The 72,089-nt window shown below is 38.7% G+C and overlaps 2 protein-coding genes and 1 long non-coding RNA gene across 4 annotated transcripts; all 3 read left to right on the top strand.

Moving 5' to 3' along the window:
- The first annotated feature begins 12,600 nt into the window (after positions 1–12,600).
- LOC126617036 (uncharacterized) lies at positions 12,601–13,005 on the top strand. Its single transcript, XM_050285113.1, has one exon. The coding sequence runs from the start codon at positions 12,601–12,603 to the stop codon at positions 13,003–13,005; it is 405 nt and encodes a 134-aa protein (XP_050141070.1).
- Positions 13,006–24,206: 11,201 nt separating this feature from the next.
- LOC126614731 (uncharacterized) lies at positions 24,207–25,560 on the top strand. Its single transcript, XR_007620506.1, has 4 exons — positions 24,207–24,456; positions 24,541–24,638; positions 24,814–25,372; positions 25,457–25,560. It is a non-coding gene; the product is annotated as an uncharacterized LOC126614731 (long non-coding RNA).
- Positions 25,561–35,778: 10,218 nt separating this feature from the next.
- On the top strand, positions 35,779–47,648 carry LOC126615646 (ribosome biogenesis protein bms1-like). 2 transcript variants are annotated; one of them, XM_050283506.1, is made up of 17 exons: positions 35,779–36,242; positions 36,355–36,445; positions 36,551–36,669; positions 37,037–37,227; positions 37,336–37,546; positions 38,905–39,142; positions 39,400–39,824; positions 40,734–40,869; positions 41,178–41,365; positions 41,530–41,857; positions 42,068–42,168; positions 42,241–42,459; positions 43,278–43,517; positions 45,568–45,777; positions 46,004–46,273; positions 46,423–46,626; positions 47,049–47,648. In XM_050283506.1, the coding sequence occupies exons 1-17, from the start codon at positions 35,970–35,972 to the stop codon at positions 47,211–47,213; spliced, it is 3,609 nt and encodes a 1,202-aa protein (XP_050139463.1). In that variant the 5' UTR covers positions 35,779–35,969; the 3' UTR covers positions 47,214–47,648. The 2 variants fall into 2 exon arrangements, with proteins under 2 accessions (XP_050139463.1, XP_050139462.1); XM_050283505.1 differs by having other exon boundaries at positions 35,780–36,242; positions 41,530–41,861; positions 42,072–42,168.
- Positions 47,649–72,089: the final 24,441 nt, after the last annotated feature.

The raw sequence follows: 72,089 nt of genomic DNA on the forward strand, positions 1-72,089 counted from the left end.
TCGACAAGTCATTCTTGTGGTCACATCCACCGACAAACATTAGAATTAAGGCATGAGTTAATTCCCGCTATAGAAGCAATTGAGTATCAAAAAAGTTATGAAGACCTAGTAGCACATGGCGTATTGAAAGCAAGTAATGTGATACGTTTTGAGGACGTATACCTTTGGCGTTAATCCTCAAACTTTACCTAAGATATCATCAAGTGGAGAAGTGAAGTACACTATTGATCCACTTTCTCGTACTACATTAGTTTCCTTGCATCTTTTTGAAGGATGATTTTGTGAAAACATGTTCATTTGAGCAACATCATATAGCATGCAATTAACAATTAAAGGCGGAATCATCCTTGCATGCACTCAAAAACAAAACATTACCCATGAAATTCAAAGCCTAGTAGATTGGTGAACCAAGACTCAACTCAAAACAAAGTCAGTTGAGAAATTATACCTTTGTAGATACCTCTTTGCATAAGCAAAGGCTAATCACCCAAAGAGAGGGCCTTCATTCCTTGCACCTTAGATCTATGGATTTGGATGGATGAAATGGTTCTCCAAGTTCCCAAAATTGAGAATCTCTAAGTCTCCACACCAAGGTAAGATTGATGAAGAAATGAGTGACCTTGGAGGAGAAAGATTACTAGCTAATCCCCTCCAAGGGGGCCGGCCTCTTTAGAGATAAAGGAGAGCTTTGTGTTCTCTCCAATTTCTTAAAAAGAAAACCCTTAATGAATTTTGGCTATAAAGTCATATTTATACCTTAATTCATTGGAGTGGCAAACTTGTAAATAAATCCAAAACCCACTCCTTTAACTAAATGGTCAGCCATAGGGTTTCATTGGGCTTTTAAGGCCTTTGTGAATTATTTGTCATTAAGTTGTCATACAACTTAAGTCAATGGGCTTGACGTTCAAAGCCCATTGGGCCTTGAGGCCCAAAACTAACCTGTGGTCTTTTAACGAACTTATTCGTTTGATTAATTAACATATTAATTAATCCTTGCCATAAATAATTAAACCATTTAATTATTCTTACTCATCTCCGTTGTTTCTTCAATCTCTACCTTACACGGTGTGCGATCCATTAGGTTCCTTTTAGCGAGGCAGTGGGCGATTAAAACCATTTCAAATCGATTGTGAATTGAAACTTACTTTCAATTCTCCCTTTAGTGATTATACACGTTTAGGGCTTCCACAAACCATGAGTGACACCTAGCAGCATATCATGGTTACCCAAACTAATCAGAAGAGGTGGAGAACCTATTCAGTTTAAGATTACAAATGCAATACGGTCTTTCTCTAATACAATACTCTTGACCACATTGTTTGGTTTGATAGTTTATTCATGTCTACTATCCAATGTGATTCGTGTGCTTATATGATTACCTTGAATGTGATTTGGAACGACTTCCTAAATCTCATTCATACTCTGGCCAGAGATTCTTAATCATATCATAGAGTATTCTCCCTCAAACAGTTTGAAGGTTAGAGATCCCTTGTTGCGCATTCACTTGCCTCCATGGCTAAGTGGCTTAACCCCAACTATGCCGTGGACACCCTCATTTTGGAGTGACTTTTGACATAATCAAAGATCAAAGACTTAACCACAAGACAACTATGATGCCTCAGGTCAAAGGAATACTTTGCATTATCCCAACCATGAGTTCTCATGTGACATGAATATGAGAACTCTTCGTTGATCGTGTTCAGTGAACTCATTCTCTATTGAGCACCTACGTACTTGTCTTGATGTCACACACACCAATGACTCGAGACTAGTCACTCTCCCTGAGAGAAGACACATCAATGACTCGAGACTAGTCACTCTCCCTGAGAGAAGACACAGCACGTACTGATCTTAACGGACTGTCAATGCCCAATTGGCAATCCTATGATCAGGAACGTTTAGGATATGTATACGAAAGAATGGTCTCATGAATCTAACTTCTTTAGATTGCATTCTCCCAATCACATATTCTTTGGACATATCGTTTAAGCATATAACATTTATATGAGACGGCTTAAAACAATAATATTTGCCCTTTATATTTAAACTACATTAGTTTAACTTGTGAAATGTCCGTAAAGTATCATCATATGATTGGTTTTAGGGCACATTTCCAACACTTTTCAAGCAACTCCTACACCATTGGAAGAATTTAGCTACTAAAGCTTACCGATTAGGGAATTACCTAGCCAAACATTTTATCTAAAGAACCTCAAACCTATCTATGAAGGCGAAAGATTGGGCCTTAGGATCGTACCTCGATTTTAGCAACTCAGCTGGGTGACGAATAAAAATCGCTAACCCTTGTTTCAATTTGATGGCCACTCTGACAAACTTTTGGAACTTAGAGTTTTCTCCCGAAGCTTGTTAAATTCATAGTAGTCTTACCGATGACTTTCTCATCCATTTCGGTAATGAGACTAAATTTCTCAAACGTTGGTTTTGTTTAGATTGATACTTTTCTCTGGAGACATGATCTCCGCAGACGATATTCTTTTCTTTTTCCAAAAAGGCTTAATGGAAGAAGGTTGAAATTCTCACAAAGTATTGTGAGATACGAGATATCCTTAGTCTCGTTGAGTTTATCGACAAATGGGCTAGCGATTTTTCGACTATAGTATTTTTCCTCACTTATCGGCTGAGGAAAGTTAGTTAGGTTGGGGTGTTGAATATGAATAAAGTTTCTGACAACCGAACTGTTGTCTTATCACACCTTTGTTTTACACCTTTCGATGACGTTGATCATTTTGGAAATCCACGATGACATGTTCTTTGGATGTTCCGACCGCGTAGAGGTAGCATGACGGAGTATCGCATATATTTTCTAATGGTTAGAACCGTTCGAAATGAGTCATCATATACATGACCTAGAGTCAATAGTTATCCTCTTCGTTCGAGAACCGGATGACACTTCTCTGTGGAGAAATGTATCCAAAATCTTCACCAACCTCACAAACTTCTCAACTACACTTTCTCTTGGAAAGAGATAAATTTCTGACAACAACGATGGAGGAACTAAACCAAATCGTGTATCACCTCGGTTATGCAAAAAGACGTATCTACCCTTGAACGTCTTCAGCCTTTCCTATCCTATCCCAGTTGGAGTTCACGAGCATAGATTCGACGTTATTTCTTAATCATCAAGAAATCGTTCGAGTGATCATAATCACTTCCTGTATCCAAATGCAGATGGAGGAAATATCACCATAAGCTCCAAGTACGAGGTACCTCATGTATGTGGAGATTATGATGATGTTTTGGTGATTATAGATTGACTTGACAAGTCAACCCACTTTCCATTGGTCCAGAAGGACTACATTGTCGATCACTTGAGAGAATTTCTCATTCTTGAATCTACCGAATTTTATGATGTCTCGATCAACATCTATATTGGTCGCGATGCCATAGCCACCTCTGTGTGCTGGAAAACATTCTAGTTAACTTTGGGTACGTGGCTATTCTACTGTAGTTCATGTTATTTCGGAGGCAATTAGACTATTCAGAAGAATTGCACAGGCATTGAAGTTTAGAGGTGATTGTTAACTCTTCAATCACCCAACAAGTAACTTGGTGAGCGAACCATTACCGTTGGTGAATGAATATTCCGAAAACTACCGTTGTAGTGAGATGTCATGCATTAATTCCAGATGCCGTGTATTCTAGATTTGATGGACTTGTTTGACCCTCAAATTCTTGGGTGTTCTTTTAGCCTTCTTGACGTAACTTTTCGCTAAATTCGAGAGAAATTCAATGTGAATCTATTCACTATGGCGTTGTGGACTACATGGTTCTGCTATATGAGGTGCAGGTCACTACTGTACCTCAGAATGTCACGTGTTTCATTTTCAGGTTTAGGGAAGTCTTCTTGAAGGCCGTGCATACTAAGTTTTTGGTATAATACCATGTTTCATCCTCAAATTAATGGCCAGTCGGAATGAATTATCTCTACCTTGGTGGACATGTTGTGTTTATTCGTGCTACAGTTTTAGTATGATTATGACTAACACCTATCCCTACTAGAGTTATGTGTAACTACAGTTACAATTTTCGATTTTGGGTACAGCACTGTTTGAAACACTGCATGGAGACTTTATACATAGTATATGATTGACAGAGGAGTATTACTAAAAGGTATTTGTATGATTGAGATCGCGATGTAGCAAAGTTGCGCACTATTGACGATATCACCCGAGAGTGTAGTTCGTGAGCGCAGTCGAGGCACTAATTAGACGATTTATGTGTATCTCCCAATGGAGGGCATGATGGTAATATTACACCCTTGGGAATTTGTTACTTACTTATCGGGACAACAGTAAGTTGTTGGTATTGCAGGCTGCAGACCGTAATATTAAGAATTTAATTGTTAAACTCGTTAAGCAAGTGGACATCTAGGTCCGTCTACGTTTAGTTGTTTACTAGATATTTATGCCCGATATTGTCCGCTTTGGTCCTGACCACGGCCTCACGGTTTTGTTTCTGAAAACTCACATGAGAACTTCCCAGTGGGTCACCCATCATGGGATTCCTCTCACGAACTCACTTAACTTTGGAGTTCCAATGAAACCTGAAGCCAGTGGGCTCTCAAAATGTCTTGTGCTAGGTAGAGATGAGAATATATATATATAAGACTTACATGATCCACACCACTGGGCAATGTGGGATGTTACTTTTGTTCTTCTTAACAACTTGTTAGTTGTAAATTCGAAGATGAACATAGCATAGTAAGATTGTTAATTCATAACACGAACCAAATGGTGTTACTGGTACAAAATATAATCACCTAAACCTAATCATCTTATGCTAAGAAGACAACATTCAATAAGAATGGATGTCTTGCACTGCCAATTGAGCAGAGCTTTTCATTTGTCAATTTCTCAAGCGACAATGCAACCTGCATTGCTGAATCAAAAATAGGACTTAGAAGACATCAAATCTGATATAGAGAGCAGATAAAATTGAACCCAAAAGGCAAAAACTTTTTCTAACAAATAGATAAATATTAATAGTTGTTTGGGATATAGATATGGGTGTACCTGGAAAGATCAAAAAATGATTTCTGAGTTCCCAAGCAGGAGCCTTCAAACCTTTTCAATTCAACAAATATTACAGTAAAACAAAAAAAGCTCTATAAGACAATTAACAACTAAAACATGGACAAAAAATATTAATAAAATCATCAAATCCAATTTTCAATCACTTAAAATTAGATCGAGAAAGAGAGAGAGTACTGTCGAGATAAAAAATAAACAATTATTTTTTTCTTTCAAAGCAATCAAGAAGAGACTACAATCAGCAAGAGCCCTAATTTAATAAAACCCCAAACAAACACAAAAAATGAGAGAGAAAACCCCAAAAAAGGAAATTCAAGGAATTCAAGATATCGTAATCAAGGAATTCAAACTAAAAAAATAGGAAATTCAAGGAATCAAAATTCAAAAGCCTAGATTATGAATCCAAACCAAACTAAATCATTCATTTATATTATATCATCCAATGAAATAAACAGGAACTACCTCAAAAGCAAACAAATCAACGTTCAAGCACCTAAAAACCACAACCCACAAACAATTACAGCAGAAAAAATGTGAAGATCAAAACTTTGAGAGCAAAACCTGAGTTTAAAAAGATCTTTCAAAGTTGTTGTTTTTATATGCTTTATAAGTATGGCAACTATAATTCGGTTCAGCGGATAAATTAACAAAGAAACGAACCAATCAAATAATAGTAATTAACATTTCACAGCAGCAAAAAACAGTGAAATTAAAAACCAAATTGAATCAAATGAAGAATTTTCTAGAGTGCAAAAAGTTAGTGTTATCAGCAAGAAGAAGCTTTACACCTTAAAATACAATAGTATGTGCCCAAAATGCAATCCCACAAAACATGTAACATCAACCATCAGAGAACTGAAAATTTATTAATAAAATGAATCAAAGACCAATCTGAATAATCAATGATGACGTTTTCACATTTGCAGAGAGTATGTTTCTGTATGTGAGAGAGAGAGAGATGGAAATAGAGTTAGAGTCGATCTCTAACTTTGATATGTTGATCCTACCATTACCCTGCATGCTTGATCTCTTTTAAGCCCACCTACTGGGAAAAAAAATAAACACAAAACTTGTAACACTATTTAAACAAAAAGAGATTTCTCAATCAGATAACGCTTCAATTTCATGTAATTTACTTTGTTAACAATGCAATATTGGAACTTGCATTTGGTTCAAAGAAATAAGGTAAATTGATAAAACAAAAGGACACTAAAAACAGAATCTATACCAATTTGATCATCCGTTTAGGTTCAAAAAGAAAAAAACAAAGAACATTTTTGAGCATCCAAACAGCCATTAAACAAACAATAGACAATCTCACATTTAAAAGAAAGTAATAAGGAAAAAAATTAGTGGTTTAGCCTATACTCGATGTGAGGAAAAAAACAAGTGCTCAAATTCAAGTTCAAGGGATCATATGTGCAACCAAAAACAATAACAGAGTAACCCAATAAGTAATAAAGCCAATCCTAAGTAGTCGAAATTATGTAACAGTGTTTACCTTGCACTTCAGAAAATACAGAACTATTAAATTTTATTAATTACCAACTAAAATATGCAATTTTTTACTGGTTTATAAGAACCTATTTTGAAAACTCACTAAAAAAAGGATTAAATTCATAAAAGAAAAAATAGAAAATGTCAGTTGTGACACTGCCACCACCCAATTCAAAACCAACCTAGAATGTTAATCCCATCAAATTAAAATCCCTTGAATTTCAAATTTAAGAATCCCAATTAAACAAAAACGGTCTAACTTGACAATAGCAATCATCACTGAACAATCTTTCACAAAGAAAAAACAAAAAAAGCAATACTTTTGAAGATGCATTTCCCAAAAAATTTGTTGCCAATCCAGCGGTTCAATCCCAATGTCAAGCTTTGGCCACCACAACTTCAACAAATTCATCCACGCATCATTGAAATTCCAACTCCTGCAACAAAATGTAAGCACTTTCATCATTCTTCCAATTCCTTTCTACATTCACCCAAACAAAACAAAAAAACTCAATTCTTGCACACCTTCAACGCTTTCTAGCATTCCAGAGCCCTTCATCCGCAAACTCACGTCATCCGGTCATCATAAGCCTTGTTCGAACACAAAACCGGATAAAAATTAAAACATAATCAGAATTTTGAATACCAAATCATCAAAAAAATTCAAAGTTTCTAAAACCTTTCAATCAGTTTTCGACTTACATTGCAATATGTAGCTTTTCCAACCCTAGCGGAGGCAACCGGGAAGAGAGAAGATAGAGCATGTCCCATGAAACCTCCTTGACAATCGATAAAAGGTCATCGCCTACAAAACTTAAAAGAGAACAATTTGAACTCAAATATAAGAGAACGGACATAACATTGTGTTATTAGCTTAAACTATAAATTGAGTTTCCTTTCCCGGCCAAATTGGACTTGGCCACAGACGAAACACATCGCAAGGACTCTCGATACCACGAGGTAGGATCCACTCGACGACATAACACGTACTGATCTTAACGGATTGTCAATGCCCAATTGGCAATCCTATGTCAGGACCTTTAGGATATGTATACGAAAGAGAATGGTCTCATGAATCTAACTTCTTTAGATCACATTCTCCCAATTACATATTCCTTGGACTTATCGTTTAAGCATATAACATTTATATGAGACGGTTTCAAACAATAATCTTTGCCCTTTATATTAAACTAGATTAGTTTAACATGTGAAATGTCCGTAAAGTATCATCATATGATTTGTTTTAGGGCACATTTCCAACACCACCACCATGAATCAACTCAAAGACCTCTCATCTTCATTTCTCCATCAAACCCAAGTTAATTTGGCCAAGAAATTAGGAAGAACACACATTGTGGCGCCAAGGGTCTCATGGCGGCGATCTGCCATTCCTGAAGCAAACTCCGTCGATCACCACCATGGGTCGACTCCTCTTGAACCCAAGAACAAGTCTCAAGCCTTGGTTGGAGCGGCGGAGCACTGGAGAAGTCGAATCAAAGGCCACCCAACTTAAGGTTTCCGGCGGGTTCAACACGAGTTTGAGCCTTTCCCGGCCAAATTGGACTTGAACAGGTATGGTATGATTATTGATGTCATAATTATGTTTACGGCTATGAATGATAGTATGTTGATTAGAACTATCGAATCACTATGGCATGACTATATTTGTGTTTTATGCTCATCGTTTGCTGCACCCGATGTTACTGCTCACCCAGGGTCAGAGCCAATCTTTCACGTGTATGTTCACATCCACACCGCACGCTCACCTTGGATCAATGTAGTTGTTAGTCCTGTCATACAAGTTGCAATAGGCAACTCTGACTCGTATGTGATCGTAAATAGCGCTAGTCTTAACGTGATTGTAGCAATAGAGCGTATATTATAATTACACCCAATCATGTTCATGCCAGAATATCTCTACATGAACTGGTGTGTCGGCAAGTGTCGATGAGCACTCGTTATGATATGTTTGCCTTTGCGAGATTATATGATTACGAACATAATATGTTTATGTATGGGATACTATGCTATATTGATATTTTGATATATTGCAGGCTACGGTAGGTATTTTCATACTATACATAGTATGTATATTTTGGAAACTATACTTTTTACGGGGAGGGGTCGATTATAACATTTTCAAAAGGTTTTTATTAAAGCTTTATTTTCGGGCCCACTCACCCTTGTTTTTCGCCCTTCCAAGTTTTAGCAACTGAACTATTGTATCGACAAGGATTCTTGGCAAATCTTAGTATAGGGGGCTACCTTTGATGGTATAACTCTTACTTTACCTTACTGTACTTTACATATGCTCTGTCATCACGTGTGAAATGGGTTCATTCCCGCTCACAATTGTACTCTTGTATTTAGGCACTTTAGGTTTAAATTTATACACATTTTCCATGACACTACACTTTATGGCTTTGTCACCTTCCATGTGTTAGCCAACACATCTCGATTCAGGGTCTTAGTGGACATTTCAGGTCGGGGTGTGTCAAGATTTGTATTGGAAGATTTTGGTGAATTTTGAACTGAAGCAACTCCATTGCATTGTGATATGCAATTTCAATCACCAAGAATCTCATATTCCACCAGAAGACCACGCATATAAATAGAAGGTATCAGTTTATTAAAAAAGCTTCGCAGTAAGGGATAATTGATTTGAAGTATTGTTGAACCAAGGAGCAATTGGCAGACATCTTCACAAAAGCACTTGTAAAGGATCAATTCTTCAAACTTAGAGAGATACTTGGAGTGAAATCAATTCATCATTTAAAGGGGATTGTTGAAGTATAAACGGTAAATGTGATTTTTATTTTGAATTACCTTAGCTTAGAAATCTAGGATTTACTTCTGTAAAATTTCTTATACTCTAAGGGTGCGTTTGTTGCACCGGACTATCTTGGACTGGACTAACTTCAGGGACTAAACTGGACTGACTTTAACTTAGTGAAGCGTTTGGTGCAGTGTCAGACTAAGAAGTAGGATAAGAAAATTTTCAACACGCAATTCACAAATCTGACACCAAATTAGCACAAATGACTCAAATTGGGTCCAAACAGGGACTCTTTCTTCTTCTTTTTCGCTGGAAATTACAAGCAGGGACTCTTTCTTCTTCTTCTTTGTTGGAAATTACAAGCAGCAACAGCCAATTGCAATTTTCTTCCCACAATCTCAAACAATCCCAAACATCTGCTTCTTCAATTGTGAGAAAATCGCAATTTTCTCCCTAATCTAATCCCCAAATTCGAGTTAACTCTTAATGCTTGACCAGAAAATTCTAAAACTTGACAAGAAATGCAGATCCTAATTTTCTATTTTCTTAATGAAAATTTGGGATAAATTGTGAATTAGATTTAAGAAATTGAAAATTGGAGACAGAGATGGATGAACCCAGCCGTCGAAAATCAAGGTCGACGTCGATGCCATCAAAAATTGGAGAAAGAGATGGATGAACCCAGCCGTCAAAAATCGAGGTCGAGGTTGATGCTGTCGAAAATTGGAGACAGAGATGGATGAACCTAACCATCGAAAAAAATTTCTATCATCCAAGTTCCAGCTTTCATTGAAGCCCATGCCGTCGAAAATCGAGGTCAATGAACCTAGGGTAGCGAAGCAGACGAAGGTGATAAAGGATGCAGCGAGAATGGACGAAGGCAAGAGAGGACGATGGAAGGTCTTAGCTAGTCCAGTGGGTTTCGGGGTCTCTCGCTAAGACCGGCTAGTGAAGCCTTTTGTGAAAGTGAGTCCCACCTAGTGCCATTAATGTTCATCTCACAAGCCACCAAACACAAGACTACATTAATACTTAATCCAATCCAATAAAGTGAAGGCTAAGAAGGGTAAACAAACGCCCCCTAACAGACTATCATTTTCTATGCACAAGCAAGCGTCTGGTTCATCATGGCTCAAAGAAACCGGTTTGTTGAATTGCTTGGATGTTAATGAGAGGTTGATAGTAGATGCGAATCTCAGAGTCAAAGGTCGAAAGAACACCTTTGCAGTTGGAGACATTACTAATATTACGGTAAGTGCTAGCTACAATCTTGTTATATGAACTTTTTTTTATTAACTAGGATAGTTTGTGTAGAATTTTCATAGAGACACTGTCCCCAATTTCGTAATTACCACCAGCTCAAATCGTCATATGTGAGATTTTATCACAAAAAGCTTCAGTGTTAGTTGAAGTGGAGTAATTATATTTAAACTCTTCTTCCTTTCTTTCTTTCCCTCATATACCTAACAGTTTGATTCTATATATCATGTATAAAAGAACTTAATCAGTTTTCGGTGAAGTCAGGCTTTCACTTTTGAAAAACCTAGTGTATTACTTCAATGAATCACTATCTAATTCTGACCGGAATTTAGGCTCGAGATATTTTTTGATGAAACGATGACAACTTACCTTTTCTTTAATTATAAGTAATTTACTTATCGACTGAGTTACATTTAATTTAATCGAGTCCAGAAATTAAGAAAGTGTTAGGACTTGACTTTTTTAATTACAATATATAATTAATTAATTCTTGTTGACATGAGTTCCAAAACGTGTTTTCCATCTCATGTTGTTCTACTGGATTTAGGCGAGATTTTACTATAAACTGTTAGAATGAGTATGAGATAGAGAAGTTCTAGGGACTAGCTATGGGTATTTAGTTTGGTAGAAAAGTCTTGTTGATGAGAGGAATGCTGATCCTTGGTCTAAAAGGATTTTGTATAGCATTCGGATCTTTTGGAACAAGGAAACAAGTATATGTTTCCTATGAGGATTTTAATAGGGAATCCTATCTAATTATGGAAAGGACTATATGTATATATATAGTGGCCTCTCTTCTCACAGAAATATGCTCATATTCAGGACTGAAACCTATTTGTAAGTCGAGCTTGGATCATCTGCGAGAGAAGAGAAGGTTCACTGGAAAGCTTGCTGTCATGGCCTCTAGTTCTGGAGTCGCTGCAGATATGCCTTTCTTCTTGCTCCTCATTTGATTTATGCTTAAGTCTTGTATGTCAATTCACTGCCAACATGTGGTATCAGAGCCAAAAGACACACAAAGCATGAGTTCAATATGAAAAGATCAAATGTTTGTGTTTTCATTCTATTAAAAAAAAAAAAAGGGTGATCTCATGGAGAATCGAAGTCGGATTCTGGAGGTTGTAAAAGATGTGATGGTAGAAAAAGCAAAATAACTCTATGAGATTAAAATTAAAAAAAAAAAATTGACAATTGGAAAACCCAAACCATTGCTGAATGAGGGTTTTTCCCAGATTAGAGTCAATTTTTTACTCCATTCTTGAATTACGATCTGGGTTTTTCCTTTAAGCATTAAGACCTTGTATTTTCAAATCCTAAATCGCTTCCGCTATTCCTTTTGTGAATTTGAAATCAATGATTAAAAGGTATGTTGTTAATTGCTTTTGATTCCCTCGAATGTCCGTGTATGTTTCATTGCATATGACTGTGTTTTGTCGCTGCAGTTTGATTGCTGCAGAAAATTGTTGCAGTGAGAAACATATTTGAGATATAAGTTTTAAATACAAATTTTGGTTCTTGATTCAATCTTGATAACTTTGAAACTGTTTTATCACATGTATGAGACACCATTAATACATTCGGTGTCTAAGGATGTATGATTGCTGCAGAATATTGGCTAAGTTATTGTTATATCACTGACTCTGTGTATGCTTATCAACAAACCGTTGTTAAGTCTATATGTATGGGTCTGTGATTATAGTCATGACGTGCAAAAGGATGTTGAGATGAAATCTGGAACTAATAAGTTCATGTTTGTGATTTCATGGTCGCTGCAGCATCTGCAATATCATTAAGGACTATGAACTTGGCAAATATTCTCATTCTCACTGGAGGGGGCAACTACAAGAAGTGGAGACGAGAGATTGGACTCTTGTTGACACTTAATGAATTCGACATAGCCCTTGACACTCCCAAGCCGGTTTTGACTAATCAAAGTACTCGAGCTGAGAAAGCTGATGCGGAGAGATATGGACAAGAGCTAATAAAGTGGCACTTTCTATACTTGAAAGTGCCATGACTGACACTGTTCGAGGCGGGATCAAGAAGCATGAATTAGCTATTGACTATTTACAAGCAATTGAGAAGAAGTTCAAAGAGTCTCAAAAGGCAAAAATTAGTCGATATATGGCAATGCTTACCACTTACAAGATTAAGGGCACATGTTCAATTAGAGACCACATCATGACAATGACTAATGCAGCTGAGAAATTGAATTCTCTAGATGTCAACATTGGTGAGAAACAACTGGTGTTCATGCTCCTTCAAGCTCTTCCAAGCAAATATAGCCAGTTGAAGGTGTCTTATAATACTCAAGACAAAAACTGGGATGTCAATGAGCTAATAGCACAATGTGTTCAAGAAAAGACTAGACAAGAGCAAGAAAGAGGAAAAGATGCTGAGATAGTGAACTTTGTTTAACCAGACAAGGCGAAAAGGTCAATCAATTCATTCTCTGGAAACTTTGGTAAGAATTCTAATACCAAGATAACCTTTTTTAAGTCTAATGCATATGCTAAAGTAAATGACTCTATTAAAGGATCTAGCAATCTTAAGGTCAAAACCAAAAATATTTCTAAGCTTAGATGTTTTTTTTTGCAAAACTAAGGGACACTTAAGGAAAGACTGTCAAGTTTTCAAGGACTATCTTAAAAGTAAGGGTGTTGAACAAGTTAATGTTTGTATCAAGTCCAATTTAATTGAAATACTTGTGAATTCATGATGGCTTGATACTGGCTGCTCAGTCCACATTACTAATTCTTTGGAGGGTTTCATGATATCAAAACAAATTGGTTTTAAGAACTATAATGTCTTTATGGGTGAAGGAAAACTAAGGTTGCAGTAGAAGTTATTGGAATTGTTCATTTAAGATTGTCATCTGGGTATATACAAAAACTAAGTGATGTGCTGTATGTGCCAAAGATGAGGAGAAATTTGATCTTTGCTTCAAAAATTGTAAAAAATGGTTTTGCTTTTCTAGGAGATGATGAATGTTTAAAGGACCATCTAGATAGTGTTTTGGGAACCGCATACTTGAGTGACAACTTATGGTGTTTAAATTGTACTGTGGAGTTTATTAATCAACATGTTTTAAACACAAGCACTAAGAGGATGCATGCAGTGATGATTCATTCATTCTTTGGCACAAAAGGTTAGGACACATATCCAAAGAAAGAGTTTTAAAGCTGTCAAAAACTAACTTGATCCCTGAATTGAATTTTGCTACTGCAACTGAGTGTTTGATTGTGTCAAGGGCAAAATGACTAATTTTAGGAAATTAGATGCTATGAGGAGTCATGATTTGCTAGAAATTATACACACTAATATTTGTGGTCCTTTTCCAACTAAAACCATTTGTGGTAACTCTTATTTTGTCAACTTCATTGATGACTTCTCAAGGTTTAGTTATACTTATTTAATTAGTGAGAAGTCATATGTCCTTGATTGTTTCAAAGTTTATAAAACTGAGGTAGAAAAACAATTGGGAAAGACCATTAAGATTGTTAGATCGGATAGAGGAGGAGAGTACTTTGGCAGGTACACTGAGGCTAGACAACACAAGGGTCTGTTTGCTCTCTATCTTGAACAACAAGGAATTGTGGCTTAATACACCACACCTGGAATGCCACAACAAAATGGAGTTTCATAGAGAAGGAATAGAACTTTGTTTGGAATGGTAAGGAGTATGATGACAAGATCAAAGTTACCAGGATTTCTATGGGAATAAGCATTGAAGACAACAACTTATATATTGAATAGAGTCCCAAGCAAAGTAGTTTCATCTACACCTTTCGAAATTTGGAATGGTAGGAAGCCTAGTTTTGATCACTTCCATGTTTAGGGATGTAAAGCTGAGGCTCGAATTTACAATCCAAATGAGAAGAAACTAGACTCAAGGACTGAATCATGCTACTTCATTGGCTACTTAGAGAAATCTAAAGGCTTCAAGTTTTATTGTCCTCAAGCTCACACTAGGATTCAAGAAACTCACAATGCCACATTCTTTGAAGATCAAGATGTTGCAGAATTGTCACAAGCAAATTCCTTTTTGAAGAACCTCATCAAATTGAGAATCCTTCTTGGAATGATACTTATAAGAAGATTTTGATAACTCCTTCTTCTATAGTTGAGTAGGAGGGAGATCAAATGGAAATTTATCCTAATGTAGATAGAATGGAAGTTGATTTTGGGTCTCAATTACAGCCACAAGGGGATCAAACTTCAAATTCTGAAGTACAATTGAATCCGAGTATTGAAGTTCTTAATGAACCAGCAGTTACATTGAGACAGTCAATGAGAATCAGGAAGACCACCATGTCAAATGACTATGTGTATTTGCAAGAAAGTGAATTTGATTTCAGTGATATAGATGACCCTCTCACTTATTTTCAGGCCATGAACAGTCCCCAACAAGCTTTATGGAACACTGCAATGAAGGAGGAATTAGAATCAATGTCACAGAACAATGTATGGACATTAATGGCTTCTAATCCTCAAACCAAGGCTATAGGATGCAAATGGGTATATAAGACCAAGAGGGATGCTTAGGGAAAAATTGAAGGTTACAAGGCCAGATTGGTTGCTAAAGGTTTCACTCAAAGAGAATGAGTTAACTACAATGACACGTTTTCACTTGTCTCTTCCAAGGATTCTATAAGAGTTATAATGGCACTTATTGTGCATTTTGATTTAGAACTACATCAAATGGATGTGAAGACTGCTTTTCTCAATGGTGAATTGCAGGAAACCATTTACATGAAGCAACCTCCTAGATTTGTTGAAAGGGGGAAAGAGGACATGGTCTGCAAACTCAACAATTCTATTTATGGATTGAAGCAAGCATCAAGACAGTGGTTTTTGAAATTTGATCAAGCTGTTACAAGACATGGCTTCGTGGAAAACAAGTTAGATTATTGCATTTATATTAAGTGGTCAGGTTCAAGCTTTATAACTTTAGTATTATATGTTGATGACATTCTACTTGCGAGCTCTAACTTGAATCTCCTTAAGGACACCAAGCACATACTCAACAAGAACTTTAAGATGAAAGACCTTGGAGAGGCACACTTTGTACTTGGCATTGAGATTGTCCGTGATAGGTCCAAAAAGCTTCTTGGATTATCACAGAAGGGATATATTGAGAGAGTTTTTTTAAGGTTTAACATGGAAAACTGTAACAATGGTGAAGTACCTGTGAATAAGGGAGACAAATTTTCTAAGGCTCGGTGTCCTAAAACGAAATTGGTGTTGGAAATGTGCCCTAAAACCAATCATATGATGATACTTTACGGACATTTCACATGTTAAACTAATCTAGTTTAATATCAAGGGCAAAGATTATTGTTTTAAGCCGTCTCATATAAATGTTATATGCTTAAACGATAAGTCCAAGGAATATGTAATTAGGAGAATGTAATTTAAACAAGTTAGATTCATGAGACCATTCTTTTTCGTATACATATCCTAAACGTTCGTGATCATAGGATTGCCAATTGGGCATTGACAGTCCGTTAAGATCAGTACGTGATGTGTCTTCTTTCAGGGAGAGCGACTGGACTCGAGTCATTGGTGTGATTGATACCAAGACAAGCATGTAGGTGCTCAATAGCGAATGAGTCCACTGAACACGATTAACGAGGAGTTCTCATACTCATGTCACATGAGAACTCATGGTTTGGATAATGCAAAGTAGTCCTTTGACCTGAGGCATCATAGTTGTCTTGTGGTTAGGTCCTTGATCTTTGACTATGTCAAAGTCACTCCGTCAGAGGGTGTCCATGGCATAGTTGGGGTTAAGCCACTTAGCCATAGAGGCAAGTGAATGCGCAACAAGGGATCTCTAACCTTCAAACTGTTTGAGGGAGAATACTCTATGATATGATTAAGAATCTCTGGCCAGAGTATGAATAAGATTTAGGAAGTCGTTCTAAATCACATTCAAGGTAATCATATAAGTAAGATAATCACATTGGATAGTAGACATGAATAAACTATTAAACTAAACAATGTGGTCAAGAGTATTGCATTAGAGAAAGACCGTATTGCATTGTAATCCTAAACTGAATAGGTTCTCCACCTCTTCTGATTAGCTTAGGTAACCATGAAATGCTGCTAGGTGTCACTCATGGTTTGTGGAGCCCTAAACGTGTATAATCACTAAAGGGAGAATTGAAAGTAAGTTTCAATTCACAATCGATTTGAAAGAGTTCTAATCGTCCACTGCCTCGCTAAAAGGAACCTAATGGATTGTACACCGTGTAAGGTAGAGATTGAAGAAACAAAGGAGATGAGTAAGGACAATTAAATGGTTTAATTGTTTATGGCAAGAATTAATTAATATGTTAATTAATCAAACGAATAAGTTCATTTTAAACCTTGAGTTAGTTTTGGGCCTTAAAGCCCAAATTGGGCTTCGAATCGTCAAGCCCATTAGCTTAAGTTGTATGACAACTTAACAAACAAAATTCAAGAAGCCCAAAACAGCCCAAAGGCTTGGGAAAACCGGCCATATAGAAAGGGATAGTGAACTTGGCTTAATTGCAAGTTTGCCACTCCATTGTGAGGTGGTATAAAGGCAACTTTATAGCCATTTCATCCTTAGGGTTTCTTTTAGAGAAAAAATGAGAACACAAGCTCCATTTTTGTCTCTAAGAGGTCGGCCACCCTAGAGGATTTTAGCTAGCAATCTTACTTCCTCTAGGTCACTCATCTCTTCTTCAAGTCCTACCTTGGTGTGGAGACTTAGCGGTTCTCAACTTTGGGAACTTGGAGAATCCTTTCAACCATCCTCATCCAAGAAATTCTGGAGCTAAGAAGCAAGAATGAAGGCCCTCTCCTTGGGTGATTAGCCTTTGCTTATGCAAAGAAGAATCAACAAAGGTATAATGTTTCTCAACTCACTTTGTTTTGAGTTGAGTCTTGGTTCACCCTTCTACTAGGCTTTGAATTTCATGGGTAATGTTTTATTTTTGAGTGCATACAAGCATGATTCCGCCTTTAATTGTTAATTGCATGTCATAGATGTTGCTCAAATGAACATGTTTTTCACCAATTTTCCTTCAATTGGAGCTGGATAAAATGCAAAACAAGCCTTATGCTTCATTGGTTGGGAGTATGATGTATACAACTATTTGCACTAGACCTGACATTGATTTCATAGTAGGAATGTTGGGTAGGTTTCAAGCAAATCCGGGAGAGTCTCATTGGGTTGTTGCGAAGAAAGTTTTAAGGTACTTGCAAAGAACCAAGAATTACATGTTGGTTTATGGCAAAGAGGAACTTTTGGAGCTAGTTGGCTACACAGATTCTGATTTGGCCGGGGATGTGGATGACAAAAAATCCACTGGAAGTTATATTTTTATGCTTGGTGATGGTGCAGTCTCTTAGAAAAGTGCGAAGCAGACTATCATAGCAACATCTACAATGGAGGCAGAATTTGTAGCCTGTTTTAAAGGAATGAAACAATCTGTATGGTTAAAGAATTTTGTGACAGATCTGAAGGTTGTCAATTCTGTGCAAAGGCCTATTAAAAAGTACTGTGACAACAATTCTGCAGTATTCTTTGCCAAGAACAATAGGAGAACTTCAGCTTCAAGATTGATGGATGTAAAGTTTCTTAAGGTCCAAGAAAAAGTGAGAGAAGAAGCAATTTAGGTGGAGCACTTGAGACTAATGCAATGATTGCAGATCCTTTGACCAAGGCATTGCCAATTGGAGTGTTTAAAGCTCATGTCTCTCGGATGGGAATACTTGAATCATTTGATCAGTGGGAGTGATCCGTTACAAAGTGACTATTAGATTGCTGCTGTGCAGTTCAGAGAGCTGGTGCATCAATATAGATAGGTTTTATGTTTAAATTTTAAAGATTATGGCTGAATAAAGATAGTATTAGGTTAGCTAGTCTTGTTTTTAGTTTATTTTATTTTTCAAATTGAGATCAGTTATTTTGGTCTATTGTTTTGAGAAATAAAGTTTGAAATAATTCATTTGATGCTTTAATAATGGTTAGTCTGTTTAAAGCACTTGTTGAATTATTGATTCATACGTTGTTTTGGAGCAATGGTTTGTCTTAAAATCTTGTTGTCAATGGTATGAAATAGTGGGAGCAAATTATTACATGTTTGCTTATAAAGATCAGGTTCACAATGATAAGAATACAGATTGAATATATGTAATTTTGGAAAACTGTTTTGCATTATGGTTGCAATTTGAGTTACAAAGTTCTATATTTTGAAATGTATGTAAGTGGTTTGTGATTGAATACTCTTGATATAAGACTTGGTGATCACTTTTATCTGAGAATTGAATAAGTCAGGTACTTGAAACTGTTCTCATACTCAAGTGGGAGAACGTTAGAATGAGTATGAGATAGAGAAGTTTTAGGGACTGGCTATGGGTATTTAGTTTGGTAAAAAAGTCTTGTTGATAAGAGGAATGCTGATCCTTGGTTTAAAAGGATTTTGTATAGCATTCGGATCTTTTGGAACAAGGAAACAAGTATCTGTTTCCTATCAGGATTTTAATAGGGAATCCTATCTAATTATGGAAATGACTACATGTATATATATAGTGGCATCTCTTCTCACAGAAATATGTTCATATTCGGGACTGAAACCTATTTGTAAGTCGAGCTTGGATCACCTGCGAGAGAAGAGAAGGTTCACTGGAAAGCTTGCTGTCATGACCTCTAGTTCTGGAGTCGCTGCAGGTATGCCTTTCTTCTTGCTCCTCTTGTACATGAATTTTGGTTAGGTCTTTTAGGTTGTGATTTATGCTTAAGTCTTGTATGTCAATTCACTGCCAACATAAACATCATATAGTTCTGGTTCCTTTCGAGCAGTCTATTTTACCATTTTCAATCTGCCTAACTTTTAGAGTAAAGAATATTTCGATAATATTGTCCAATCTCGATTTTGGATCTGCTTAACGATGCCTTATGCATATAGTTAGATATTTTGTATACGAATGTATCTCTTGCACTAAAACAAAATGGTAGAAAAAGAAATGAGGCCATGTGCAACAGCCCTTCAAATTTGAGGTCCTGTGCGACTGCATCTTTCACTCCACCCCCAACGCCCCTTCCTGTGTTAAAATGCACATGACAGGAAATCAAGCAAGGGTATTTGGCAGGCACAAAAACAGGCATTAGTGACCGCAAAGACATAAATCTATTGCTAGCAGGCGGAAGAGAGAGAGTAAAATGGAAGCTTACGAACCTCATTCGATAATGGCAATTGTTACACTTGGGAGGAAGTATGGGGGTTGCACAGTTCCCATTCACAACGATTAGCGGACGCATTGCGGGACTGATCAAATCTAAATATCTTTTTCTGGGGAAGACGAGGAGGCAGCTGGGCCCAGAACCTTACATTGTGGATGATTAATGTGGTTTGGTGTGTGGGTGTATGTGTGTATATCATATGTGTATGCAGGTAGGCGTTTTAATTACGTGCATGATTGGAATGCAACCTCCGTATGCTTTCATGGCTGGTCAGCTTTTTTTTCTTCCTTTTCATAAAAGCATATGGAAAGGGGTGTTGCCTTGCACCACAGTATGGATTCAAATCCCGACCCCTTCCTAATCTAATAAATCGATTGTGTTGATGCACAAAATCAGCAAAGACTTTGGTACAACAGAAAGTGTCAGGTCTTGTGACCTTCGCTTGGTTGCTTCGGTCACTAGTGAGGATAAGTACGTAAATGAATAGAGACAGAGAAGCAAACACAGGATGTACGTGGTTCACCCAGATTGGCTACGTCCACGGAGTAGAGGAGTTCTTATTAGTAGTGAAGGGCTTACACAAGTACAAAGGATCAAGCTCTCAATTTAGTGAGTTCTTGTGAATGATTTAACACAAATGGCATTAGGCCATATTATGGGGGAATGACCCCTATTTATAGAAAAACTTGTAGCTTTGTCACATTGACATGTGTCATATTATGATTGGTTCTTGATGTCGACACGTGCTGCGCTCTGATTGGCTTCTAATCTTGACACGTGTCGAGTAGTGATTGGCCTCCTGGTCGGAGGGGAACTCTTCTGGGTCCTTGACAGTATAGCGTTGGCCGGTGCTCGGTAGTTTCGGGATTGGTCAAGTATGGTACAAACAGTGCTCCCCTAAGTTCCCGAGTGAGGGAAACTCCTCGGTTGGGGACTTGCAAGATCCAATCCCTTGAGTAATCACGAAACTTCTAAGTACCGAAGTGTGGTCTGATCTTCATCTGCCCTTCTCTGGAAGTACCTTTCCTCCATCCGGGAATGGTGTATTTAGCTGATGTTGACGCACAAGGTAATGTATCAATTTCACTTGAAGCTTAGTTGTAGTTTCGGGCTTAGTCAAGTGTGATACAAACCCTATAGTAGGAGTCCCCCAAGTCGCCGAGCTAAGAGATCTGCCGAAAGAGGTGACAGACAAGGTAAGCAGTCAAACTTCCAAGTAAGCAACCCAGGATCAGAGGTTTGACTTCGACTTCCGGTTGATTGTTCTTCTTCTCCTTGTCTCTCATTCAACTGTCAGGATAAGGAGAAGCAAATGGAATAAGAGATGATATGAGATACTTTTGCTTTTGAAGAAGTAACTTTCCACAGGCTTATTCTTGAACTGTGCTGGAGGGTTTTATGGTGCCCTTCAGAGTATAAGGCCAACTCAAAAATTTGAGGGTCAAAACAAGTCCATCAAATCTAGAGTACGTTCGACCTTGATGATATGGGATACTTTTGCTGTTGACGGAATAATGAATGTGGTATGGAAAGGTGTCGTGCTATAGTGATCTGTTTCAGCCCACCGTTGAACCTTCTGCTTCAATCTTTTGCATGGCAGAAGTGGTGTGCAACCTTTGCATTTAAATGGTCCTTCAGAACATTCCTTCATAGTGACTCATCCCCGCTTGGCAGCTTCAGTGTAAAGAGCCAATATCTGATCAACTGTCATGAGGTATTTACCGGTGGAATTCGTGACCTTGACAGCAGTTGAGGATGAGTACTCGAGAGCAATGCTAAGTAAGCAACCAGGCAAAGGCTCCAGGCAGTCAGTTCCAAATTGGAGGTTTGATTTCAGGTTCCGACTGACTGCTCTCTTTCTCCTTGTCCTGCAGGTGTGGACAAGGACAAAGACAAAGACAGGGAGAAAGCATGATATGGGATACTCTTGCTTTCGACCCTGATGATATGAGATACTCTTGTTCTTGGTGTGGCTTATTTGCTGAGGTATTATCGGGGGGAAATAAAGCTGAGTATTTCGAGAGGTTATGTTGAGGGTGCCTTTTCGAATGCGAGAAAGGGTTGAGCATTTTTGCAGGTTTGCCTGTCCGTTGAGGAGGGAGGTCAATGTATATAGGGATTTCCCAATAACAAGTAGTAATGCTATTCCTTTACCCTTCTTGGTCACAGCAATGTAGTGGGAGCTGCCAGCTTCACGTGTTTTAATTTTGTCAGAGCACTTTGAAAAAGTGGTATGTGGTATCTGGAAAGCTGATATTACGTGTGAAGATTACAGATAAGCTTTATCTAAGGAAATCTGGCTCTCGAAGTTCTGAGAGTTGTGCCTCTTCGGTTTTCGAACAAGCAATCCCGTCGAGGATCTGACTCTCGAGATTCGGAAAGCGGTGCTACTCCGGTTTTTGAGAAAGTAATTATGTTGGGAGTCTTTTCTCGAATGTGAGTAAAGGTTGGACGTTCTTGCCAACCTGTCTTGCCGCAAAACACGGAGGTCGACACACATAGGGACTTTCCAGTTGTCAAGCAGTGGTGCTGTTCCTTTACCCTTATGGGTAATAGTAGGGTAGCTGGAACTTCGAAATTCTCGTGCCTAAACTTTGTCAGAGATCTTTGACAAAGTTATATGTGGTACCCGAGGAGTTGATGGTGCATATGGAGAGCGGTGATTGAACAGTAAGATTCACGTGCTTTCTACTTCACCAGAAATCTTCGACAGATTGCCCGTAATTTCCGCAAAGCTGATTGTGCATGTGACAGGTGCTGACGAGGCTGAAAAAGCAGGTGCTTTTTCGATTTCTGAGATCGGCCCTCGTGGTCTCTGAGCAGCCCAGCTTTTGAGAAAGCAAACGCCTCTTCGATTTCTGAAGCTCCGTCGAGTGCAGATTTTTATAGAGGCTGGCATTAAGTTCCACAGCACACTTGAATCTCTACCAGTAGAAGCTCATTTCTTGCACTTCTAAGATCTTGATTTGTCTGACCTCTTCCCTCTTCAACACATTTGAAAATGTCTGGACCCTCCGACCGTCGTTTTGACTTGAACCTTGGAGAAGAGACAGCCACGCCTTCTCCAGACAACATATGGCGCCCATCCTTCATATCCCCTACTGGTCCTCTTATCGTTGGGGATTCTGTGATGAAGAATGATATGACCGCTGCAGTGGTGGCCAGGAACCTTCTCACTCCCAAAGATAACAGACTACTTTCCAAACGGTCTGATGAGTTGGCTGTTAAGGACTCTCTGGCTCTTAGTGTTCAGTGTGCAGGTTCTGTGTCTAATATGGCCCAACGCCTATTTGCTAGAACCCGCCAAGTTGAATCATTGGCTGCTGAAGTGATGAGTCTCAAACAGGAGATTAGAGGGCTCAAGCATGAGAATAAGCAGTTGCACCGGCTCGCCCATGACTATGCTACAAACATGAAGAGGAAGCTTGACCAGATGAAGGAATCTGATGGTAAGGTTTTACTTGATCATCAGCGGTTTGTGGGTTTGTTCCAAAGGCATTTATTGCCTTCGTCCTCTGGGGCTGTACCTGGTAATGAAGCTTCAAATGATGAACCTCCAATGCCTCCTCCTTCTGGGGTTTTGTCAAGTACTGAGGCTCCGGATAACCACCCTCCGGTGCTTTCTCTTTCTGGGGCTCTACCGACTGCTGAGACTTCCCCTAAGCAACCTTTGTGAAGGCTCCCTTTTGTTTGTTTATTTTGACTCATGTATATGTACATATTTGTGGCTTATCGAAAATATTAATAAATAAGCTTTGCTTCATTTCAACATATTGTGTTAAATACACCAAAGCCTTCTTCATAAAGTTCTTTGAATTTTTGCTTTTGTTGAAACCTGTATTGTTGAAGCTTTGTGAGTGAAGCATGTAGTTTGAGGTAGTGTTCCCTTAATTTCCCGAGTGAGGAAAACTTCTCGGTTGGAGACTTGAAAAATCCAAGTCACTGAGTGGTTGTGAGACTGCCGAGTATCAAGGTGCAGTAGCATATGGTGGGAGTCCCCCAAGTCTTCAGGCGAAGAGAGTTGCCGAATGAGGTGTCTAGCTAGTAGTCAATGTCATGAGTAGGAAAACTTCACTTGTTTCTTTTCGAAGTGGTAACCCAGGGCTCTTTCTTCATATATTGTTTTTTTGTTATGAAGATGTGTTAGGCCCAAAGAAGTGGAGGCCTAGGCCCTTTTTTTTTTTTTTTTTTTTTTTTTTTTTTTGTCGACTGAGTGGGATGTTTTCAGCTGAATCCAAATAGGGGGATGTTTTCAGCCGAATCCAAGGAGGGGGGAAAGCATGACTCATCATCATTTGTCATGATGTTGTTCCCACACTTCATCATCATTTACTACTTTTCCTTTTCTTCTTTCATAATATGCCATCAATGTGTTTAATTTTCTTTTGCTTTGCCTTTCCTTTTTGGCTGGAAAGATTGCCATCTTTCCTCACAATCTGATTTGCTGCAGTCTTGTTGAAGGAAATGTGGGTGTTGGAGCTAGGTAAACCAAGGAGGGTGTCTACGTAGAGGGAGTGGTAGCTCTTCAATATAACACCATTTTCTGTGGCTCAAATCGCAAAACCATCTTCATGAAAGTTGTTCCTTAGCTCGTGAACTACAACATATCCGAATTGGAGATCCATCGGAGCAGTACAACTCCAGAAATTCAGGTATGATGAGTGATTGTTCGTCATTTGTATATCAACGCATCAGACTTGTTGTGAGCTTCAAAAACTCCATTTTCTTTTGCTCAGATCAACATACTTTCTTCATCGAAGTTGTTCCTTAACTTGTGAACTACAACATATCCAAAATTGAGATCCCTCGGAGCTGTATAACTCAAGAAATTCAGGTATGATGAATGACTGGTTATTATTTTTCTGTCAACCCGTCAGATTTGTTGTGAGCTTCGAAACTCCATTTTCTATTGTTCAGATCAGCATGCTTTCTTCATTGAAGTTGTTCCTCATCGTCTCTTTCATAACATATCAAAAATTCAGAATGAACTAATGGTTAAATATTTCCAGATCTTCGAAACATCACAGCAGCTTCGAAATCTGCAAGAATCCGACTGTCATGCTTGGAGCTTCAACACTTTAATTTCCGTCGCTCAAACAGAAATGGTTCCTTCTTGAAAGTTGTTCATATGCTCAAAAACTATAGGGTGTCCAAAATTCAGCTCCATTGGAGAAGAGCAGAGGTTGCAGAAATTTGATAGATGAAAGGAGGCGGAAGAGGGAGAGAGAGAAAAAGTCTCTTGGGTTGGATTTCTATTTTGGGGCAGATTCCAATTTTTGTAGCACCTTCATTATTGATGAATTGCTTGTACTTTTGTCCATTAAGAAACCTGGGACTTTGGCTTGTTGTTGGATCTATTATAATATGTTTGGGAACATATATAAGTGAATAAATAAGAAGGAAGATTTTGGGCCCTTGTGGGTGTAAAACAAAAAATGTTTATGTTTACCCAAGTGTTTTTGTACAAGTTCAAGGGCATCTTGGGTTTTGTGAACAAAATTTGTTTATTTGGAGCAAGGTTTTGTGTTGAAGCTTTGTAGGTGAAGCTTTGGTGTTGAAGCTTTGTAGGTGAAGCTTTGTAGATGAAGCTTTCTAGGTGAAGCTTTGATGGTGAAGCTTTGTAGATGAAGCTTTGTAGATGAGGCTTTCTAGGTGAAGCTTTGATGGTGAAGCTTTGTAGATGAAGCTTTGTAGATGAAGCTTTCGAGGTGAAGCTTTGATGGTGAAGCTTTGTAGATGAAGCTTTCTGGGTGAAGCTTTGATGGTGAAGCTTTGTAGATGAAGCTTTCTGGGTGAAGCTTTGATGGTGAAGCTTTGTGGGTGAAGCTACGTAGGTGAAGCTTTGTAGATGAAACTTTCTGGGTGAAACTTTTTGGATGAAGCTTTTTTTTTTTGGGTGAAGCTGTTTTAAGTGAAGTTTTTTGGCTGTGTATGAATAGATCTATTGTTTGGATATAAGCCATTGTTTGGTTGTTCCTTTCTTTGTATAGTCTTATCGACACATACTTAGATTTTGTTTCGTGTTGGATATATCTGCTTTGAGGTTTCAACACTTGAGTGTTCCATAGCTAGGAATGTAAAAGAGTAAGGGCCAAGTTGGCTAAATTACCTCTTTAGTGAATTCATTGCCAAATGGCCTTTATTACATAGGATGCCGAACGGCTATAGCTCAACACTTGTACATCGTGAGTCTATTTGTAGTAGTACTTCAAGTGATCAGCGTTCCATGGATGGCCAAGGGTCTTGCCATCGGAGCTTCTAAGTGTGTAAGAGCCAGGGCGACTGATGCCAATGACTTCATACGGTCCATCCCAGTTTGGACTAAGTGTGCCTTCACTCGGGACTCTGTCGCAGAGTAATCTTTTCTTTAAGACCCAGTCTCCTATTTTGAAAGAGCGAGGCTTGACCCTAGAGTCATAATAGTTGGAGATGCGCTGCTTGTAGGCGACATTCCTCAAGTGAGCTTGGTTTCTGTGTTCCTCGACTAAATCCAAGTTGAGGGTGAGTTGTTTGTCATTTTCACTTTGAATGTAGTTCTGGACTCGGAATGTTGCTTGCTCGAGCTCAACAGGGACAACCGCCTCTGTGCCAAAGGCAAGTGAGAATGGAGTTTCTCCTGTTGAAGTCCGATATGAAGTGCGATATGACCAAAGAACTTGGGGTACAAATTCTGGCCAACAGCCTTTAGCTTTGTCCAAGCTGGTTTTCAAAGTGCGCTTGATTATTTTGTTGATGGCCTCAACTTGTCCATTAGACTGGGGATGAGCTGGAGAGGCAAAGCATAAGTTGATGTTGAACTTAGAGCAGAACAACCTGAACTTCTTGTTGTCGAACTGTCGCCCATTGTCAGTGACTATCGCATTGGGAATGCCGAATCTACAAAGGATGTTCTTCCACACGAAGTCTTCTATCTTTGCCTCAGTAATGGTTGCCAAGGGTTCTACTTCGGCCCACTTTGTGAAGTAGTCCACTGCAACGACTGCGTAACAGACTTTGCCTTTCCCTGCCGGCATTGGGCCGATCAAATCAAGTCCCCACTGGGCGAAGGGCCAAGGGCTGATCATAGGAGTAAGAGGCTCTGGAGGGGAATGAGGAATAGCCGCATATCGTTGACATTTGTCACATGAGCGGGATACTTTGATGGCATCCTGGTGGAGTGTTGGCCAGTAATATCCTTGGCGAAAAGTCTTGTGTGCTAGGGACCGAGATCCAGCATGATCTCCACAGACTCCCTCATGTATTTCCCGAATGACGATTTCCGCCTCGGCAGGCGTAAGACACCTTAAGTATGGCAGGCTAAAACATCGCTTATAGAGTTGATCATTGATGATCAAGTAGCGGGTAGACTTGTATCGAATTTGCTTAGCCTGGACTTTATCATTTGGGAGGGTGCCATGAGCAAGGAAATTATAGATCGGGGTGATCCAACTATCCCCCTGTTGTAAGTTGCATACTTCTGCGGCCATGGTGCTTGGTGTTGCCAACAGTTCGACATGAATTTTTCTTCCAATCTTGTCTTCCACAGCCGAGGCGAGGCGAGCCAGGGCGTCTGCATGACTGTTTGCCGCTCGAGGAACTTGGGTGATCTGGTAGTGGAAGTGCTTGAGCAAAAGTTGTGTTTGCGCAAGATATGCTGCCATGGAGCTGTCCTTAGCATCAAAGTTGTTGGTAACCTGGTTGACCACCAATTGGGAGTCACTGAAAATATCAATTCGTTTAACCCCGAGGTGTTTGGCCAAACGTAATCCTGCTAGAAGGGCTTCATACTCGGCCTCATTGTTTGATGCCTTGAATTTGAAACGAAGAGCATACTCCATTGCTACTTTGTCGGGCGTAGTCAAGACTAGTCCCGCTCCACAGCCCTGTTGGTTGGATGAACCATCAACATACAGACTCCATGCTGGGGTTGTTGGTTCTATCTTCTGAGCTTCCGGGGGTAATGAAGCCACTGCTTCAGGTGTAGAAGCAATGTCAACCGGGTATGTGAAGTCGGCAATGAAGTCTGCCACTGCTTGGCCCTTCTCAGCTGGCTTTGGTTGGTAGGAGATGTCAAACTCACCCAACGTTATTGCCCATTTGATCATTCGCCCTGAAGTGTCAGGACTTTGGAGTATCTGTCGAAGAGGATAATTGGTAAGCACGATGATGGAGTGCGCTTGGAAGTAAGGGCGGAGTTTTCGAGCAGACATGACCAATGCTAGAGCTAATTTCTCAATGTTGGAGTATCGTGTCTCCGTATCTTGTAGGGCCTTGCTAGCGTAGTAGACGGGCCGTTCGACACCACTGTCCATTCGAATAAGAACAGAACTGACTGCAAACCGATAGATAGATGATGAGAGTGTCACCAACTTCTGGTTTAGAGAGCAGAGGGGCTTTACTCATGTACTCTTTGAGGTTCCTGAATGCCTTGGCACATTCCTCCGTCCATGTAATGTACTTCTTATTTCCCTTGAGTGCTTTGAAGAAAGGAGCACATCTGTCTGTGGCCTTAGAGATGAATCTGGTTAAGGCTGCCACCTTGCCAGTAAGGCTTTGGATGTCTTTTGAAGTTATTGGCTCTTTCATGTCGAGGATTGCTTTGATCTTTTCAGGGTTAGCTTCAATGCCTCGTTGGCTAATCATAAAGCCTAAGAATTTGCCAGAGCCCACGCCGAAGGCACATTTGTTGGGGTTCAACCTCATTCGATACCTCTTTAGAATGGTGAAAGTTTCAGATAGGTTGGTGATGTGTTGGTCAGCATGTTTGCTTTTGACTAGCATATCATCAACGTAAACTTCCATGTTCTTCCCAATTTGTTCGGCGAACATTGAATTGACCAGTCTCTGATAAGTTGCTCCTGCATTCTTTAGGCCGAAAGGCATGACTTTATAGCAATATAGTCCCCTGTCAGTAGTGAAGGCCGTGTGTTCTTGGTCTGAGGGGTTCATGAGGATTTGGTTGTATCCTGAATAAGCGTCCATAAAGCTCAAGATCTCACACCCTGCCGTAGAGTCTATAAGCCTGTCAATAAGAGGAAGAGGGAAACTATCTTTCGGACACCCTTTGTTTAGGTCGGTGTAGTCAACACACATCCTCCACAAGACCTTTTGAAGCAAAAGACTTTCTTTGGTCGGATTTTTCCTAACAAGGACCACATTTGCTACCCATGTCGGGTAATTGACTTCGCGGACAAAGCCTATGCCTTTGAGTTTTTCTACTTCTGCTTTCATTGCCTCGTATCGTTCAGCGTCATAAGATCTTCGCTTCTGTCTCACCGGCTTGATCTTGGGGTCAATACTCAAACGATGACAGATGACATCGGGAGAGATGTCTGGCATGTCCTCGTATGACCAGGCGAAGACTTCAGTGTTCTCTTTCAAAAAAGATATCAATGCTAACCGAAGGGGTGGTGACAATGTGGTGCCAATATTCACCATGCGGTCTGGATGATCTCTTGAGATAGGTACCTTCTCCAACTCTTCAGCAGGTTGGGCTTGCTGGGTGAAAGAGTCATCTCGAAGATCATCGGGTTGATTGTTGCTATCAGGAAGATCCAAGTTCGCTTCATCTAGGCTGGTCTTTGTGACTTGGTCATGTACAGACAGGGTTTCCTTGGGTCCGGGCAAGTGTTGTTGCTTAACTGAAGTGTTGTAACATGATCGTGCACTAAGCTGATCTCCTCTGATGTAGCCGTTGCCATGGGGGGTTGGAAATTTCATCAACAGCATATGCGTGGATACCATAGCCTTGAGATCATTGATGCATGTGCGCCCAAAGATGACATTGTATGCCGTTGGGCAGTCAACCACTAGGAAGTTAGTGGTAATGGTAGCCATGTAAGGGCCTGTACCAATAGTAAAGGGTAAATGTATGCTCCCTAAGGGTTGCACGATATCACCGGAGAAGCTTATCAGAGGAGAAATCGAGCGATCGAGCAAGTGTTCAGCTACATTGAGTGCCCTGAAAGCTTCGGCAAACATGATATTGACCGAAGCCCCTGTGTCTACGAGGATTCGTCGAACATCAAAGTTGGCTATGTGAGCCTCCACGATCAATGGGTCGTTATGAGGGTAGATGATGCCTCTTTCTTCCTCAGGGTAGAAACATATCGGATCCCAGTTAGGCTTTTGATACTTCCCTCCCCTGATGTCTTCCACGTGAAACACTTGGTGAACAGGCCTCAGAATTCGTTCACTGTTTTTCATGGCCCTATTGGAAGATTCAGATATGGGTGTGCCGCCGCTTATGGAATATATGACATTCACCTGGCGTTGGTTACGGTTATCCCTTTGAGGGTGAAGAAGGAATTGATCAATTTTTCCTTCTCGTGCCAAAGCTTCAATACGATCACGGAGGATGATACATTTCTCGCTATCATGGTCGTTATGCTCATGGTAGCAACAAAACATGCCCGCGTTATTCGGGGGCGTGTAATCTGGGTGCCTCGGCTTTGGCTTTGGTATCAGGTGAGCTATGCTGGGGTAAATGGCCGCGCATGTGGCATTCAAGGGCGTGTATGTCTCATACCTTGGGGTAGGGGGTATCTTGACGCGGGTTTGACCCACTGCATTGACTGCCTAGGGGCGAGCGTTATTGTGGCGATACCCTTGGTTATCGGGATAGTGTCCCTTACTCTTTTTACTGAAAGGAGAGTGGTGAGGATGGAAATCCTTCCTCTTGCCTTGAAATTGATATGTCTGTTGATTCGGTGAAGCATTATGCAAGGCATGGGGAGGTGCCACTGCTGTTTGGAAAGTCGAGGTCTTCTCATTTAGGTGAGTCTGGCTTCCACCTCCCACTTGTTGATAAAGGATGGTTGTAGGGGGTTTCTCCTGATATGTCTTTGCCTCGGCGGAGGCATGGTTATAAGCCTGCGCCATCACCTCAGAGTAAGTCTTCCAAGTATTGGCATTGATCATGTATTTAAAGAAACAATCACGTAGGCCTGCCGTGAAGGCTTTGAGGGCAGTCTTGTCGTCTGCCTCGGCACACCGGGAGTATTCATGGCTGAAGCGGCCAGCATACATACGTAATGACTCGTCTGGCTTCTGGCGGATAGTGTACAAGTCATCTGCAGAGTGCAAGCGATCGGTTTGGAAAATGTGTTGGGAAACAAATAGTTTCCTCAATTCCTCAAATGAGTCTACCGTCTCAGGTGTAAGACGACAATACCAATTTAGAGCTCCACCAGAGAGGGTGGAGGGGAAGAGAAGACATCGCTCTTCGTCGGTGTGCATCCGGTATGCCATGGTGGACTCAAAGAGGTTAAGGTGCTCAATCGGGTCCTCTTTTCCAGTATAAAGTTGCAAGCCAAGCTTTTGCTTTGTCTTTGCTTGAAGGGGGGTGTTGAGGATCCTCCTTGTAAGAGGGCCAGGCCTGGGTTGGTTCCAGTCAGGTATTTCAGCCTGACGTTCAGCCTTCAACTTGTTTACTTCCTCAAGAAGTTGTAGGACAAGGGGGTCCTGAGCGGAGTTATGTGCCACTGGAGCTTTCTTTCGTAAATCTCCATCTCCTCTTGGAATTAGGAAGGTTTGATCAAGGGCATGTGATTTTTCCCTGGACTCGCTGTACTGGCTTCCAGGGTATGTCTGTCGGAACACCTCTGAGTCCCCTGTACCCTCATGTCTCTCTAGGACTTGTTGCCCCTTCCCCAAATTGGTGGCCGGCTCGGGCCGTGGCAGGGGACCGAGTATCTCAGAAATCCTTGGGTCATTGATCTTTGAGCTTATATGGATGGAATTCTCTCGACGTTGCTTCAGGAAATCCCGACAATCGCGAAAGACGGCTTTCGATCCTTCTGCCCCTTCAGCAAAGAGGTGTCTCCATCCACTTCTCATGGTTCGGGTCGAAGCAACTGGGTTAAGAGAAGCCTCATGTTGATTATCAAATCGAGGGGTAATTTGTTCCCTATCAGGGATATCTATGTCGAATGCATGTGACCCTCCATGTTGGAGGGCACCCAGTTGATGGTTGACTTCCACGGGGGCAACAAGCTCGCGTGTCTGAGCTTGCCTAGCTTCGTGAAGTGTCTCGAAGAGCTTCTCATATTGCTCCTGGAGGACCTCATTCCTCATTGCTATCTTGTTGTTCTGAGCTTCCAACTCATCGACTTTAGCTTGAAGAAGAACTCGTTTTCCTTCCTTCTTTCGTTGCTTCGCACTATGTGCAAGGGGGGTGTCATTCTGTGTGCTGTGGCTTCCTTCGCTTCCCATGTTGGAGAGGGATGCCTGGTCAAAAGAAAGTGTACGAATGATAGAAACCAGCTTGACACAGCTGAAGAGAGTAGGAATAAGTGTCGTTTCCCACAGACGGCGCCAAATGTTGATGCACAAAATCAGCAAAGACTTTGGTACAACAGAAAGTGTCAGGTCTTGTGACCTTCGCTTGGTTGCTTCGGTCACTAGTGAGGATAAGTACGTAAATGAATAGAGACAGAGAAGCAAACACAGGATGTACGTGGTTCACCCAGATTGGCTACGTCCACGGAGTAGAGGAGTTCTTATTAGTAGTGAAGAGCTTACACAAGTACAAAGGATCAAGCTCTCAATTTAGTGAGTTCTTGTGAATGATTTAACACAAATGGCATTAGGCCATATTATGGGGGAATGACCCCTATTTATAGAAAAACTTGTAGCTTTGTCACATTGACATGTGTCATGTTATGATTGGTTCTTGATGTCGACACGTGCTGCGCTCTGATTGGCTTCTAATCTTGACACGTGTCGAGTAGTGATTGGCCTCCTGGTCGGAGGGGAACTCTTCTGGGTCCTTGACAGTATAGCGTTGGCCGGTGCTCGGTAGTTTCGGGATTGGTCAAGTATGGTACAAACAGATTGTTTGACAAAAAAAAAAAAAAAAAAGAGTCTAAAACTATGAAGATGTCGTGTAACATTTTATAATTTCATGATCCGACCAAATCATTTTTAGAATTTTCATTTTAGTTTTGTAAGAATTACCTTGTTTTCTATTCATTTGATAACATTTAGATGCCTACTGCATTTCAGATACGAAAGATTTTTCTGAATAATCTTTTATGGTTGTTCTAAATAATAGATGGTGGTTTGGAATATGAGACTACAGTATGGGTTGAGTCTAAGAGTCAGTTTGAGATTGTGGTGCTTTTAGAAAAAATAGCTTATTAAAAAATTTGGGACATTAAGGGCTAGTTTGGTATTGCTGTGTTTCTAAAAAAAATGGTTTCTGTTTTGCGGTGAGAATAAATAGTTGTAAAATAAAGTTGTTAAGTGTTTGGTAAACTTTTTTTGTTAAAGTGCTTTTAACAAAAAAAAAAAAGCAATGTCTAAGTGTTTAATAAACTTTTATATAAATTGTTGTGACATGTTATATGACTAAAAATGATATGGTATTTAATGTGATATAATAATTGTCAAAGACAATAATTTAGGAGCAAAAATTGTAAATTTGTAAAATACGTGAGGGCTTGTCATTTGAAAAGTTTATTAAATGAGCACTTATTTCTATGCTTTGAAAAAAAACAAAAACACTTTCTTTAGAAGCATGTTAGGCACTGCTTCTGCTTTTCTATGCTTTTTTTATTGTCATTGACAACAATTTTTTTAAAAAACACTTTTTTTATGTTTTACCAAGCACATTTAATATCATAGATTTTTTTAATAGGTTGATTTTTTTAAAAGCACCACAATCCCAAACTGGCCTTAAATGTGTTTGGTAACACATAAAAGAAAAGTGTTTTGTTTTTTTTTTAAATATTGATGTCAATGACAGTAGAAAAGTATAGAAAAGTAGAAGCAGGGTTTACCATGCTTCTAAAAAAATGTTTTTTTTAAAAGCATAGTAATAGTGCTCATTTAATAAACTTTTCAGATGACAAGTATACTCCCACATATTTTACAAGTTTACAATCTTTGCCCCTACATTATTGTCTTTGACAATTATCATATCACATGAAATACCATATCATGTTTAGTTATTTAACATGTTCACAACAATTTATATAAAAATTTATATAAAAGCACTTTTACAAAAAAAAAAAAAAAAAAAAAAGATTTACCAAACACTCAGTAACTTTATTTTACAGTTGTTTATTCTTACAACACAATTAAAATTGTTTTTTTTTTTTAAAGCACAGCAATACCAAACTAACCCTAAATGACTTGCTGTATTAAGTTATACCCAAAGAGTTAGTTCAGTGGAAACTAAGGAAAGATTTGAAAAACTAACTTAAGTTTGAACTCTCACGGATGCATTCGTTGCACTTATTGGCTATACTATGATATACTATTTGACCCGGAGATCAAAAGTAGGATGTCGCCTCAGTGGCACTTGGACCGCATAATGAGGAAGATTAGTTTGTTATTAAAATACATACTATTATAGAACATTTTATATATGTATCTCAAAATTTATAGATGATATAGCACAATACAAATCAAACGCAAACTATGTACAACAAACTAACTAGACCTGTAAACGGATCGGGTTCAATCCGACCCATTAAGTTAAGGGGTCACCCGAACTCGACCCGTTAAGCAAATGGGTCACCCGTACCCGACCCATTAAGTTAACGAGTCACCCGAACTCGACCCGTTAAGCTAATGGGTCACCCGTTAACAATTATTATTATTATTTTTCTACATAGATTTTATTTTTTGTTGTTAAGACTTTACTGAAATTAATAAAACATCCTCAACTAACGGGTGCTAACGGGTTGACCCAAAGTGACCCGTTATTTAACGGGTTGTTAACGGGTTCACCCGTTAGCGACTCAACATGTTAAGCATCCATCCAAATACTAATATTAACCGGTCGAGTCGAATCGGGTCAGGTTACCGAGTTGGGTCCAAAATGCCAGGTCTAAAACTAACTGCTTGTGTAGTGATACTCTTTCTCCATTGCAAGAAGTCTCAAGTTCAAATAAACAACTCATCAACAAATTAACCTAACTCAAGTTCGCTCAGGTTAGTTAACATTTTGGAAAATAGTTTTCCGTTTGCAAATACAAAAATAGATGGAAAATTCGTTTGACAAATTGTTTGTAAAAACAAACTAAGAAAATGAAAAATGAATAAACAACATTTTGAACATCAAATTGATGTTTCCTTCGTTTCAAGAACATTTTTTAAAATAATAAAAAATAAAAGACACATTATAAAACAATGTTAGAGTTTTATAAAAGTAAAATAAAATTGTGTATGCTATCACCACCGTCTCAATCATGATCACGATCACAACCACCACCACCAACATTCTACACTACCATCACCGACACCACTATGGCCACCATTACCTCTCCACAGTCTCATCGTCTCACCACCATTGTCGCTATCACTAGCGCCATCATGGCCACTACCACCTTACCATCTCACTGTCGCCACTGCAGCTGCTATCGTCCTCGTCTCACCATGAACACCACCACTTGCACTTCCCTTACCACCACCACAACATTCTTTACCGCCATTACCCCCACCCCCACAACCTTCTCCACCACAATCACCCACACCTCCATGGCAACAACCACCTCCACCATCTCACCACCGCCACCACCACTATCTTTGACACCACTACCTCCCACCACCATTGACGTCACTAACACCACCTTTGCTATTACCACCACTGTCTCAGCAAACACCACCATCTTCATATCTATTTCCATCACCACTAGCAGCAAATTATCCATCTCCATCACCCCCACCACAAAGGCGGCCACCACCACCACCATCTTAGTTACACTACAAAAACATTAATACCAAGCACGAATTTATTATTATTTTATAGACATTTTAGATATTAATACCAGACAGTTTTGCTTTTTTCATTTAAAAAAAAATTATTCTCGGATTAAACTACTAAACATACAAAATCCTATTTCTCGTAATCTCTTGGAAACATTTTGCAAAACATTATTAAATGGACCTTAATTTGCCTTTAATCGGGTCATGGGTTTATTTCTCGCATTCGGGTTTTAAAACCCCAGTTAAATCTCAGAAACCCATCCAATCCTATGGCTCATATCACTTTCCCAAAACCCCGTACTCTTTCGCAAGAGAGAGAAGGTTTAAATAAGGCCGGTGCACAGCACCACAAAACCGAGAGCAACAAAAGCTACCAGCCGCCACACCACTGCGGAAGCCATTGCCGCAGCTCGAAGCACACAACCACTGTACATCTGTTCCGTGACCTCTAGGGTTTCTCAATCAGGTCGCCATGGCGATAGACAGCGGAACCAAGGAGCAGCCGCACAAGGAGCACAGGTCCCGGCAGTCGGGCGCCAAGGCCGACAAGAAGAAGAAGCCGGACGCCTCCCAAAACGGCAAGAAGCCAAACCCAAAGGCTTTCGCTTGCCAATCAGCCGGGAAAGCCAAGCGTCTTCAGTCTCGCACCGTCGAGAAGCAGCAGCGCAGCCTTCACGTCCCCACCATCGACCGTTCGTACGGCGAGCCGGCTCCGTATGTCGTTCTAGTTCATGGACCCCCGAAGGTATATATAATCACTGCAATAGATTTTCTGCATTGAGTAATTCTCGTTCGAACTGCAGTTAATTTGTTCGAATTGATAATTTTTTATTGAATTTCTTATTGTTTATTTGTAGGTTGGGAAGTCTTTGTTGATTAAGTCGCTTGTGAAGCATTATACTAAGCATAATTTACCGGATGTTCGAGGCCCGATTACCATTGTTTCAGGTGCCAAGTTTCAACCTTTACTTCTGATATTGCATTGTTTTTTTATATAATTTGATGTTGGATTGAGGACTGTTGGTTAAACGCTTGATTAATTGATTGTGTTAGGGAAGCAAAGGCGGGTACAGTTCGTGGAGTGCCCTAATGATATCAATGGTATGATTGATGCCGCAAAGTTTGCTGATTTGGCACTACTACTTATAGACGGAAGCTACGGTTTTGAAATGGTGAGACTCGAGACAATTAATCTTCTTATGTTTTCTTATCGCCTCCACTTGGATGCTTTAAATTCAATGGAAATCCCAACACCGATGGAAATATATAACTTTTTTTATTAGAATATTTATGAGTTTAACTCGTTTTTTGCTATTGAACAAGCGCACATGTGTGCGGGTGCACACACACACACTCATAGATGTCATTAATATGTATACGGACATGGCTCTGCTTCAATGTTGATTCAGTGGATGTTCTTGGTTTTGTGATACCTCTCATTTGTTACTCAGGGATTCATTTAGCTGATCGTTTTATCCATCAATATACTGTGAAGATATTTATATTATAATATTGTATTGCCTTCACTTATTTTTGCAGGAAACATTTGAATTCCTGAATATATTACAAGTTCATGGTTTCCCAAAGGTTATGGGAGTTCTTACACACCTCGACAAGTTTAAAGATGTAAAGAAATTAAGGAAAACAAAGCAGCACCTCAAACATCGTTTCTGGACTGAAATATATGATGGAGCTAAATTGTTTTATTTATCTGGTCTCATTCATGGAAAGTAAGTAGTAACTCTCTGCTCCCGAGGATCCAGTCAATATGTGAAAGTTGACAACTATTATGAATTCAATTCATATTTCATAATTATCTTCCCCCTGCTTTAAAATAGGTATGTCAAGCGTGAAGTTCACAACCTGGCGCGTTTCATATCCGTTATGAAGTTTCATCCTTTATCTTGGAGAACTGCTCATCCTTATGTTTTGGTAGATCGTTTTGAAGATGTCACTCCACCTGAAAAAGTGCGTTTGAATAATAAATGCGATAGAAATGTCACATTGTATGGGTATTTGCGGGGATGTAACATGAGAAAAGGAACAAAGGTACATGCTTGACTTATAGAGCTCATCTTATTACCTTTACAAATTTATGTAAATTAATTTAGAGTTTTACTGGGAATAAAAGGAGCCTATAACTAGGTCAAGAGAGGTTCTTTAATGCTATACTTGAATTCCAAATGAAGGGATGGAGCCAGGAAGTCATTTTCGTTGTGACAACTTTTAAATGAAAAGCTCCTTTGTTTTGTTCAAACTTAGCAGTCTAGATTATTGCCCCCCAGCACACATTTTTGGGTTGGTTACTTGGTGCTCCTGTAACAGGCCCGTCTCAGCCAAAAAAGATAACAGAGAATACATTGGGTTATATGAGTATTTGGATAACTTAGGATTGATTGCTGGAATGCCACTGAATAAGCACCCATTTGGGTTAAGTTATAGGCTTATAGAATTATAAACAAACTCAAACAACAGTAGGGCTCACTTGATTGAATCAGGTCAGATCAGCTGGGGCAAGCATTAAGTGGATAATGTTACCCATTAAAAATGCATCTTAGGGGTCCGCTTTTTGGGATGTGTTAGGATCCTAGTTATCGGGCTTCAATGGGCGTCTACTCTCCTTGTCTAATGCCAGCCCAATTAATGTTGTCTAAAGCCCGTAATACTTTTCTAATGAAAATGATACCCATCAAAAAGGCATCGTAGGGGTTCAGCTTTTTGGGATGTGTTAGGATATTGGGCTTCGACGGGCTTCTACTCTCCTTGTCTAATGCCGACCCAATTAATGTTGTCAAATATAAAAGTACTACGGGGCTTTAGACAACATTAATTAGGCTGGCATTAGACAAGGAGAGTACGTTGAAGCCCAATAACTAGGATCCTAACAGGATGATATACAAAATCAGTAGCGCACACTAGTAACTACAGTGTTTTGAGGCTTTTTAAGCGGTTCTATTTTTCTACTTGAAAATATCTTTTAAGAGTGCATTTGAAAATTAATGGTTGTGTAATCTGATGCTTGGGAAAGTTAATTGTTTCAACTAAATACTGATGCATATGATTGTGTAACTTGATACCTTCTTTTTTCTTGTTGGATTTTTAAGGTTTCCTTTTCTCCTAGTGAGAATCCCAAAAATCACAAGAATATTTTTTATACTCACTGTAATATCTAGTATAACATTTTCTTTTTATACTAAGAAGCTCCGGATATAAGTAAATATGATTGTGCATTGTTTATATGTGTTTCAAAATTCTAGGAACTTTGCAAATTTTTTTTTGGCATTTTTGCTTAAGAATTAATTGAAATTGGAGTCAGTCTCACAGGAAAGACAACACTCTGAAAATATAATTCATACGCTTTTTGTTTTTTATCGATATATAGTTGTCTGATGTACATTGTGTATCAGATTCATATTGCAGGTGTTGGGGATCACAGTTTAGCTGGCATGACAGTATTAGCTGATCCTTGTCCTTTACCCTCAGCTGCCAAAAAGAAGGGACTGCGTGATAAGGAAAAACTGTTTTATGCACCTATGTCTGGACTTGGGGATCTCCTGTATGATAAAGATGCTGTCTATATAAACATAAATGACCACTTTGTCCAGTTTTCAAACCTTGATGAAAAAGGCGAAGCAACAAAACAAGGTTTTTATATGTTTTGTTATTATTTTCGTATGCATGTTAGTGCATGTGGTTGAGCGTTTCAAAGATACATTTATTTAGTTTGATTCCATTCTATATATATGTCTGTCACAATCTCTTCCTAGTTCATTTTTGAAGAAGAGAATCTCTTTCTTACAATGACACCTTTGATTTTTATTTTTGAAGGAAAAGTCATGTTTCTTTTTCTCCTTTTGCTTCAATCAATTTCCTCCCTTGACGCTCGTGTTCTCTTGTAACAGGAAACCCCCAAGATGTGGGTGTGGCTTTGGTAAAATCTCTTCAGAACACAAAATATTCGGTTGATGAAAAGTTAGAGGAGAGCTTCATTAATCTATTTAGCCGGAAGCCCAATTTATTATTGAGTGCTCATAGTGATGGAATAGATATTGATGAATCACGAGAACAGAATCATATGATAGAGCCTGTAGAGGAATATCAGTCTGGGGAAGCTGTCAAAGGTGATGGTTCTGCTGAAGAAAGCGATGCGGAGGATTCTGATGGTTCAGAATCAGAATCTTTATATAAGAATGAAGCAGCTCCTAAAGATGCATCAGATCAAGATGCTACTCTTAAAGATCACTTGAAGGAACATGTTGAGATTCATGATGGAAGGTCAAGGCGAAAAGTTATCTTTAGAAATGACCTTGATCATTACAATATGGAGGTGAACGGAGTTAAACTTATCATGCCTGCTGAATAGAAATCAATGTTTTAAGCAACTAGTTTTAAGATTCGCCAAGGTGGTTTTTAGGGCGTGGCTATGAAGAAAACACCTATGCCAAGTGGGAGTGGGCCTAGGCTATTGCCTAGACGTGATTTGGGCAGGGTTTTTTATAAATTCATGCTAATTTTATGTTTCTAACTTAGTTTCTATTAGTTTATTATGACTTTATGACGTGAATTAGAGAAATGATAATAATAGTCAAATATTTGATTGCTTGACATGCTTGCTTGATTGTTTACAAAGTATTATAATAATTTTATGTACCATGAGGCTATCGCTTCATGCCTCGAGGCAATCACCTAGATGAGGCTATCCATGAAACGCCTTGGCCTCACCTTCGCCTTTTAAAACATTGGAATTCACCATTTGAGAAGAAAATATGATGTTTTGTGTGTGTGTGTGTGTGTGTGTGTGTGTGTGTGTGTGTGTGTGTGTGTGTTTGTCCACAGGCAAAAACTTGAAGTTCACTTCTGGAGGTCCTACACATCAAAAAGCTTTTATTTGTATTTACCACTTTGGTGTTTGCATGGTTATGTTATTGCTCAATTGGCCTTTCAGTTTGTTAGATAACTTCCATTATTATTGAATATAAACAATCTAATATTTTTTTTCTTCTCATTTACTTTATTAATGTCAAATCGTGGTCATAGTTCTATGAAACTAGCAATATAATGTTGTTTCTGGTGGACTCTACCATCATGTAAATTGTGGATTGAGCGTTGGATATATATGCATGATAGATGTAAATTCTTTTAAAAACCAATTTTTCTGATTATGGATGTGAAGAAATCTATATATGGATGAAACCAGAAATCTTATGCTCATGTTCTCTACATTATTCCATTATAGGATTCAGCTGAAGAGGCTGACGAAGAAGGTGAAGATGGTGATGACGACGATGATGACAACAGTAATGATGTTGATAATCAGGGATCTTCTGGTTCAGATTCATCAGCAGAAGATGGAGATGTTCGTGAAACAGATGGTAAATTTACTCCTAATTTGCAAATTTGTTCTATGGTGTGAGATTCTTATTTTCTATGCAAGAGCTATGCTTATGTTTTGAATATCAGATACAATACAAACATACAACATTTTTGGGTGAACGGTTTGTGATGCCAAACCCTATATTATGTATGTTGATAAAAGTTGAAAAAAAAAAAAAAGAAACTGGTATATAACTGAAAATGTTATCCATCATTTTCCTACATATTGTAATGTTTCTATTTGTTAGATTCCACAATGTATTTCTGTTCTCTAATTCCATCTACCCCTTTTTTCACCTCATACTAGATGAAACAGGGAACATTGCAAAGTGGAAAGAATCTTTGGTAGAAAGGGCTTCTTCAAGGCAAACTATTAATCTTATGCAACTTGTATATGGGAAATCAACATCAATGCCAACAACTTGTAGCAATGAAGATCACGATAGCAGTAGTGCAGATGATGACTTTTTTGTGCCAAAAGGAGAAGGAAACAAGGTTTGTTCTGGAAACTACTAGTTTATATCTCACTGTAACAGGTGCATGCTTTTTTTACATAAGACGGAATCATATATCTTTCCATTCTGAGGTAACTTATTGGGATAACCTTCATAACTGAAGAGTGCCTGTTTCATATTATTGTTTTTGTTTTGTTTATGCAGAAACATAGAGGAATAGACAGTGGAAACTGGGATGTTGAGGACTGTTCCAAATTCACAAATTATCTCAAAGACTGGAAAGAGGAAAATGTTAGAGAGGATATTCGTGATCGTTTTGTCACTGGTGATTGGTCGAAAGCTTCTCAAAGAAATCAACCCACAGAAGCTAAAGTTGAAGATGATGATGATCTTTATGGTGACTTTGAAGATTTAGAAACAGGTGAGAAGCATGGCGGTAATAATTCAGATGACACAGGTGCAGACCACAAGGAAGATTCGGCCAAAGAGGAGAGAAGGCTGAAAAAGCTAGCTCTTCGTGCAAAGTTTGATGCTCAATATCCTTTTCACTTGAAATATCTTCTTAATGTATTTTTCAAAAAATTACATATTGCTCTTCCACCACTAAAAACCAAGGAACGTTTTTAATGATTGTTATATGATGTTCTATTAGCAATTCTCTGTGCGTGAACGTTTCTGTTTTGTGTTTGGTCATATTTTGTGTATATTTGTACAGAAATTACTTTTGTGTCCTTAATTTAACCAACGTTTGATGGAGCTGAGGCATCTGAAGAGGAGCTTGATAATAAACCTGAAGGCAAGTTCGGTCGAGACCGACCCAAAGAAAGTGACTACTTTGACAAGGTAAACTTCCTGCATATATTTAAGATTGTTTAGCACAACACGGTTGTGGGAGCTCATGCCTAGTTCTTCCAGTTGAAGGATGAGATTGAACTTCAGAAGCAAATGAATATTGCTGAACTCAATGAACTGGATGAGGCCACCCAATTAGAAGTAGAGGGTTTTCGGACAGGGACATACCTACGGTTGGAGGTTCATGATGTCCCTTATGAGATGGTTGAATATTTTGATCCCTGTCATCCTATTTTGGTTGGAGGAATTGGTCTTGGTGAAGAAAATGTCGGACACATGCAGGTTAGTGCACATTAAAATATGTAATTTTACTGCTTTTGTTTTTCCTTTTATACTAGCCCTCCCCGCTTGCATGTGTATGATAGCTTCTCTATTTCATGCTCATGAAGAATCAATGTGTGGTTGTATTTTAATTAAACTATTATGTTATTTATTGGTGGTTTTAGACAAATAGATGATAACCAAGTGATTTACACATAGAAAGAGGCACGAAAAAAATGATTTACAGAGAGTCGTATTAGAATTTTTTTGCCTCGTTTACTTAACATGAATTGCTAAGAGACAGTGTAAAACGTTAAAAGGGAAAATTGTGAATGCCACTCAAACTAAAAATCTTGTCACCTCCTAGACTCATGTATTAGTGCAAATGTACTTCCATTATTTTCTATGAAAGTTTAGTCGAAACGTATCATCTGCAACACATGCGAGCCATTTTTCCAGGTTATTACCACTTCAAGACAACTAGATGACTTAGGGTAAAAATTTAATTGATTAAAGCTTGTGGAACATATCTTTGCTTCCTCGAAGACAAGCTGTAGTCAAAGAAATTCTTACCCCAACACTGCAACACGTGATGAATTTTGATGGGATTTCTAGCAGAGTTTGACAGAGGTGGTACATACAAGTTAAAAGTGGTATTTACGCACGCCCATAAGTCCAGGTGGCATTGGTGCAAATTTCCCAAGTTAAAATATGTCAAGGTCTTAATAGGCAGTCACTCTTAGTGATTGCTTACTTGCACAGCCCCTTATGAGTTCAATGTTCGCATATATATATGAAGAATTTTAATCTCATCAGATGATGTCTTCCATTTCTTTCAGGTCAGGTTAAAGCGTCATAGGTGGCACAAGAAAGTACTTAAGAATAACGATCCCCTTATTGTTTCTATTGGGTGGAGGAGATACCAAACAATACCAGTTTATGCTATTGAGGATCGCAATGGAAGGCATCGCATGCTTAAGTACACTCCTGAACACATGCATTGCCTTGCAATGTTTTGGGGCCCTCTTGCCCCTCCCAATACTGGTGTGGTTGCTTTCCAGAATTTATCAAACAATCAGGTTTGACAAGTTTCTTTTCTTTTCGTTTTTGTCTTATTTTTATGTTTCTTTCATCTCTTTGAAATTCGTAGCTCGCAACGGTACTTTAAATATATATTTCATTTAAAATTCATCTAATTAGGACTAGGTTGAGGATTAAACTTGAGGATCGAATGCGAAGACCAACTTTCAATGTGGTCCCATGAGTTGAACCTACACTCAATCTTTCTTTTTTTTGTAAAATAGTTACATGCACCGAATATTATCCCGACTTTTTTACTACGTGATGTGGCACGTAACGTGGTATTTGCTTAATATTATTATTATTATTTTTTTTTATAATTGAGGTTCAAAGTGAGTCCATATCAGTGTTTTAAAAAGCACACCCGAGGTGCGCCTAGGCGGCTTTGGAGGCGGGGTGGGAGTGATAAACGCCTCTGCCCAGTGGGAGTAGGCAAAAACTCACCTAGACGTGGTCGATGCACGCCTAGGCAGCTAAGGTGCTCTTGAAGGCGGTTGATTGGGCATTCCTAGATCCATCACCGATCCGAATTCGAAGTCTTCTGGGTTTAGGGTTGCAGTGTGCCGCATCATCTTCACGAAGAAGACGATCATGAAGTAGAAATATTTTTTTTTCAAAAACTTGGTCCAAACAACGTCGTTTGGCCAAATCTTTAATTTTTTTTTTTAAAATGACTTGGCCCAAAACAACGTCGTTTTGGCCAAGTCTTTTTATTTTTTATAACCCACAGTAGTTCCCTGTATGTGTTTTTAAATAACCTGCAGCAGTCCCCAATTATTTAGATCTTGTAAGGCTTTTGTCTCACGCCTCACGACTTTCGCCTCACGCCTCAAGGCTTTCGCCTAGGCGGGCTATTCATGAAACGCCTCGCCTATGGCTTCGCCTTTTAAAACATTGGTCCATATATAAGAAAATGAATGTTGCCACATTAGGTGAGATTTGAAAAGTTCGAATAACAGTTGTTGCCTCTAGTTATGTGCCAAATAAAACAACCGTCCTCTTAATTTATAAGTAATAAACAACTACCATTGGGTTGATAGAATTTTTCAAAGTCTCTCATTATTCAGAACAGTGGAGATTTCGATCAATGTGTTTTCGCCTCTCCCATTCAGGCTCTCTCGAATTGAAACCATTATGCATGGGTAAGGTTTCAACTCTGCCACATCTGTTGGTAATGGAGAGTTTGGAACTTGGGAAGTACTACTGAAACTTTATTAATCAGACAATAAGATGGCGACATCGTCAACTCCTAATAAACCAATAAGAAAATAAGCTGCAAGGTCATTTAGTAGAGGCTAGCTTACTACAGCTTTGCGATTTGATGATTTTGGACAGAGTCGCTCGAAGTTCGACTATCTCCCAGTGCTACTCTCTCTTAAACCTCATGCGTCTTCATGGATTCTTGTGTTTCTTTTGCACCATAGACATATTTGTTTCTTAGGAATCTAAACCTGTTTTCTGCCCTTTGGTGAGCTACAGTACCAATCGAGTACGAATTTCAATGCACAACACACTGGTCTATGTCTTGGTCTTGCACTTAAGTGCTGGTTATGCTATTTTCTCTCCTTTAAGACCATTTTTATTTAACCAACCTAGACCTGGAACACAAGTTGATTTTGTTATTTCACAGGCTACCTGTATAAGGTGTCCTTGAATCTCTAGGTTTAATTTCATATAAATAGATTTTATGGAATGACGTTGATTTGGAAAGGAAGTAAATGGTGTTTGAATATGATATCCAGGCCACATTGACCTGTTTGGTTTGAACATTGTGTTTACTTACCTTTCATGAACTCTTCCTGTGGATTTTCTTGCTTAGTGGGTCTACTAAACCTTTTGTCAATTAGCCTATTTATAAGGTTCCTCCTCTCTCATTCTACCCACTGAAATAAAAAGAAAACACACAAGATGAAAAATGACAAAACTAATCATTCATAAACCTTTGTGCCGCATTATTATTTTCCCAATTTTCTCTTTTCATTTGAATTTTCGAATTTTAAGGGTACACTGTGTTTCTTTGTTCCTAAGCTACTTTATTTGATTTGGCAGGCACAATTTAGGATCACAGCAACTGCAGTTGTGCTTGAGTTCAACCATGCATCACGAATAGTGAAGAAACTCAAACTAGTTGGTCACCCCTGCAAGATTTTCAAGAACACTGCCCTTGTAAAGGATATGTTCACCTCGGATCTTGAAATAGCTCGATTTGAAGGTGCTGCTGTTCGAACTGTCAGTGGAATCCGGGGGCAGGTCAAAAAGGTATGAACTCAGCTGTATTTTTAACTGGAATGATATTCGTTTTTGTTATTGTTGAGCTGGCATTGAGACCAAGTATGCGCGCACACGTGTGTGTGTGTGTGTGTGTGTATTCACAAGTAACAGACACATAAGCTCTTTACAGATTGTAAATAAATTTGTGAGCGCATTTCGTCATATGGCCCACGATGCTCATATAATTTACTTTTATTAATATTAACCTTGACAGGCTGCGAAAGAAGAAATTGGTAACCAACCAAAAAAGATGGGTGGACAACCAAAAGAAGGGATTGCTAGGTGCACCTTTGAGGACAAAATTAAGATGAGTGACATTGTTTTTTTGCGTGCTTGGACTCAAGTTGAAGTTCCTAGATTTTACAACCCATTGACGACGTCCCTGCAACCTCGTGACAAGACCTGGCAAGGGATGAAAACTACTACTGAATTGAGGAGAGAACATAATATTCCTATTCCTGTCAATAAGGATTCACTTTACAAGGTAATATTTGATGATGTGAAGCTACTTATTGCAGCAGCACATGGTTTCTCACTCTAAATTCTGCCCCGGCAGTACTTCCGCTTCTCTTTCTTTAGTTTTTCTTTGTCCTGTTCTTGTCAATTGTAATTTTCTTTTCTTTGTGTCAACAGAAAATTGAAAGGAAGTTGAAGAAGTTCAATCCGTTGGTGATTCCTAAGTCACTGCAAGCTGTGCTGCCATTTGGAACAAAGCCAAAGGATATTCCCAGTAGGAAAAGGCCACTCCTTGAAAATAGAAGAGCTGTTGTCATGGAGCCTCACGAACGTAAAGTTCATACTCTTGTTCAACATCTCGGATTAATACAAAACGAGAAGGTATGCACCTTAAGACATATTGTGTTTGAACCCTCGTCCTTAGTGCAACACTAATACACAGTCACAACTTGCCAGAGTGGCAGGTTTATATCTGTTTGAGTAACCGAATGTAATAGATGATTGCTTTTTTGAGTTTTGACACATGGAGCTTGCGTATCACCTTGAAAGCAAACCTCAGAATATGCCTGAAGTGTGACCAGTTTAATATTCCCGCTATCTTGACTTGTTTTAAAGTTATCGACCGTTTGCTAACCATCTTGTATTTGGCTTTTTCACTTTTGGGGTAGAAAGAGTATAAGAAGGGGGTGTCCCCTATCTGAAGAAACTGTTATGTCATTTTATGTTTTGTCTTTGTTTTGAAGACTCTTTTATGCAGTTCAATAATTTTTTAAGGTATTTCAACTTCTCATCTGCTTTTGCAGATGAAGAAGCGCAAGCTAAAAGATGATAAAAAGAGGAAAGAAATTGAAGTCCAGAAAGCCAAAGAAGAACAAGTGTCTAAAAAGCGCCAGAGGGAAGAACGACGGGAGAGATACCGGGCACAAGATAAAATGAAGAAGAAAACTAGGAGAAGCGCAGAGGACTGATGGATGCACAAATGTTTTAACATACTATGTTGCTTGGGGAAACTGGGTGGGTGAGCTGACTGAAAAGAAAGATAAGTGGTACGCGGATCACGTCTACAAATACAGTGAGACTAGGGATATCTTTTGCAATTCGCTGCATTCGAGGATTTGATACTGTCTCAGAAACACGACCCGGATCGGGGGTTCCGACAGTCCCCTTTGGAAAGAAAAAACGACGTGTGAGAATTTTTAATGTGCATTTTTGTGCCTTGAATGTGTTTGTTCTTGGCTTCCTGAATTAACTTTTAGGAAGCGATACAGATGTGAGTGATTTGTGAGTAATGAGACTTGAATTCGGGTACAACGTTTTTGTCAAATGCAGGATCAAGTTGGATTGAATATTTTGATTTTAATTTCAATCCGCTTTCAATTATAAAATTTTTGAGTTTTGGAGCACCCCAATCGAGTACTAGATTCGCTGAATACCGAGCACTTGAAAAAATTTCGTCAATTCAACTTAAATAATTGTACCTGTGATAGGAGCATATTTATGCGACTTAGTTAACATATTTTCTTGCATTTACTTAGTTATTGTTTATAAGAGTGTTTTAAGCTATTTTCGTGTGTTTATAGGTCCTAATAGCAAAGTTGGAAAGAAAGTGCATTTTGGTGCAATTTGGAGCAATTTTGGGCCAAAATGGATTGCATGCATATGGAGCAAGTGGGATGGATGTTTTTGGTGTTTTAAAAAGGGTTTCAACACATGCAAAAATCTGAATAATGAAGTTGAAGTGTGGAAGTGTGCAGATACATACACTTAAGGAACAATTTGAAAGGAAAAGAAGTGAAAGATGTCATTTGTTGGATTGCTTTACAAGTTGTATTCACATTTTCAGCAACTACAAACATTATTGCAAGCTGAAATGATGCATAGCATGTGTGTAGAGGTGTAAAGTGGCCAAAAGTTGATGTTTGCAAGATGAAATGATGCAAAACATGTGTGTGAAAGTTGTCTAACAGCTAGTACATGTGGAAAAGGGATGGAATACAAGGCAAATGCATCAGAAATTGAAGAATGAAGGCACATGGACAGCTACAAAGCAGTTGAATTAGCAAGAGAAGAATGATTGCCTTTTGTTAAAGGCAAGACACAATGATAAAAGAGCATGTAAACTAGCTGTTTTTGCATCATTTTGGTCTTTGTTTGTATTGTTTATTGAAGCCACTTGAGTGATTCTTTGCTTTGGAGCTTCTATAAATAGGGAGTGAAGGGAAGAACACAAAATACATCAAAAATACCCCCTTTCATCTCAGAAATTCGTCCAGCCACATTCCACACCATTCTACACTCCCAAATCACCATACATCCATAATTCCTTACCTTTGCCGCACCCTCCACCTATCCTAAACACTACTATACCATCTCATATCCATTCCTCCTTAAAAATATCACCCAAAACCTGTCCCTAAGTCTTGTGCCGCAGCAAGAGGAAGGAGGACAGTCCATAGGCGTGCTTGTTGTTCAAAGTGGATCGTTGGAGCATCTAGGTGTTTTCTTTCTTTTGTTTTCAATGTCTAAATTTGTCTATCTTTGCTTTGTGAGTATGAGAAACTAAACCCCTCTTAGTTAGGGGGTGATTCGAAACTATGTTCATGCTTGCAATATGATTTGATTACATCCAGTTGTGATTCATAAGTTGTGAATTCAATTTACTTATCCGTTCGTATAAAAACTGATTTGTGTATGTTGGTTGAGAGTGCACGCTTAATTTTCATGCATGAATTTGACGCTAGAATATAAGGGAGTTTCACCTAATCGTTATGAACTTATATTCACAAGTAGTGAAGGTTGTTGGTCACAATCACGTTAAATAAATTCTTTGCATAAGTTTCATGCAAATCATAGTAACGAGTGCCTCGTCAATGCTTATGTTTTTCATAGAACTTAATGATTCTTGCTTGTATATCTATTATGCAATTCATGTAGGGAACTTGTAGGGAATGTTTTGGGTTGTCGTATGCAATCATCCAACCCAATAACTTGTGGAAAAACTGAGGGTTAATTAGTGCAATTCACGGTTAATTTGGGGCGTTGAGTATTCATAGTTTATCGAAAAGCAACTGGAAATCGTTTTGTATGCAAGTGTGACATGTGTGGAGAAGAACCTCCTAGCTAGCCTTCCATCCTTAAGTTTCATTCAAATTCGTTCTACAATCTGTTTTAATTACAAAGTTTTGTCTTGTTTTCAATTTCGTCAAAACCAAATCCCCCTTTATTTTAAAGTGTTATATTAGTTAGAAATCCATTTAGTTTGTGTTTTTAAGTGTTTTGATTCAAGTTGTAACCCAATTTCGTCCAAATTTGTGTTTGTGCTCTAAACTGCCCAGAAAGTGTTTTTAAGGCAGTTTTGAGTCTTTTGGTTGCTGTTTTGAGTCTTTTGCGTTGTTTTAGTGTTTTAAATTTTAGTTTTGCATTCTTTGAGTCTAGTTTAGTGTTTTAAACTTTGTTTTTACGTTTCTAAGTCAGTTTTCAAGTGTTTAGCAATCCCTCCTAATCCCCGGTTCAGAACGATCCCTACTTACATACTTTACTACATTTGATAAAAAGAGGGTTTAATTTGTGTGTTAAGTTAATTTTCGCATCAAATTTTTGGCGCCGTTGCCGGGGAATTGATTTTATGGGTCCCTTTCCTTCCTCGTATGGTTTCATGTATATTTTGCTTGCGATTGATTATGTGTCGAAGTGGGTGGAAGCTAAAGCCACCCGGACTAATGACTCTAAAGTGGTTGCAGATTTTATTAGAACTAACATTTTTGCAAGGTTTGGCATGCCACGTGTCATCATAAGTGATGGAGGATCGCACTTTTGCAACCGGACCATAGAGGCGTTATTGAGGAAATACAATGTCAACCATAGGGTTTCTACACCTTACCATCCTCAAACGAATGGCCAAGCCGAGGTTTCCAACCGTGAGATCAAACAAATTCTAGAGAAGACCGTTGGGCCTACAAGGAAGGATTGAAGCTTACGGTTAGATGATGCACTTTGGGCATATTGTACGGCGTACAAGACACCCATTGGAATGTCCCCATTTCGGCTCATCTATGGCAAGCCGTGCCATCTCCCTGTTGAATTGGAACACAAAGCTCATTGGGCCGTCAAGAAGTTCAATATGGACCTAAATGCCGCAGGGAGTCATAGGAAGTTGCAACTAAATGAACTTGATGAGATAAGGCATGAAGCGTACGAGAATGCTAGCATTTACAAGGGGAAGACCAAAGTTTTCCATGATAAGATGATTCGAGGCAAAACATTCTCCGTAGGGCAGAAAGTGCTATTGTTCAATTCCCGTCTACGGTTATTTCCCGGTAAGTTACATTCTAAGTGGATTGGACCGTTTGTAATTACTAATGTTTTTGTTCATGGTGCAGTCCAGATCCAAAGCTTGAAAACGGGACATGAATTCAAGGTGAATGTGCATCGATTGAAGCCCTATTATGAGCATTTTGAGGAGCATGCCGTGGAGGACATTCCCTTGCATGCCGTGGGCTCCAATGGGGAGTAATTGCGTTCTTCGTCCAGCTGCACGACGTTAAAGCAAGCGCTTCTTGGGAGGCAACCCATGTATTCAAATAAGGAAGATTATTGAATCGCTCCACAATCAGTTTTGCGTTTCTAAAAATCTTCCCTTTTCTGCAGTTTTATTTTGCCTTGATTATCATTTTTATTTGGTTCTTGTTTAATTGTTTTTTTGTGTGGGTTTATTTTTGAAACACTGACAGTTATGCAAGGTAATTTTACATTCATAAAAAAAGAAAGGAATATTAAGCAGATAAATACAAGAGGGAGCCTTCACAAAGGCTGCTTAGGAGAAGTCTCAGTAGTCGGCGGAGCCTTAGCAGTCGGCGGAGTCACAGAAGGAGGAGGTATCGGAGGTTGATCATTTGGAGCTTCACTACGCGGTACAACCCCAAAAGACGAAGGCAAATGCTGTTGGAACAAACCCACAAACCTCCGATGATCAAGTAAAATCTGACCATCAGATTCCTGCATCTGGTCAATTTTCCTCTTCATGTTGGTGGCATAGTTGTGTGCGAGCTTGTGCAACTGTTTATTCTCATGCTTGAGTCCTCTAATCTCCTGTTTGAGACTCATTACTTCAGCCGCCAACGATTCAACTTGACGGGTTCGAGCAAATAGGCGTTGGGCCATGTTGGACACAGAACCCGCACACTGCACACTAAGAGCCAGAGACTCCTTAACAGCCAACTCATTAGACCGTCTGGAAAACAGTCTGTTATCTTTAGGAGTGACAAGGTTCCGGGCCACCACCGCAGCAGTCATGTCATTCTTCATCACCGAATCCCCAACGGTAAGAGGGCCAGTAGGGGATATGAAGGATGGGCGCCATATCTTGTCTGGAGAAGGCGGGACTGCCTCTTCACCAAGGTTCAAGTCAAAACGACGGTCGGAAGGGCCAGACATTTTCAGAGGTGTTAAAGAAAGAAGAGGTCGGACAGGTCAAGATCGTAGAAGTGCAAGAATGGAGTTTTTACAGGTTGAAATTCAAGTGTGCTTTGAACGTCCTGCGTACCTCTATAAAAATCAACATGTGATGGGATTTCAGAGATTGAAGAGGCGAGCTTAGAATTCAAAGAAGCCAATTCAAAAATCGAAGAGGCGCCAGCTTTCTCAAAAGTTGGGCTTATTCACAAACCACCGATTCCAGATATCGAAGAGTGTTAGCTTTCTCAGCCTCGTCAGCACCCGTCACACGCAAACTCAGCTTTGCGGAAATCACGGAAAATTTGTCGAAGCATCAATCTCAGATAGCGAAGATGCGCCTGTCTCTCTCAGCCTCGTCAGCACCCGTCACACGCAAACTCAGCTTTGCGGAAATCACGGGCAGTTTGTCAAAGCGCCGATTCCAACCATCTGTCTTTCTCAGCCTCGTCAGCTTTGAGGAAATCACGGGCAATCTGTCGACAATTTTTGTTGAAGTAGAAAACACGTGAAGTTTACTGTTCAATCATCCAACGGTTGCCGACAGGAGTGAAAGAACAGTACCGGTTATTATTTCCTATAAATGTCGACCTTCACCCTCAATTGCAAGGCAGACATACATAACCCTTCTTCTCAGAGAATGCCTTTCCAACAAACCCTCTTGAGTCACTCAGTGTTCCTTATTCCTTGGGGTACCTCTGCAAACAACCCATCCAAAGCAAAAGTATTTCATATCATGAAGGTTGAAAGCAAGAGTATCTCATATCATGCTTTCTCCTTGTCCTTCTCCTTGTCGTTGTTTTAGGACAAGGAGAAAGTGAGTAATCAGCCAGCACTTGGTATCAATCTTCCGATCTAGAACCGACTGCCTGGAACCCCTTCCTGATTGCTTACCTAGCCTTGCTCTTGAGTACTCATCTTCATCATCTTATGCTTTCGCTTCGTCTACCACATCTTCCTGGGGAACAGATAAGGGAAGTGAAAATGATACCTTGAAGCATGTGGAGACAACGTGCTGATTCATCCTCAACTAGAGACAAGGAGAAAGAAAGCAAGAGGTGGGCACATGGAAAGATTGAAGGAAGAAACGGACCACCACCTCTACCTCGTGACTACCTGCCATACAGAAGAAACAAGCAGAGAAGAATGCAGACTGTGCAACTCTCGCTCAGAATTCCAAACCAGTTCGAGATCAAAGCTGTGGAAAGTCAACAAGATCATCTATCTCCAAAACCAGATTTGCGTTCTTAAACTCTACTCTGTCTGGTTTTTACTTTGCCATATTTGTCATGTTTATTCGTTAATTGTTTGTTTGCTTGTTTTTGTGTGAGTTTATGCTTAAAACATTGAGGACAATGTTTGATTTAAGTGTGGGGGGGGGGTAACCAAGTTGTTTTGCATGAAATTCGTAGGAGTTTATCACCCATTACTTCTAGTGTTGTTCCTTGCTGTTTTAAGTGTTTTTAAGCTATTTTGGAGTATTTTAGTGTGTTTTGACATAAAAATCCAAAAATCTCATAAAAATTTGAAAAACTGTTTTGAAAAAAACCAAAAAGAGTTGTTTTTGTATGTGTCTTAGGGTACCTTCCAACACAATGATGAGGATTTGGTTTTTAATTACATGACTGTTAAAGAGAGTTATAAACATGGATGAACATTTAATTTACTCTTTGGTGTATGCTTGGTTGTGGTTATAATTTATGAATTCACATGCAATCATAAAGGAAAAATCAGTTTTGTAACATGCTTGAAAGAAGGAACTCAAATGTTCGCTACAACCTTGTGAGACTTGAGCCTAAACGTTTATTTGGAGAGTTAATAAACTGTGCATCATTGTTTTCTAAAGTCGTTGCATGATCTCATTATTCTTTGCTTGGTTGCTACTTAGAAGGCGTTTCATCATTTAGTTCCAAATGCTAGAACTCATGCCTATTTCATTCAAAGCATGTTATTGATTTGCATAACACATATTCAAGATGAAGTTGTTTAGTGATCCAAGAGCCAAAAAGCCTATCCCATTCATTATATGTTTAAGTTTAACCCCGTTGAGCCTTGTTTAGCCTACGTTCTCTGTTAACCCACACTATCCTCACCTAGCCTAGATTAGGACCATCCATACCCTTGTTCTTGAAGCATAGTAAAGTATGACTCAAAATGAATTCCTTTTGATTAATGTATTGCAGAAAACAAGTGTGGGGGAAGTGATTCTTGTGTGTGTGTGTGTGCCAAAGTCCTTAATAAGGCACGGGTCGGAAAAAAAAAAAAAAAAAAAAAAAGAAGAAGAAGAAAAAGAAAAGTTGTGAAAATGTTTGAAAAAGAGTTCTAAAGTGTTGTTTGTTGAAGAAAGGGTCCAAAACATTGAATTCGGCCCTAAGTGTTGCTCAAATCTTCCCTTTGTGTTAAAAGTTGATTTCTGCATTCTAAAGTGAATTCTAAGTTTTGATTTCATTACTTTGCTTGCTATTGCCTTAGGAACGTTTTTTATCCCTATCTTTCCTTTGTTAACCATTACCCAAAGCCCCGTTACAACCCTTGACTTCTATCTTGAGTGTTATGTGTTTCAATTTGTGGAGTTTGAATTTGGTATGAGCATATGGTGTCACTGGTTCTCGCATCTAAGTAGTAGCATTCCATTCATGAGATCATATCTAAACATGCTTAATAACTCCAGAAATTGCTTTCTTTGTAACACATATATGTGAGTGTTCGTTTTCATGTTTACATCAATCTTCTCACATATAACTAGTGTAGGGTGTGTAGTCAGAAAATGTGTGAAAATAGAGAGTATCTTGTAAGCAATTGAGCAAATTCTCTAAGGCATGTTACTACATTCAAAACATCATTTTAATTGGTTAAATGTGAACTAGTAAGTGGAGACTGTGATTAAGTATGTGCTCAAATGTGAAGATAACTAAAACCTGTGGGAATAATGATTTTTAACATGTCATGTGCATTGGAAATCCCTGAGGCAAATGTTGGAAGGATTAGAATGTGTTTTGTCTACTTTGTTTTGTTTGTTTGTTTCGTTTGCTCGAGGACTAGCAAAAGCTAAGTGTGGGCGAATTTGATAGGAGCATATTTATGCGACTTAGTTAACATGTTTTCTTGCATTTACTTAGTTAGTTATTGCTTATAAGATTGTTTTAAGCTATTTTCGTGTGTTTATAGGTCCTAATAGCAAAGTTGGAAAGAAAGTGCATTTTGGTGCAATTTGGAGCAATTTTGGGCCAAAATGGATTGCATGCATATGGAGCAAGTGGGATGGACGTTTTTGGTGTTTTAAAAAGGGTTTCAACACATGCAAAAATCTGAATAATGAAGTTGAAGTGTGGAAGTGTGCAGATACATACATTTAAGGAACAATTTGAAAGGAAAAGAAGTGAAAGATGCCATTTGTTGGATTGCTTTACAAGTTGTATTCACATTTTCAGCAACTACAAACATTATTGCAAGCTGAAATGATGCATAGCATGTGTGTAGAGGTGTAAAGTGGCCAAAAGTTGATGTTTGCAAGATGAAATGATGCAAAACATGTGTGTGAAAGTTGTCTAACAGCTAGTACATGTGGAAAAGGGATGGAATACAAGGCAAATGCATCAGAAATTGAAGAATGAAGGCACATGGACAGCTACAAAGGAGTTGAATTAGCAAGAGATGAATGATTGCCTTTTGTTAAAGGCAAGACACAATGATAAAAGAGCATGTAAACTAGCTGTTTTTGCATCATTTTGGTCTTTGTTTGTATTGTTTATTGAAGCCACTTGAGTGATTCTTTGCTTTGGAGCTTCTATAAATAGGGAGTGAAGGGAAGAACACAAAATACATCAAAAATACCCCTTTCATCTCAGAAATTCGTCCAGCCACATTCCACACCATTCTACACTCCCAAATCACCATACATCCCTAATTCCTTACCTTTGCCGCACCCTCCACCTATCCTAAACACTACTATACCATCTCACATCCATTCCTCCTTAAAAATATCACCCAAAACCTGTCCCCAAGTTTTGTGCCACAGCAAGAGGAAGGAGGACAGTCCATAGGCGTGCTTGTTGTTCAAAGTGGATCGTTGGAGCATCTAGGTGTTTTCTTTCTTTTGTTTTCAATGTCTAAATTTGTCTATCTTTGCTTTGTGAGTATGAGAAACTAAACCCCTCTTAGTTAGGGGGTGATTCGAAACTATGTTCATGCTTGCAATATGATTTGATTACATCCAGTTGTGATTCATAAGTTGTGAATTCAATTTACTTATCCGTTCGTATAAAAACTGATTTGTGTATGTTGGTTGAGAGTGCACGCTTAATTTCCATGCATGAATTTGACGCTAGAATATAAGGGAGTTTCACCTAATCGTTATGAACTTATATTCACAAGTAGTGAAGGTTGCAGGTCACAATCACGTTAAGTAAATTCTTGGCATAAGTTTCATGCAAATCATAGTAACAAGTGCCTCGTCAATGCTTATGTTTTTCATAGAACTTAATGATTCTTGCTTGTATCTCTATTATGCAATTCATGTAGGGAACTTGTAGGGAATGTTTTGGGTTGTCGTATGCAATCATCCAACCCAATAACTTGTGAAAAAACTGAGGGTTAATTAGTGCAATTCACGATTAATTTGGGGCATTGAGTATTCATAGTTTATCGAAAAGCAACTGGAAATCGTTTTGTATGCAAGTGTGACATGTGTGGAGAAGAACCTCCTAGCTAGCCTTCCATCTATAAGTTTCATTCAAATTCGTTCTACAATCTGTTTTAATTACAAAGTTTTGTCTTGTTTTCAATTTCGTCAAAACCAAATCCCCCTTTATTTTAAAGTGTTAGATTAGTTAGAAATCCATTTAGTTTGTGTTTTTAAGTGTTTTGATTCAAGTTGTAACCCAATTTCGTCCAAATTTGTGTTTGTGCTCTAAACTGCCCAGAAAGTGTTTTTAAGGCAGTTTTGAGTCTTTTGGTTGCTGTTTTGAGTCTTTTGCATTGTTTTAGTGTTTTAAATTTTAGTTTTGCATTCTTTGAGTCTAGTTTAGTGTTTTAAACTTTGTTTTTACGTTTCTAAGTCAGTTTTCAAGTGTTTAGCAATCCCTCCTAATCCCCGGTTCAGAACGATCCCTACTTACATACTTTACTACATTTGATAAAAAGAGGGTTTAATTTGTTTGTTAAGTTAATTTTCGCATCAACCTGTCCTTATTTTTTTAGGGAATTTTAACGAAAAGTTTCTAGTACTGTTCACTTTAACGAAAAATCATATTTTTACACCAAAAAGTCAATCTTGGTACTATTCATTTTACCTTTTATTTTATTCTTATCGTTAAAATTCAACTTTTCAAGTTCTTTTCATTATTTTTTTTAGTGGTTGATATATTGGAGTGAGGATCCTCGTCGGATTCTCTTTGTGAGGATCCTGGGGATCCTCAAATCACAAATCACATTTGTTCATCGTACATCGTGCGATTAGAAATTATCGTAAATTCTTTTATTTAAAATTGAATATAAACAGTACCTAACGAAAACTTGAAGATAAAGTGCTAGTGCGAGGTTAAATGTGAAATACACAACCAAAGCATAAATATCCTAGATGTAGTTAAGCAGGACAATTACTAATTATACAACACCTAAAGGTGATCCTACATTAATGATATTTTGTTAGAACCCTTGTCGAAATCCTTGTGATCTACCAAACACTTCTAACTAAAACCTAGATGGGTGAAAAACAGAAAGTGTGAGTGGGCAAAAACAAACTTTTCAAAATCATTTCATTTCTCAAAAGTTCTAACCCCTCATCGTAAAACCTATATAATTTCCTAGAAAATAATAGTAATAATATGCTGTATCAGAAATCATACTCAAGATGAAAATCCATAGAAGTATACCATGCTAGAGTATCTCAATGCAATGCCATGAGTAATCTAGACAAATATATCAATGTTAGATATCGCATCAGCCAAATCCCTCTAACTCATTCTGTACGGCTGAGTCTATAGCTCATAATCAATCTCAATCATATCAAATCAAATCTTGCACACGAGTCAGAACCACATAAAGTGGTATGTACCACAAGACTAGGTGTGAAATAAATATGCTCTAATGCTACGATCACGTGAAGATTGTGCAAATAATCGCGGGTCACCTACGATTTGGAACCACTTAAAGTGGTTTGTATGACAAGCCTGTGCACCTAACTTGGATCCAAGGCAAGCATATGGTGCGGGAGGTGAACATCATGTGAAGGACTGTGCCCTAACTCTGGGCGGGAACACTAACACCAGGATGCAGGTTTATGAGCTCCTAATACATCACATCATATTTCGCATAATTGAAGCAATCTCATATCTTTAATTTATGAACTTTCCTGGCACTTATCTGTGCGTCTGCAGCACCAATCATAAATATATGCAACTACTAATGCATAAATAAAATAGGCAGTACTTTGCATGGCATTTCAAAACGTATAATAATTTAAATTCATTTTCTGGGAAAAATTTCAAGTATATAGGTATATACGGAAAACCAAAAGTCTACTCACTGATATGTCGAAGGGTCGTAGCCCTTGAGCCTCGATTGATGGCGCTTGTTCTCAGGATAGGTCTCACCTATATGCGAAATAACTGAATAAACGTTATTTTAAGCACATACACAAAACTAGGAAATAACTTCTCATACAATGCTCAAATGGGGTATTTGAATACACCACCATGACCTACTCAACCTCAGGAACATCCCCATGTTTTTAGAAAAAAATTTCATAACCCCACGCGCCGGCCAAGGCACAGTCAGATGCGCGGCCCACGCGCAGGCACGTGCCTAGCACACCAAACGGATTCCCTAACGGCGTTAGGGAATATTCCGTAAAAAATCAGAATATGCCGTTAATTATACCTGACGGCGTCAGAATATTTCGTCACTTTGACGGAATATTCTTCTCCTTTCTTGGATCGTCGAAGCCCGGCGCCGGTGCCGCTGCTATCGTCGGAAACTAAGAAAAAAATCAAACCTTCAAATCTTCCTAATTTCTCAACCAAAACTCACGAAATTAAACCAAATTGAAGCTTACAACGAGTAGAACAAAACCTTACCAACTTAAACATGCCAAACTCAACTTCTCGACGTCCAAAACACTTCGTTTTTCTTCTCTGAGCTTTGTGAAGACGTTCTTAAGGCTCACTAGCAGCTTAAAATCTCCTAAAAACTTTACATTCACAATCACATGAATAGTGCCTCAAAACTGGGATTTCTGGTTCTCGGGAAAATGAGGTCTTCACATCAAACTAAGGGCATGGATGAGCTCATGAGTTCACAAGGATCACAAAGACCACCTTAACAGCCTTGATCCGTGGCTAGAAGGGAGGGCTTGAAGTTTGTTCGTACGCTTGTATGGAAAATGGAAGAAATCCGAGAGAGAAGGAGGAGAAAGAGTTAACGGGTAAGGGAATGGGTTGGTGTGAGTGAGCGGTCCAATTTGCAGCCAATCACAACAAACAACAACCATAAATTTTAAGTTCCAAAAACTTAGGAACTAATTAAATTAGTCTAAAACCCAAACTCAAACCACAACATCACACACAATGTACTCAACATCCAAGGGTATTCTAGACATTTCACATAATGAAGGAATATCTTTCGGGACGGGCTGTCACAACCTACCCCCATTAAGAAAATTTCATCCCTGAAATTCACGCAATAAATATAATCCACTAATAATCATAAAACAACCTTGGATACATATCCCTCATCCGGTCTTTAGTCTCCCAAGTGGCTTCTTCCACCGAGTGATTTCTCCACAAAACCTTCACTAGGCGCACCGTCTTATTCCTTAGAATCTTATCTTTCCAATCCAAAATAGTCACTGGCTCCTCATCATAAGTCAAATCCGGATTAATTTCCAAAGGTTGAAGATGTATCACATGAGAAGGATCTGAGATGTAATGACAAAGCATAGAGACATGAAAGACATCATGCACTTTTGATAACTCTGGAGGCAACTCAAGCCTGTAAGCAACCTCACCGACTCGCTCAATGATCATATACGGTCCAATGTACCTAGGACTCAGCTTGCCTTTCTTTCCAAACCGCACTACACATTTCCATGGTGTTAGCTTTAGAAATACCCAATCACCTACATTATGCATTCGGTCAGTGGCATGTCTGTCTGCTAGACTCTTCTGTCGATCCTGGGCCATTTTCAGGTTAGACTTAATCACCTGAACATTTTGCGTAGTCTCATCCACGATCTCAGGGCCCGTCAAAACTCTTTCGCCCACCTCTGACCAACATAGAGGTGTACAACAAGATTTGCCATAAAGTGCCTCGAAAGGTGACATACCAATACTTGAATGAAAGCTATTGTTGTAGGAAAATTCCATCAAATCCAACCGCTTATGCCAAGCGTCACCAAACTACAATACTGAAGATCTCAGCATATCTTCCAACGTCTGAATAGTCCTCTCTGATTGTCCATTTGTTTAAGGATGATATGCTGTACTATAAAGTAATCTCGAACCAAGAGCTTCCTGGAATGCTATCCAGAATTTAGAAGTAAATCTTGGATCCTGATCCGAGATAATACTAACTGGAATCCCATGGTACTGCACGATCTTCGATATAAATAATTCAGCTAATCGGCTTAAAGGATATTTCTCCCTCATAGGAATAAAATGTGCTGACTTAGTAAGCCGATCAACTATCACTCAGATGCCATCATAACCGTTTTGTGTACGAGGTAGTTTGTACACAAAATCCATAGTAATATTTTCCCATTTCCATTGTGGAACGGGAAATGGTTGCATCAATCCAAAAGGCTTCTTTCTTTCTGCTTTGACTTGCTGACAAATTATACACCTACTCACATATTCAACAATTTTGCTTTTCATACCTAGCCAATAATAAAACGGTCGAATGGTATGATACCTTTTTGTACCTCCTGGATGCATTGCATAAGCTGAAATATGTGCTTCATCAAGAATTGCTTTCTTTAATTCCATATTATTCGGCACATACATCCTACTCTCCTGCATAAGCATGCCACCAGTTTCCTGAATTTTGAAGTCTTTCTTTTTCCCCTGATTCCTTGATTGAATTATTTCCTGGGTCTCACCATCATTCATCTGGGCTTCAAGTACACGATTAATTAAAATTGGCCTGACTTGAAAATTAGCAAGTAAGGCTTCCTCTCGATCTTCCACTCTTAACTCCACTCAGTGGACCTTAAATCCGCAAGAAGAGGAACATGACAATCATAAATGGCATTAAGTCTAGCTGGAGTCTTTCTACTAAGAGCATCAGCCACTACATTCACACGACCAGGGTGATACTTAATCGTGCAATCGTAATCACTAAGCAACTCAATCCACCTTCGTTGCCGAAGATTAAGATTCCTCTGAGTAAAAAGATACTGAAGACTTTTATGATCTGTGAAGATCTTACATTTCTCACCATATAGATAATGTCTCCAAATCTTCAAAGCAAAGATAATAGCTGCTAACTCCAGATCATGAGTAGAATAATTCATCTCATGAGGCTTCAATTGTCTTGAAGCATAAGCAATCACCCTACCATGTTGCATCAACACACATCCCAAACCATTCAAGGAAGCATCACTGTAGACCTCAAAATTACCACTATCATCTAGGAGTGCCAAAACAGGTGCATGAGTGAGATAATACTTTAACTACTGAAAACTTTGCTCACAATTATCATCCCACTCAAACTTAACTTCTTTTCTAGTCAACCTCGTTAATGGCAAAGCAATGACTAAAAAATCCTTAACAAACCATCTATAATAACCTGTTAGACCAAGAAAACTTCGTACCTCGGTGACGGTTCGAGGTTGCTCCTAATTTTCAACAGCTGCCACTTTTTTAGAATCCACCTGAATACCTTGAGCAGAAATGACATGTCCCAAAAATGCCACTTGATTTAACCAAAATTGGCATTTGCTAAACTTAGCATACAACTAATGTTCCCTTAATTTCTTCAACACCAAAGTAAGATGTCAAACATGTTTTGCTTTAGACTTAGAATATGCCAAAATGTCATCAATAAAAAGAATGATAAACCTGTCTATATATGGCTGGAATACCCGATTCATCAAATCCATGAAAGCTGCTGGCGCATTCGTTAATTCGAATGGCATCACAAGAAACTCATAATGACCATAACGAGTCCTGAAGGCAGTCTTAGTGACATCCTCACTGCTGATCTTCAATTGGTAATAACCAGACCTCAAACCAATCTTAGAAAACACACAGGCAACTCAAAGCTGATCAAACAAATCATCTATACGTGGCAACGGATAACAGTTTTTAATTGTTACCCAATTCAATTGCCTATAATCAATACATAGCCTCAAAGTCCCGTCTTTCTTCCTTACAAACAAAACTGGAGCTCCCTAGGGTGAAGTACTAAGCTGAATAAAACCTTTATCGATTAATTCCTACAACTGGACTTTCAATTCCCTCAATTCAGCATGAGCCATTCTATATGAAGTCAAAGATATAGGATTCGTACCTGGAAGTAAATCAATAATGAACTTCACATCTCGGTCTGGCGGCAATCCAGGTATATCATCAGGGAATACATCGGGAAAATGCCTAACTACTCGAACATCCTCCACACTACTAGAAGCAACATCATTCAGCACTACATGAGCTACATATCCCTGACAACCTTTTGATAACAACCTTTTTACTCTTACAACAGAAATAACACCATGCCTCACCCCATTACATTCACCCACGAAAGTAACTACAGGTAATCCAGGACGATGGAAAGTAACTGTTTTCCTGTAGCAATCTATGTTGGCACGATTATAATGCAGCCAATCTGTGCCTAAAATCATATCAAAATCAACAATATCTAATGGGATAAAATTAGCTGGCATAACCACATCTTCTACCATCACTGAACATCCTGGATATGCATAATCAACATAACATCTCTCCCCTCTAGGCATAGCAAACTCTAAATCATACCTTAGAGGTGTAGGATGAGGTTGCGTCACTTGAGCAAATGTATGAGAAATGACGGAATGCATAGCACCACAATCAATTAAAACTCTAGCAAAGTGACCAAGAATGTTTAATGTACCCATGATCAAGTCCGGATGATTATGAGCATCTTGCAGAGATATATTGTTAATACGTCCTTGGGCTTGTTGTCGTCCCCCACGAGCTCTATTAGCTTGATTTCTTGCCCCTGCACACTTCGCCCCTAATTTGGTTGACTAGATTGCCTTAAAGATCCTCAACTGCTGGAGGCAATCTCTACCTGCTGGGGTTGTCCTCCCTGGTACCATTAAGATCCACCAGTTGGAATGGGAGGATATGGTGTATACCTTCCAGGATATTGAGAATACCCACTTTAGTAATAAGGATCTTTCGAATACTGATATGATCCTAGAGCATAAGGAGCGGCATCGCCCTGATAATGGTAAGCGCCACCTCGTCCCATATGACCATAACTACCAGACCCTGGAACTTGCTGGATCAGCGTTGGTGGTGGCATAAAAGGCTGCTAAGGCCTTTGCTGACTCTGGGGCCAATTTATAGCTCTATGTCCAATCTGTCCATAAGTAAAATATCCATTGCTGCCTCTCCTACCTCCGGATGATAGCGAGACAAGTCAGTGAATCTCCTACAATATTCATTTGCCGTCATCTTCCCCTGCTTTAATTGAGTAAACTCTTGCTTTTGGCGATCAATATACTCAGGGGGAATAAACCTTTTCTGAAACAATTGTTTAAACACTTCCCAATCAGTTGCTTCCTATGGTGACAACTGATAAGACTCTTGTCTCCACTAGGATGCAGGCTTCAGACCCAGAAACCAGGTAGTCATCTCGACCCACTTATCAGGAGGAAGATTCCCCTGACTCTGCATTACATGGAAAGTCTTCTCAAGATGATTGATCCATTTCTCCGCTCCTTCATGTCCTTCATTCCCCTTAAAATGATTCATCTTCAGATTATACACAGTCTTAAGAGGTGTTCTTTGGGGAAGACAAAGCAAAGACTGAATGGCATTAGCTATAGCTTCCCTTAATTGAGCTATATCGGGGAAACTAGGCTCAACAGAAGGACGTGGATCTGTACAAGGTGGCATAGTTCTGACAGAAGCCATAAAAATAATTCGAAGATTCACAAGATATGCAGGATTGCAAACCTAATGCTCATATACCAAACTGACACACCCCAACCTAAATCAGGGCGTGTTGGCCGTCACGTGAGAGTGACGTAACCATGTGCACAGTGCAGAAGCAATAAAGATATAAGGGAAATACGAATGAATAAAAACCAAACTACTAGCAGTACTAGCTAAGATAAAGTTCTAGTGCGAGGTTAAATGTGAAATACACAACCAGAGCATAAATATCCTAGATGCAGTCAAGCAGGACAAGTACTAATTATACAACACCTGAATGTGATCCTACATTAATGATATTCTGTCAGAACCCCCGTCGAAATCCTCGTGATCCACCAAGCACTTCTACCTAAAACCTGGAGGGGCGCAAAACATAAAGAGTGAGTGGGCAAAAACAAAGCTTTTCAAAATTATTTCATTTCTCAAAAGTTCTAACCCTTCGCCGTAAAACCTGTATAATTTCCCAGAAAATAATAGTAATAAAATGCTGTATCATAAATCATACTCAAGATGAAAATCCATAGAAGTATACCATGCCAGAGTATCTCAATGCAATGCCATGAGTAATCTAGACAAATATATAAATGTCAGATATCGCATCAGCCAAATCCCTCTAACTCAATCTGTACAGCTGAGTCTATAGCTCATAATCAATCTTAATCATATCAAATCAAATCCTGCACATGAGTTGGAACCACCTAAAGTAGTCTGTACGACAAGACTAGGTGTGAAACAAATATGCTTTAGTGCTACGATCACATGAAGACTATGCCAATAATCGCGGGTCACCTATGAGTCAGAACCACCTAAAGTGATCTATACGACAAACCTGTGCACCTAACTTGGATCCAAGGCGAGCATATGGTGCGTGAGGTGAACATCACGTGAAGGACTGTGCCCTAACTCTAGGCAAGAGAACTAACACCGAGGTGTAGGTTTATGAGCTCTCAATACATCCCATCATATTTCGCATAACTAAAGCAATCTCATATCTTTACTTTATGAACTTACTTGGCACTTACCTGTGCGTCTGCAGCACCAATCATAAATATATGCAACTACTAATGCATAAATAAAATAGGCAGATACTTTGCATGGCATTTCAAAACGTATAATCATTTAAATTCATTTTCTGGGAAAAATCTCAAGTATATAGGTATATAAGGAAAACCAAAACTTCACTCACTGATATGTTGAAGGGTCGTAGCCCCTGAGCCTTGATTGATGGCGCTCGTCCTTAGGATAGGTCTCACCTATATGCGAAATAACTGACTAAACGTTATTTTAAGCACATACACAAAACTAGGAAATAACTTCTCATACAATGCTCAAATGGGGTATTTGAATATACCACCATGACCTACTCAACCTCAGGAACATCCCCATGTTTTTAGAAAAAAAATTCATGACCCCACGCACCCTCACGCGTCGGCCAAGGCATAGCCAAACACGCGGCCCATGCGTAGGCACATGCCTGGCACACCAGACGAATTCCGTCAAAAATCAGAATATGCCGTTAATTATACCTGACGGCATCAAAATATTTCGTCAACTTTGACGAAATATTCTTCTCCTTCTTCCTTGGATCGCCAGAGCCCGGCGCCAGTGCCGCTGCTATCGCAGGAAACTGGGAGAAAAATCAAACCTTCATATCTTCCTCATTTCTCAACCAAAACTCACGAAATTTATACCAAATTGAAGCTTACAATGAGTAGAACAAAACCTTACCAATTTAAAGCCCTAAAATCCACGGGATTTCGCCAAAGAAGCCTTGATAATCGTGCCAAAATTGAAACTTGCCAAACTCAACTTCTCGACGTCTAAAACACTTCGTTTTTTTTTTCTCTGAGCTTCGCGAAGATGTGCATAGCTCACTAGTAGCTTAAAATCTCCTAAAAACTTTACATTCACGATCACATGAACAATGGCTCAAAACTGGGATTTCTGGTTCTTGTGAAAATGAGGTCTTCACATCAAACTAAAGGCATGGATGAGCTCTTGAGTTCACAAGGATCACAAAGACCACCTTCACATTCTTGATCCGTGACTAGAATGGAGGGTTTGAAGTTTGTCCGTATGCTTGTACGGAAAATGGAAGAAATCGAAGAAAGAGGGAGAAGAGAGAGTCAACAGGTAAGGGAATGGGTTGGTGTGTGTGTGTGGTCCAGTTTACAGCCAATCACAACAAACAACAGCCATAAATTTTAAGTTCCAAAAACTTAGGAACTAATTAAATTAGTCTAAAACCCAAACTCAAACCACAACATCACACACAATGTACTCAACATCCAAGGGTATTCTAGACATTTCACATAATCAAGGAATATCTTTCGAGACGGGCTGTCACATTGAGCTTTATATGGTTATAGATATAAAAAAAATGTTGAAACAAAATTTTTATTTGTTGAAATGTTAGTGAAATAAAGACCCACCATTAAAATGAATTAAAAATAAATTTGACATTGATGTCAAATTTGATTCCAAATTACAAAGCCTCAAATCCAATCAACAAGTAATACTTCAGTTGGAGAGACTTTTGATGTCAAATATGCACAATGGCATTCTATCTAAGATTTTAAAATTTCCTTTGAAGATGCTCTAATAGATGCACAACCATGTGTTATTGCCTGATGTCAGTCAGTTAGGTCCCAAAAAAAATTCCTTTTGCAACAACATCTTGCGCTTTAATGTATACATGGAATAATTATTATGTTGAACAAAAATAAAAAAATAAAAAAAAATTAGTTAAGGGAGACTTTAAATTTGGTCTTTAGTCATTAACACTCTTTGACTAAAATCTTAATGGTATTTAAATTTTGGTCAAAGAGTCTTGACTTTGTACATCTCATTATATTACTATTAATATGACACACCACGACCCGGAATGTCCACCTGGATTCCGAATTGAGCTGTGCTGGCTGACACCATAAGAATGATGAAGCCATAAAATGTAGTGATTTGGAAAATGTGAAGGAATTTAAATCTAAAAGTGCCTAAATATAAGAGTGCGCTTCACACGTGATGTCAGAGCATAAGTAAAGTATAAGAGAAGTAGGATGAGAATTATACCATCGAAGGTAATCTCCTAAACCATGATTTGCCAAGAATACTAGTCGACATGCAAACACTTCCATTAAAACCTGGAGGGGCGAAAATAAGGGTAAGTGGGCCTAAAAATAAAGTTTTATAAAAACCTTTTCAAAAACATAATAACCCCTCGCCGTAAAACAAATAGAGTCTAAAAAATATACATACCACGTATAGTATAAAAATACTTACTGTAGAGAATGCAATACTTCACAATATTTCGTAAATAAACACCTAACATCCGGTAATCACAAAATCTCGCATAAACAAACATATCATATCGAGTGCTCATTGACATATGCTGATACACGAGTTCATGCAGAGGTAATCTGACACGAACATGACTTAGTGTAATAATGATTTACACTCTAGTACTACAATCACGTGAAGACTGGAACTATGCACATCACATACGAGTCCTAATTGCCTATAGCAATCCAGGACATGACTGACACCTACAATGGACCCAAAGTGAGTCTACAATGCCATGTGAACATTGTTGTTGATAATTGCAAGTGTACAATATCGTCCAAGTAATATAGTGATAAGTAGAGTGTCGTTTAAACAAGGATTGGATTAACCTAAATTTACTATTGAGATTGACTCCAAACTAAACATAAATAAAAGAAGGATTATGTTGACAAATTCAACTATGCTAAGAAACCAAACGAATGTGAAAATAACAATTGATCGAACACGAAGTAAAATTGTATGAATTATGAAAGATTAATATATTGAAGCACTAGGACATCAAGTTCCTCATTCTCAATCCCATATATTCCCGTTATTCATATTAACATCAAATTATTCCCATGTTGCTAGCAATTATTCCTTGATTCGTCAATACTTCTTGTCAGAATATACTAACCGTGTTTCTAACTATCTACCCATGCTATGTCTAGCCACAGATATAGATAATCGAAACCCTTTATGCTAAATGGATAATTACACAATACTACACAAATCATAACCAGTATGTCTACTCAATTATGTAATTCATGGTAATTGTTATGAGAAGCAATCTACTAAACTCAGCCTATCGGTCACAATTTAGATCTCCATGCAAATAATGCCAGTTATTTGATAACAATAAAGCACAATAACAATTACTCAACATGGAAATTAACTGAGATTAATATAAAATAACAAGAATTAGATGTTCATGATAAGAGTACACCCTAGTCCTAGCAAAAGGACTTAGTTCATGATTAAACTAATGACAAACATGGATGAATTCGATGACATAAAAAAACCCAAAACTCCAATTCTGTATCTGTGTGCGATAAGCCCTGAGAATCTGCAACCTTCTGTGAAGTTGTCCCTCTCCAAGTCTATGAGTGTGCGTGATATGTCCCCTTTTTTTTTTTTTTCTCCTTTCTTATGGCTCTGGGCTCCTCCCTTTTATATGTGCCCTCTTTCTTTTATTTTCTTTAAAAATCCCTCTGCTCTTCACGTGCCTTTTGGACTCTCAAAACCCCATTTCTTTTGGGAACAACATCCCCGCATACTTGGACCGCCTAAATATCTTGGGCTTGCTTAATGATCCAATTTCCTATATGATATATTGTTCCATTCTGTGCTCCATATATTGTTCCATTCTTTACTCCAGGCCATCAGTTTACATCCCACTTGGTAATTCTTTGTGTTTCTCTAATTTAAGCTTCTAATTCACTGCTTTATTCACAAAACATGTTTTCTACAAAAACTCACACAAGACACATTAAACTCACCAATTTAATATAAAATCACGTCTAGATAATATGTGTAAGAGGTATAAAAGCTACATATAAAATCAACCTAACAAATACCCCCAAACCTATCTTTTGCCAGTCCTCGAGCAAAACATAAAACAAAAATAAGAAACTGACTAAAATAAATCTAACTAAGCCCACTTTCGTTGGCGAAACGATTGCACTGAGCATGTGCAACAAGCCTTTAAACCCCTAGGTGTCACTAGTGATGCGTAAAATAACTAAACACACAAATTAAACCCTCTTTTTATCAATTGTAGTAAAGTATGTAAGTAGGGATCGTTCTAGGCCGGGGATTAGGAGGGATTGCTAAATCACTTGGAAACTGACTTGAAAACGTGAAAACAAAGTTTAAAACACTAACTAGACTCAAAGAATGCAAAACTATACTTTAAACTAAAACAAACCAAAAGACTCAAAACAGCCCCTAAACACTCAAAACTACCTTAAAAACACAATCTGGGCAATTTTGGGACTCTCACACAAACTTGGACAAATTTTGGTTTTCTAATGAACTAAAACACTTAAAAACATAATCTAAGACAAGTTCTAATTAATATGACTCAAAGAAATAAGATGGGGTTGATTTTTGACGAAAATAATTAAATTAAGACAAGAACAAAGTAAACAAATTCTTAGACAAATTTGGGTGAATCAAAACACTCTAACACACAACCAAAACAGAAATTAAACACTTTGAAACAATAAAGTAAAAGGGGGATTTTGGTTTTAATGAATTTGAAAACAAAACAAACTTTGTAAAACAAAACAGATTGTAAGTGAATTTGAATGAAACTTATGGATGGAAGATTAGCTAGGAGGTTCTTCTCTACATATGTCACACTTGCATACAAAACGATTTCCAGTTGCTTTTCGATAAGCTATGAATACTCAACGCCCCAAATTAACCGTGAATTGCACTAATTAACCCTCAGTTTTTTCCACAAGTTATTAGGTTGGATAATTGCATACGACAACCCAAAACATTCCCTACAAGTTCCCTACATGAATTGCATAATAGAGATACAAGCAAGAATCATTAAGTTCTATGAAAAACATAAGCATTGACGAGGCACTCGTTACTATGATTTGCATGAAACTTATGCCAAGAGTTTACTTAACGTGATTGTGACTAGCAACCTTCACTACTTGTGAATATAAGTTTATAACGATTAGGTGAAACTCCCTTATATTCTAGCGTCAAATTCATGCATGAAAATTAAGCGTGCACTCTTAACCAACATACACAAATTAGTTTTTATATGAACGGATAAGTAAATTGAATTCACAACTTATGAATCACAACTGGATGTAATCAAATCATATTGCAAGTATGAACATAGTTTCGAATCACCCCCTAACTAAGAGGGGTTTAGTTCCTCATACTCACAAAGCAAAGATACATAAAATTAGACATTAAAATCAAAGGAAAGAAAACACCTAAAATGCTCCAACTTGGTAGCAAGTGCATCCAAGATTCCTCCTTTCCCTTGCTTGCGGCAGATTGGGTTATGGACAGATTTTGGGTAGTTTTATGATGTAGAATGGATGGGGAATGGTATGGAAGGGTTTAGGGTGAGTGTGGAGGAGTGTTTGATGGTTGGAGGGTGGTGGAGAACTAGGCAAAGAGGGTGGAAGAAGGTGGAGTGGCTGTTATGTTTTCTAGGCACTAGAATGGTGTTTTTGGGGTGTTTTGCTTCCTAGGGTGTGTATGGACGAATTTTTGTGATAAAATGATGAATATGGGGGATTGTCCTTTGGCCAAGGGGTGTAAACATGTATTTATAGGCCCCAAAAACCTTAGAAAATCAGGTTAGGTTAAGGATGAAATGCATGGCAATTTGTGTGTGTGGTGTGCAATGGTCCAAGGGTGAAAATGAAGTAATGATGCAAAGTGTGAAGGGTAAAATGGAGTGGTGTTGTAGCTAGGGAGCATGAATGATTGTGTACATTGCATAGAGATGGAAAGGGAGGTGAAATGTGTCAACAAATGGGTCAAAGGTGCAACAACATGTGTTGCACATGGCATTGGATTCCAAATGTGAATGATGGAGCATCAATTGGTGCATGTAATGGATGTAAATGTTGTCTAAAATCTAATGAGTGAAGGGAACAAGAGGTATCAAGCAATTGAGTGTAATAATTAAATGAATTGAAGCATGAAATTAGAAATTATGTAGGGGACAAGAGTGATCAAGCATGGCATGGAATCCAAAGGGAATTCTATGTGGTTTGCATGGCAAGGAATGCAAGTTGGGGTGACAGATTTTTGGGCTGTTTTCTTCATCTTTTGGACCATAATTCTTCATATTCTTGGCCTCTTTAGTTCTCAAATTCGTTCATCCACTTGGCCCATGCATTTGCTATCCATTCCAAGCCCGAAACATGCTCCAAAGGCCTCCAAAATGCATCATCTTGCATACTTTGTACTTAGAGTCTGAAAACACACAAAAATAACTTTGAACAATAAAATAACTAAGGAAATACAACGTAAATGCACAAGAACAAGCTAACTAAGTCGCATAAATATGCTCCTATCAACTAGTTGGAGGAGTTGTGTCTCCTGAGGGTTTACCAGTTACGCTACCCACAAACGTTTCACTAAAAAGCAAAGGTGTTATAGTTATCACTTCCATCAATTAATGAAAACCAATGCATGCCAAATCACACTTCCAAAACTAAAGTTATGCCCTTATAAATCAATGCATCACAATGGAAAGTATGTAACCAACATCCCAAGCACTCGGGCTTAAAAAACATCCACACTTGGCATGTGTACAAATTCGCCTCGACTCTAAGCCTCACTAGATATCACTCAATTTTCTCACAAAACCTAAGCTTTCTCTCTTAACAAGCATATGTGATGATTTTATGCAAAAGGAATCAATATATAATCACATATGATCAACATTGAAAAACAACAAATTCTAATGTGATCCATGGCGTCCAGGACTCACGTTCTAATGAATGGTACAATTTCCTTTTTTTTTAAAGCCTCCCAACAAGCGCTTTTTTTTTCTTTCTTTTTCTTTCTTTTGCTAAGTGTTTGACTTCAATGGGGTTAATGGAGCACACAAAAGTGTAGGAAATAGGCCTTTTAGTAATGGAAAACACGCATAGCCTAACATCGTTTCTATAGTTTTGTCTAACTCAATGGCAAAAATACCCAACATATATTAAAGTTCTTTAGTACCCAATGCAAAATAATGTTAATGAGATCATAAAAATTAAAGAAAGGAATTGAAAAGTGTTTAAGAGTAGAAACAAATAAACCCTCTCAAGAAAAGCAAAGGCTCAACAACTCACATGGGTAGTCTTCACTATTTCTCCACATCATCCAAACATGGACAGTTTGTCCACCAAAGTACTTGAGACATGGAAAAATGAATGGTAAAAAGAATGTGATGCAAAAACTTTC

Source organism: Malus sylvestris, chromosome 3, assembly GCF_916048215.2.
Source record: "Malus sylvestris chromosome 3, drMalSylv7.2, whole genome shotgun sequence".
Taxonomy (NCBI): domain Eukaryota; kingdom Viridiplantae; phylum Streptophyta; class Magnoliopsida; order Rosales; family Rosaceae; genus Malus; species Malus sylvestris.

Coding starts and splice junctions, on each gene's coding strand:
- LOC126617036 (XM_050285113.1), top strand. CDS start 12,601: ATGACTGACACTGTTCGAGGCGGGATCAAGAAGCATGAATTAGCTATT.
- LOC126615646 (XM_050283506.1), top strand. CDS start 35,970: ATGGCGATAGACAGCGGAACCAAGGAGCAGCCGCACAAGGAGCACAGG. Junction 36,243..36,354: donor TAGTTCATGGACCCCCGAAG/GTATATATAATC, acceptor GTTTATTTGTAG/GTTGGGAAGTCTTTGTTGAT. Junction 36,446..36,550: donor CCCGATTACCATTGTTTCAG/GTGCCAAGTTTC, acceptor TGATTGTGTTAG/GGAAGCAAAGGCGGGTACAG.